Source organism: Ursus americanus, chromosome 6 (genome assembly GCF_024610735.1).
Source record: "Ursus americanus isolate L20-20 chromosome 6, mUrsAme1.1.p, whole genome shotgun sequence".
In the NCBI taxonomy this organism is placed as follows: domain Eukaryota; kingdom Metazoa; phylum Chordata; class Mammalia; order Carnivora; family Ursidae; genus Ursus; species Ursus americanus.
The window spans coordinates 47722662-47793567 of record NC_142132.1 but is presented as its reverse complement, the minus strand read 5'-3'; the positions used below and the strand labels follow the sequence as shown (position 1 = coordinate 47793567).

At 52.7% G+C, this 70906-nt stretch overlaps 1 pseudogene; it reads right to left on the bottom strand.

The window, feature by feature from the left end:
* Positions 1-10635: 10635 nt before the first annotated feature.
* On the bottom strand, positions 10636-44450 carry LOC123783087 (calcium homeostasis endoplasmic reticulum protein-like; annotated as a pseudogene).
* Between the last annotated feature and the right edge of the window lie 26456 nt (positions 44451-70906).

Sequence of the window (70906 nt, the reverse complement as noted above, 5' to 3'; positions counted from 1 at the left end):
TGTTTGTTAAAATTCAGCAGCGGGTAAGTGGTGGGGCCCTGTGTGCAGCCGTGTGGCTCCCAGGGCATGGGCGCAAAGACCTCTCAACTGGGCTGGGTGCCGGAGGCAGAGAGATGAATGTCACATACCCTCTACCCTCCTGTGGTGGAGGAGGTGGTCAGGAAAATGTACACTAGAGTGGGGGTGTATGCTATACACGAGAAGGGAGCGCTGGTGTCCTGGGAGCATTGAAGAGAGAATCAGGAGCCCTTCCTGGAGGAGGAGGCATCTGTCCTGACCCTTTACACCAGGCAGTCACTGAGCAAGGGGACAGGTCATCTCCAAGCCTAGCCTTGCATAAACCTTTAAGAGCCAAAGAGGGTCTGCCATTTATTCCTGGCAGTGAGAAAGAAGGGTCTCTGGAGTGGTGGTGGTTCTGTCTGGGTCTGTCCCAGCCCTGTGCACTGATCTGGGAGAGGGACGAGAGGATGATTGGAGTAGACGCTTGCTGGGTAGTTGGGTGCCTAGGGGTGAGGAGCCCAGAAAAGCCGAGACTGAGGGGAAGAATGATGTTATTTTCAAATATGGGAATGAGGGATGGATTCTTTTGATTGTTTCAGTAGGACAACTGGGCTTTGTAGATAGGTGTTAGGACTTTTAACTTTTTATCTCCTTATCTAAGAATGAATGGCAGACTCCCTGTTCTCGGGGTGTCAAGCAGATGGTGGGTGATGTGCCCAGGACTTGTAAAAGGGATTCCTGCATGGGACATTTGTCCAGCCCTGCTGTGGAGGAGGCCTGGCTAGCTACTGTCTTCTTGAAAGAGAGCCAGACCTTCTTGTTGTCCTTGAGAGGGGTAATGGACTGAATTGCATCCCCAAATTCATATGTTAACCCTCAAAATGACTATGTTTGGAGATGGGGTCTTTAAGATGGTAATTAAGGTCAATGAGGTTATAAGCATGGGGCCCTAATCCAATAAGACTGGTGTCCTTATAAAAAGAGGCATAGACCCCAGAGATCTCTCCCTCCCCAAGAATACACAGAGAAGAGACTATGTGAGAAGCGAGAATGTGGTCACCCACAAGCCGGGAAGAGAGCCCTTATCAGAAAGCAACCCTGACTGCAGCTTGATCTCGGACTTCTAGCCACCAGCATTGCGAGCAAATAAATTTCTCTTGTTTAAGCCGCTCAGTCTGTGGTACTTTGTGAAGTTAGCCTAAGCAGACTAATATGGTGCCAAACTAATACAGTTTGGTGCCAGAGATGCTAAGGTTGCTAATTATAAGGCAGCACAATATGGGATAGAGTGGGGGTATGTACAAGGAGGAAGCACCTGGTTCTGCCAGGTGGGCATCAAGGGAGGCTCCCTGGAGGAGGAGGGGGTGCTGGCGGTAGATGCAGGAGGACGAGAAGGAGCTGGTCCTAAGGACAGGGGAGAGGGAGCAGGGAGGGACGTGCCAGGTGGTGGGGACAGAATGTGCATAGACTCAGAAGTGTTAAAAGGATGGCGATGTGGAGACGCAGAGAGGAATCCTGTGTAACTAGAGCACAGGCAGGGAGGGAATGTGAGGGAGAGAGGAGGTAGGGGCAGGCAGGGCCCACTCGCCAGCCAGGGAAGGCCCTTCTGTGTCTTTCAGGGAAGGCCATTTAGAATTCGGTGCTCCCCAGACGCCCTGCCTGACCGAGGACTCCGTGCTGAGCGACTAACTTGCTGTATGACCTTAGGCAAGTCATTTAACCCCTTCCACATAGCAATTTTCTTATTTGTAATCTGAGGAGAAGGATCCCTGCCCTGCCCACCTCCCGGATACTTTGTGGGCTCAAAAGCTAATGCCTGTGAAAGCACTTTGGCAAAAGGCCCATAACAGCGCCAGAGAGATGGAAGGTGTTATTATTATGTAACCGCAGTGACTCCCATCTGAGGAGCGCGGAGTCAATTGGAGTCTTGAAGGATGTCAGGGAATTGGCTGCTCTCTGAAGCTTGTCATAGAGACCCGTCTTTTCATTGTACTCCTTTCATATCACTGTTGGCTCGATGAAAGAAGGGGAAGGAATCTTTGATATGTCTAAATATTCCGCTCCCACCAAGACAGGAGGGATTCCGAGGAAGAGCTATTATTAGAGGCTGAGCTGGAAGCAGGCGCCTTTGGTGGATCAGAGCTGTCAGCTTTTGCATAAACAGCCTGGTGCGCCTCGGAGCCGGCCGGGCTGCTTCGGGCCCGGGCGCAGAGCAGGTGCTCCCACCCCGCTGGCGGAACCACGCTGGGCCAGCCTGGGAGGAAGGAGGACCGGCTCCTGGTCCCCATTCAGCATCTGCTTTGCTGGACAAGTGGCTCACGCTCTCTGAGCCAAGTGAAGACAGTATAGCCCTTGCCGACAGAGAGGGCTTTTATGTGCAGGGAAAATAAGATGCTGTGCTACCCAGAGCCCTGTGCAGGTGGAGCGGGGCTCGAGCACAGGTTGCCAGCACCCTGGGTATGTTGAGGCCAAAGCATGTTTTCTTTGGGAAGGGTGTATTAGGGTTTGGTTCTTCCTCAACCTTGTATCAGAAGCACCTGAGAGTTTGAAAAAGCAGATTCCCAGGCCTCACTCCAGGCCTATAGAATCAGAATTTCTGGGGGTGAGGCCGGGGACTGTCCTTAGTAAGCTCCCTACAAAGCAGGAGATACTGACACAGGTGGCTCAGCATTTGGCTTTCCACGCTCTCCATTTATGGGACTGAGTTATCTGTCTGTCTCTAAGATGCTGTGATTTCATGAGAATAAGGGCACAATCCATTTCTTCGTTTGCCTCCAGGCTGCACTTAGCCCCCCGGGAGCCTGTGGGTTCTGGGGCCTGTGGTCCATGTGCTGGGCAGATACTGGCCAAACCCTGGCTCCGGGCCAGCTCTGGTTGGGGACACTGTCCTCCATATCATTCTCACCTAGATTGCTATGTCATCTGCCCGTGAGTCTTGTAGAGACCAAACTGGGGGGGAGGTGTCTTCTAGCAGCTGAAAAATGGGCCACATCGCACTCATTTCAGTGACGAGTCAGTGTCTTCTCTTACTAAGAGCCGCAGAAGGACAAGCCCAGAAAGACCTGGGATGTCATCTGAATCTTGTTTAGCCTCTTGTTTCAAAGGCAAAGAAATGGTCTCAGCAGGGCCAAGTTGGTTACTTTAACCAGAACCCCTGTCCTGTTGGGTTAACTCTGGTTCATCTGGGGAATGGGTAAACTGAAAGAAAGCAGAGCTCAGTCATTGTACAGAATCTTGGAATACTTTGTGTTTGAACGGAGGCTGACATCCTGGGGGCAGATGACAGCCTGTCCCTGGCCTGGCTCTCATGGGTCCATTGCATCACTAGCTTGCAGAACTGACCCTCTTTTCTAGTGCAGCACAGCACAGCCCCCCAGCTCCTGCCTCCTCTCCCACCCCATAACCACTGGCATCCCCAGTGAGAGTCAGAGTGTGGTTCTCCCCCAGGGCTGCCCAGTAGAACTCACTTGGGAGGGTGACAAACCCCCTTGCCCAGGCTGCACCCTTGACCAAGGAAGTCAGTGTCTTGGGGAGAGTCCCGGGCATGAATGTATAGTTTTTAAAGCTCCGTAGGTGATTTGGTTGTGCAGCTAAGGGGGGTACTGCTACTCCAGAGCAGTGGGTCTCGACCCCGGGGCAACTTGGTTCCCCAGGGACATGTGGCGATGTCCGGAGACGTATCTGATTGCCGTTGGCATTCAGTGGGTAGCGGCCAGGGATGCTGCTTACTGTCCTGGGAGGCGCAGGACAGCCCCCACAGCGAGGAGTAATCACCCCGACGACGAGCGCCGAGATGGAGATGCCCCGTATGGATGACATGGGGGAGGTGACTCTGCCCACGGTACAACCACATGGCCCCGCGGCGTCGCTCTCAGCCCCCTCCGAGGACCGAAGGTTTCCCTGTGGTTGTGAGCCCTACTTAGCATATTGGTCACCTAGGTTTTCTGCCATGTCCGGTCCCTGTCATTGAGATAACCCTCAAAGTCACAATAATCTTAGACGTGTACTAGACGAAAGGTGAAGGCCGACCGCGAGATGAGGTGGGCGGGGGCAGAGGGTTCTAGCAGTACTACAGCCGGAGGGATACGCTGCAGAGGCATAAAACACCCCCTGCCCCCAAGATAAACGCTTGTTTTCCCTTCCCACCGAGGAGTCTGTTGTGGGGCAGCCCAGGGCTGGAGTGATGACCCACGTGGCAGGGGTGCAGGCCTCCTCTGCTGCTTACTCCTTCCTCCCAGCACACGCTTCCCTGCTGTGGTGCAGGGGGGGTGTGGAGCTCCCACAAGGACAGCCTCAAGAGTGGCCAGCACATCCGGAGCTCCAGCTCCGTCGACTTGAATACGGAGTGGGTGTTCTGTATCTCCATTTTACAGATGAAGTAACTGAGGCTTGAGGACGTTGAGGGTGGTCTGGAGCTAGGACTGGAAAGCAGGACATCTGACTCTGAACGGTGCAGGGTATTGTGCAGACACACCCATTCCCCAACCGTCAGAAGCCCTCTGCTTCTCAGCTCTGGGTGAATTTTTCTGTCTCCTTCAGGGCAGGCCCTAAACATACAGTGTTTACATTCTGAGTTATGCTGATTCATGGCCAGAGGGACCCAAGACAGTGGTTCTCAAAGCATCCCAGACCCGCAGCATCAGCAGCACCTGGGAACTTGTTAGAAAAGAAGATTCTACGTCTTGCCCCGGAAGTGCCGAATTGGATACTCAGGATGGGGCCCAGTGATCTCTGTTTTAACAAGCCTCCAGGGGATTCTGACGCCCTGCCCTCTGAAGTGTGAGCAGTCCTAGACTAGGAGGCCCTGGAGCCCGTTTTGCAAACCCTGTCCCAGAGAGGCGGTGTGAGTCACCAGAGGCCACAGTCCAGCCCAGGACGGAGCTAGGATCCCGGGATTCCCGAACCTGCCCAGCTTTTAATAGCCAGTTCCCTAGGCTAGGGCTGGGTGAACTGGGCGTCTGTGGGGGATGGCAAGCTCAGCTGCTCTCACAAAGGCGTGCCAAGACTCTGCAGCTGAAAGGTCCAGGGTGGGCCTCCAGTGGTTCAAGCACCCTCTGGTTTCTCTCCCACCCCGGGGGGCATTGTTCTCATCTCTCCAGGGGAAGAGCCCAGAACGTGCTTACCGTGCCAGACTACAGGTGGCACACGTCACTGTCACCCACATTCCAAAACCTACTCGTGTGCAGGGGAGGCTGGGAGGTGACGTCCAGCCAGACGGCCATGTGTCCCACTACCTTCCCTGCTGCCCCCACTGTCCTCCTCACGCCGCTGATCTCCCCATGCCCTTCCTACCTCAGGCCTTTGCATGTGCCGTTCCCTCTGCCTGAAATGCTTTGTCTCCTCTTGGCATGGTTCATTCTTCTTCCGTCACCCTCGTTGGCTAGCCTGTGAGCAGTACACGTTCTCCCTGTCACTGTCCGTCTCAGCCACTTGTTGCTCTCCTTCGTCATCCATCCCGAGTCTGCATCTTTGTCCGTGGCTGCACAGTTTCTAGGCCTGTCTGTCCCACGAGCCCTAGCCTGGGCCAGCCGCCTTGGCGTCACCAGGGAACCTGTCAGAGATGCGACCTTCTCAGCTCTGCTCAGGCCTATGAATCAGAAAAATCGAGAAATTGTGTCCTAAGGGTGGAATGGGGGGGGTCTGGCCCATCAGTGAATCTTTGTGGGGTGCTGCTGTGTCCTGCAATGGCCTGCCTCATGGCGAGCAACTTGGAGACAGTGATGGGGGTGAGGGGTGAATGGGGGAACAGTCACAGAGCTGGGGATCGGGACAGGACTGACCGACCCACAGAGAGCACGCAGGGGCCACAGGAGACAGGGTGCCATGGCGTGTTAGCAGGGGCGGAAGAGAGTGGCCGGGGAGCAGTGGGAGGCTGCAAACACCGGCTCAGCAGAATCAGGTGAAGTGCTGGGCAGCCCGAGGCAGTCCCCTGGCCTCAGTTGACATATCTCTAAAATGGGTGATAATGCCGCCTCACAGCCTTTCCAGGTCAAATGAATCAATGTGTGAAGAGTTAGAACCACGAGACTCCTGACAGTACAGTTTATTGAGCACCTACTATGTGCCAGGCCTGGACCAGTACTGTTCATACACTGTATGACTTCGTCTTCACATCGGCTCTAAAGTTCCTAGATTACCTCCAATCCGCAGACGAGAATGTTGAGGCACAGAGCTTATAGGACACTTGACACTAGGGGGTGACATCTGCCAGCGAGGCTGAGTGGAGGCGAGGGGACATTAGCACTGTCATTCTGTCTGACTGTGGGCCGTGTTCCGTCCCCGCGGCGCTGCCCCAGGACAACAAGGAGAGGCGGCTGCGTGGGCCTCGTCATGCCTGCTCCTCGGCCCTGCCGGGGTTCACGTGGGATGCACGCTCATCGGGTGGGGTAGAACTGAGCTAGGAGAGAGCCTTCTTTACCTTCACCTCCCAGGGAGGTCGTTCTGCACAAAGGAGTGGGAAGTGGCTCTGTCACCACCAGGCCTGGTCCCACCTGCCTCAGCTCGCCGGCCAGCCCTGTGGCCCTGAGCGTGCAGTACCCACCATAACCAGGATCAGGCATACAGAGCGGCAAGCAGGGCTCTTGCCTTTCATAGATGCTCCACTTAGAATTCACGCATTTGCTCACTGCCATTCATTCATCCGTGCTGTCCTCCGTGTGCTCACTGACCCACGGTAAAGATGATGTGGGCGTGGGGCAGCAGGGAGGCTTCAAGGAGGAGGCGACATTTACCTAGCATCTTAAAGAACCCTACCCTCCACTCTCACCCGTTCTCACTTAAGCCTTGTGGTCTTGCCCACACACCAGTGCACATGTACTCAGCACCCAAACCATCCGTCCAGCTCCCTGCCGGGCCCGGGTGGTTCACCAGCTGCTCCCTCAGTCCCGACAGAGGCCGTCAAAACAAGTCATGGGTCAGACCCGACCCCAGCTAGATTCTGTTTGGCTCACAGCATTTAAAAAAACCCTCTGAGCTAGCTACCAACAATTTAAAAGTCAGAAAGTTGCATATTAAAAATGCCATATATTTTGCCTTCTTTAGAAAAATGGGAAGTCCCTCCAACAAATAGTCCGTGGCCCGGGGCCGCATGGTGGTCGCCCCTGTGATAGATGTGTGCCCCCACCCCACCCCTGTGCATGGGTATATTTAGAATCTATCTGGGCCCTGGAGACACTTGACTTTGACACCTCTGGGTCTCTGTCGCAGGGTCCTGTGGAATTTCCCATGAGTGGCTGTAAGACACTATTAACCCTTCTGCTCCCTCTCAGGACAATGTGTCAGAATGGAAGTGAGAGTGACATTTTTGAGGGAGGTGAATCGTTCACAAACGTTGGCATTTATTATAGAATGAGCATGACTCACATCCCACCTGAGTGGGATGCCCCTTGGGGTGTGACGCCAGTGCTCACAGCACAAAACATTGCCACACACAGTGCTTGGTTCCCCTCAGTGGCACTTCGGGCGGAGTTAAAGGTCCGTGCAGACTCTGCCCCCACAACCTCTGGCCTTCACCAGAACCAGGTTCCTCAGGTTCTCGGAGGCTGTGTGGTTTTTAGTCCCAGGTATATGTGCCTTCACTCTCCCCAGCTCAGGTAGCAGCCCCCGGCTTTCTGCCTTCAGGAGTCGCTGTGGGGGGGCGCTGGGGGGGGGAGGGGGCACAATCCCATCAGGCTTTCCATTCCAAAGCCACCCTGAGGCAGTGGTGTTGGGAGATGGGAGGAGGAAGGAGGAGGATGAGAGAGCCCCAAGTAGAACAGGGGGAAAAAAGGAAGGGAGTCTCTCCCAGTTCCCAGGAGGTGTCTCCAGACCAGAGTAGAGGCCTGGTCTTGCAAGCAGTAGGACCTCTCCCTGCAGAGGCCCCAGGAGGAACGGCTGGGTGATTTTCGGTCTCCCCGAGGGTTCCAATCCCAGTGTGGGACGGAGGCAGAATGCCGGACACCCAAAGGGACCGAAGCTGGGGACAAGGGCTGGGTACAGGGGCTCTAGCTGCAGCGTGCAGAGCTGCTGAGGCCTGGAGGGGTTCCCCGAACCCACACCTTGTGTAACCCAGGGAACTCTGCGTGGGAGGAAGAGCTCCTGGCCATAAGTGACTGGGGTCACCTTTCTGGCCAGCAGGATCAGGGCTCCAGAATTCAAAATGAAAATAATTTGTAGAAGAGGTTAAATGTGATTTTTCCTGTGAGCTTGAGTTTGAGGACTGAGGTTCTTGTCCTCAGCACAGATAGTAAAGCAGGTCAGTTCCAGAATCACATTGCAGGTGGGTCAGGATAGCTCATGTGTATCACCTGCAGGGCCCGTCTAGGGCTCTGTGTTGAGAAGGATTCTGAGGCAGTCTTTGATCGGGGCAAAGCAAGCTTTCATTATTGGTGAGCTGTAGCATATTGAAAATCTGGTTTAACGCTTCATTTTATAAGCGAGGACACTGAGGCCAGAGGTTGAAGCCTTTTGCCTAAAGTTGAGGCAGAGATAGAGCCAAGGACTCTTGGTATCAGTGCTCTTTAATTGAAACAATTCAGTGGTTGTTTTGTTTTGTATGTTTTTGTTTTGTTTCTTATTTGTTTCCTTGCTTATGCCAGGCTCTGTGTTAGGTGGGGGGCAGTTAGAAAGAGTGCAATGCTATTAAAAACTTAACTATTCACTTCCTACCATAATACTTCTAATCCTCTTGAAGTTCTATGTGACCAGGCTTTCTATGAGTCAGGGTAGGGTAACCGCATTCAAGCAACATCACCCTTTCCTGTCCTGCACGTTTAATGCGTGATCCAAGGTAGGGCCTCCTGGCATTCCATCAGGGACTCAGGTTCTTTCCGTCTGCTGGCTCTGTCACCTTCCATCCCCCACCCCCAAGTCTGCTGGCGGAGGGGAGGAGTTTCTGGGTCGGCTGGGGCATATCACTCCCACCCACAGTCCACGGCCGAAACTGGGAATGTAGGCTGGAGGTGTGAAGACGGGAGACAGAAGGGGGTTTGCAGTCGCCTGGTGTTCCCATTCTAAAGAGGAAGACATGGAGACTCAGATTTAACTAGCTTGCCTGAGGCTGACCAGCCAGTGAGAGGTGGAGTCCGAATTTGCTGGGGCTGCCCTAACCAAGTATACAAACTGGGGGGCTTCCAGGGCAGGGGTCCATTGTTTCAAAGTCTGGAGGCTAGAAGCCCGAAATCAAAGCTGGCGAGAGCTATGAGACAACACGCTTTTGTCGTTGGCAGGATTGGCCCCTTGTGGGGTCCAGGAGAGGAAGCTGCTTGTCTCCTAGCTTCTGGTAACCTCGGGCACTCCGTGGCTTACAGGTAGCTTTCTTGTCGTGTGTTTGGCTGGTCTTCCCTCTGTGTGTGTCCAAATCTCCCCTTTCTATAAGGACACAGGTCATCTGGGAGTAGGGCCCAGCCCAATGACCACATCTTAACTCCATCATCTGCAGGACCCTCTTTCCCAATAAGGTCACACTCACAGGTCCTGGGGACTAGGATCTTTTGGGGGGATGCAATTCAGTCCACAGCAATTCAAACCCAGGTATATCGGAAGGTCGTGAGAAGGGCATGAAGAGTGTGCCTCGAGACTTCCAGAGAGAGTGACGTGTAAGCTGGACATTGAGGATTGATGGGGATTCTCTAGGTGGAGGAGCAGAAAGGGAGTTTTGGCCAGAGGCCCGGTGTTTGTGCTGTACCACGCGTGGTACGCGAAAGGCATGACCTGCGTTTTCTTTCTAACCTGGAATCCAGTTGGGGCCCTAATTCGATCTTCCTCCTTTGCGTCTAAATTGCCGAGAGCTGACTGCCCTTAGAGGCAAACAACAAATAAGGATTGAGAACTACTTTGTGATGGGTAATAGGCTATCCCCTAGGGACTCAGAGACTACTAGAAGAGCCCCTACTTCCTGGGAGCTCATAGCTCAGGTAATCACACATTGGGCCTACATGGAAATACAACCAATGAAGTTAGCATAAGAAACTCATAAGTGTGAAGTGAACAGAAGAGAATGGAACCTTACAGCCATTTATGAGAGTTGGCTTGGGGAGACTGAGGAAATCTTGGCAGGCTTCCTGGTAGAGGGGAACTCTGGGTATTGGGATTTGATAGAGGGCTTGGATATGCAGAGAAAGGAGAGGGGAATGGGATTTTAGATATGGGGAACAGGCTGGCCAGGATTGCTGAAAGCCAGGCTGCTGTTGGAGAACAGTAAAGCCTTGAGCGCCAGCCTGGGACATTGACTCTCATGCCATCCGAGGGCCTGGATGCTTGTGTTCTTCTGGAGGGCAGATTGCATGCAAGACCCTACAATTGGAGATGCCCTGGGCTTGGCTAGCATGGCAGCATGCCCTAATCATGCACAGCCTGGGGCCTGCAGAGACCAGCGGGGGTTAGTGCAAATGCCCCCCACCTTCCGAATTCCCAGGTGGATACCATGAGATGACTGCTAGGGTCAAGGTTTGAGCAACTGGATAAGAACAGACATCAAAAGCAGGCAATCATTGTTCTTGACACAAAGGGGAGGGAGGGGTGTCCCTGCTAAGATCTCAGCCCAGTGGTCTCCCTGTGGGGCCCAGGGATGGTGATGTCACCGGCCACAGTCCCAAATTCACAGTTATTAAGTTAAATGACCACCTCCGCATGGTACAGGGAGGCACCAACCTGCCCTCACTTCTCAGACCTCTTGGCCCCACTGGCCTTCCTCCCTGGCCTTCGGAAGGTGGAAGGGGTGTTCCCCCCTATCTGCTGGGACGGGAAAGTTTCTCCTGTAGGGGAGCGAGGGGAGAGGCAAGGGTAACCCCTCTCAGGGGCCCAGGAGTGAGGCCCAGAGGCCTTAGGCAGGATCGTGGCCTGGGCGTGGGAACCGGGATCCTAGTCCCAGCCCGGCACTGAGTCATGGAGGGAGCTTGGGCTCAGCGTTGTTCTCGGGGCCTCAGTTTTCCTCTCTAACAAACAGGGAAAGTGACATCTATTGCTGTAATCAACTGTTTTGATATTGGATAATAAAGAGCTTTCAAGACAAATGTTCTGTCTTTTGTTTTGGAAAATTTATAAGCAATAAAATTCTAGTCTGTCAAAACAAACTTAGTATGGAAGGGATGATTGAGGCCAGTCACCCTCCTCCCCACATCAAAGAATCCCTGAAATAGGAGGCCTCTGATCTCACCCCATTTGTGTATTGGTTCACAGATCTTTAATTATATGATCAAGAACTGGGAACAGAGCAACCAAAAGTCAGCCATTGCCAGTTAAAGGAGTCGTCATAAATCAGAACTAAGGCCTGGTAGACGGACATGGATGCCAAACCCCGTGAACCTTTCCAGGAACACACTCATCAAGCAAACGTTCCCGCTTAGGCAAGAAGGGCAGCCCCTCTAAGGACCAGCTCCTCCAGGAAGGCCACCCTCTTGCTTACACCACTGCATGGGAGGTGTTTGCTCGTGTATCCATGTTCTTCCCAGACTGTGGATGCCTCCGGCCTGGGAACCATGTGATTGTTGTCCCCCCAGACCCTGGTACAGGGCCAGGTGGGAATAGGTACCCCTCGAACAGGCAGGAACTCAGGCTCTCTGCCGAGCCCATGTTGTGCGGCCTGCTGCGTCAGGCACTGTGAGAATCCTGAGGACGGGTCTGGTCATTGCCCCAAGTATGTGCCCAGGAGGAAAACCAAGAGGGGTCAACAGAGAGGAGTGGTGTGGACAGAGGGTGGGCTCACGAGGGACTCGGGGCACTGGGCCTGTGCTGTGGGGACAGACAGGAGTTAGACAGCTGGGAAGAATGGGAACATTCCAGGGGGAATGACAGACATTCCTCAGAGCCTGGGAAGTGCAGGGTCTCAAGGAAGCATATCCTACCCTGTCCTCCCACCGGTGGCTTGTACACAGTAGCATCACCATTCTATAGGTGAGGAAATTCCGGCTTCGCCAGGTTAGGAGATTTTCCACAGTCACGCACAGGGCTGAGTTTGAACTCAGGTGAGTCTAAGGCCCAGGGCCAGCTCCTGGGCAGGCCAGGGGGACCACAGGTCACGGGCAGGGGAGGGGATGGACATGGTCGGTGAGCAGCAGGGAGACCAGGGGGGAGAAGAGACAGGCCAGGGGCATTACAGGCCATACCCCACAACCAAAGATTGTTTCTCCATCCTCTCTTGCCCTGGGACTTTTAGGCCAGTGGACCAGATCTTGCTCCGCATTGGGCAGATGAGAACACTGAGACTCAGAGTGTGCTTACTGCTGTGCTGCAGATCGCTTAGGATGGGCACTGACAGGATGGGGGGCCTCCACCAGAATGTCAGCTCAGAGAGCGGGGAGAGGGGGCCAGCTTGCTTTCCACTATACCTCCAGGGCCAGAACGTTGCCTGGCTCACAGCAAGGGCTTAGTAAACATTTGCAGAATGCAGAATGAATGAATGAATGAATGAATGAATGAACCAAAGAACTAACAAATGCATGGGTGTGGGAACTGTCCAACCATTGTGCTCGTGTGTGTGTGTGTGTGTGTGTGTGTGTGTGTGTGTGTGTGTGAGAAGTTGGCAGTGCTGCCCTTAGATCAAGACCTAGATGACCTTAGGAGTTCTAGGAAGGGTACATTCTTCCCCACAACACACAGAGGGCTACAGGAAGGGAATTTGCTAAGGCCTTGTTCTGTCTTGGGCACTGTGCCAGGCTCTGGAACATTCTCTTCTCCGACAAGCAATGGGAACTGGGCAGCAGGGTCCTAGGCCTTGGGGATACATCAGTGAACGAGACAGTCAAGGCCCCTGTCCTCAGGGAGCTTCCTTCCTAGTTGGGGAACACAGAGAATAAGCCAGAAAGCAAAGACAACCCCAAAACAGGAAGGGAGAGGACTTTTGCTAATTGCTGTGAAAACAACGAAGGAGGGTAAGAGCGGTCTGTCTGGGATGTTTTGGAAAGGGGGATAAGGGAAGGCCTCTCTTGACAGGTGCCATTTGTCTCTTTTTTCTTTTTTTCACGAGGTGGGGCCGTCAGCCCGGCAAGGAGATGAAAGTAGGGCACACTGGGGACCAGGCTGGGGTCATCGTGGTTGTGTGGGGAGGATCCTGTTGTTGCATGTGGGGGCTGCCCATTGAAGCCATGGGGAGGAGGCCAAAGTCGGGGAGCTGGGGCTTCCCTGGGGTGGGTGCTCGTTGATCCTGGGAAGAGGCATGAGGTGGCCTGGGTGATGGTGAGGGGATCGTGCTTCAGTAGGGAAGTCCAGCTGCGAGGATTCAAAGTGGTGAGGCTAGGCTGGCCACTCCAACAGGTGCCGTGGGGGGAAGTCTCCCTGCATGAAGTGGGGTGGGGAGCGGTTGAAGTTGTGGGGGTGTGGCGGCTGGTTGAACTGCGGGTGCTGCTGGTGGGGCGGGATGGGTGCTCGGGAGGGTGGCAGCCACTGCATGCGGGAATGCGGCTGGCGCTGGCCTCTGCCCCACTGCGGCTGCTCATGCTGGCTGTTCCACCGGTCCTCAAACTGGTTGTTCCAGCTGGGGTCAGGTCGGCTGTTCCAGGCCGCATCACGCTGACTGTTCCAGCCAGGGTCCTTGCGCTGCTCGTCCCCCACACCCTTGTGACTGTGGCTCCCGGGTGGGCAGTGGGGTGGTCTGCCCCGATGGTATGGTTTAGGGGGCCTGCTTGGGAGGCTGCTGTTGCCCCCAAGGAGCAATGGGATGAGGCTGGTCAAACCATGGGGGCTTGTTAGGTGGGATCTGATTATGGGGGCCGGGGCCTGGGGTGGCCAGCAGCGGCAGGATCCTGGTCTCCAGGATACTCAGGAGCCAGGCATTGGGATGGGTGGTGGGCGGCATGGTGTGGGTAGGTGTGGGGCTTGGAGGCGGGGCAAGCAGTGGTGCGGTGGCCTTGACTTCAGCTTCCATTTGCGGTGTTTGGATTTGCTGCTGCCGCCGCCGCTGGGCCAGATTATCAACAAACTCCTTGTGCTGCGTCTTGAGGGTCTGGCTGTGCGGCTGGCAGGCCAGCTGTACTGGCTGGACCACCGAGGAGGACTCGCTGATGAGCGTCCCCTGGTACTGGCCGAGCCCCAGGGCTGGGCTCTGGAGCTGCTGGGTGACGGCGCCGTCAACGTTCCAGAGCTGCAGGATACCTGCGATCGTTCGTTGCTTGTTCTCATCCACAGCCAAGACGCTGGTGCCATAGAGGAGCACCGGGCCCTTCTGCAGGTGCCCAGCAGCTCCCTGGCCTGCTCGCACTGGCCGTGAGGGAGAAACTTCGCACGTCAGGGCCCAGGGGCGCAGCACGTCACTGATCAGGTGGGCGAGGTGCAGCCGCAGCTCGAAGTGCACCCTGTTGGCTGGGATGCAGTTCTGGAGGTGGCCCGCCATCAGCTCACAGTGTGTGTGTGTGTGTGTGTGTGTGTGTGTGTGTGTGTTTCTGTGGGGGGGGGGGCTTGGCATTGCTACACATCAAGTTTGGCCCGGCCGAGGTGGCATCTCTGGTGCCTGTGATGGGCTGCGGCAGGTGGCCAAACTCACTCGTGTCCAGCTGGGTCTCTGCCAGGAGCTTTGCGTCTGCTGCTCCGCCACACGGGCCACAGCCACCTGACAGGCACCATTTGAATTGAGTCCTGCTTGGTGCAAATGGACCAGATCAGGAGGATCTGGAGGAAGTTTCTTTCAGGTAGAACATGTGCAAAGGCCCTGAGGCAAGCAGGGGCTTCCATTCTGGAGGAACAGAAGGAAGCTTCCTTCTGTTGTGGCTGGAGCCCCAGCGAGTGATCAAGTGGGAGGAGAGAAGGCAGATGGTAGGTGGGACCCATCACGCAGGGCTGTGTGTGGTCGGAGCTTTTGGAAATGCTACAGGAGAGGTTTGGGCAGGCCAGTCACCACATTTGCATGTCGAAGTGTTGAAAAGTCAAGACCCACTCATGAATGATGTAAGTGTGCTGAATGCTCAGAAGGAGAAGTAAAGGATATTGTTGGGGACTTGGCTCTGTCAGAGGAGGTGACATTGAGTTGAGATCTTCAGGCAGCGAGGCAGGGACACTGGGGTGCATCATTCCTGCTGGAAGTGGGATAGTGTGGCCGAAACCCACCCAGAGGGGATGCGTCCTATGAGTAAGGTGGGCAGGATGGGCAGAGGGCAGGGCCTCCTGACCATGACGAGGAGACTTATTGGCCCTTGGGGGGGGCCTCTGAGGGCCAAGGGGAGGAGTGACAGGGTCAGCAGGGCTCTTTAGAGGGACTGCTCTGGCTGGGAACCGATGGGAGGGGTGGGCGTGACAGCAGGGTACCAGCAGAGGCCCCGGGAGGGTGGGTGGCAGCCAGAGAGCATCACTGTGGACAGATCTGATGGCTTCCTGGGATCCAGTAGGATCTGCAGGTGGGGTTGGTCTGGCAACCTTCCTAAGGAGAAAGGGGACACTCTGGGAGAGGGAAGGAGACCTGAAGCAGGTTGAAAGGTGTCCTGCCACAAAAGATAGGTCTACCCGGAACCACAGATTGTGATTATACTTGGAATAGGGGTCCTTGTAGATGGAGTTAAGGTATGGGTCTCAAGGTGAGATCATTCTGAATTAGACTGGGCCCTAAATCCAATGACAAGTGTCCTCATAAGAGACAGAAAGACCAAGAAACCTGCCATCTGAAGACAGAGATAGAGATTGGAGGGATGCAGCCACAAGCCAAGGAACGCTGGGAGCTGCCAGAAGCTGGAGGAGGCGAGGCCGAATCACCCTCTAGAGACTTCGGAGGGGGCGTGGCCCTGCTGCTATGTTGGTTTCAGGCTTCTGGCCTCCACAGCTGTGGGAGGATGCATTTCCGCTGTGTTAAAAGCCCCCAGTTTGTGGTCATTTGCTGCGGCAGCCCCAGGAAACTAATGTAGTGCCTCCCGAGAAAGCCCAGCTGATACCACTGCTGTGGCTACGACCCACGGCGGGGATGCCTTTGAGGACTGTGCTCTGTTCCCGTTTGGCTGCGCTCCCCCTGTGTGCCCCCCCCCCCACCTATATTAGAATAAGATTGAATTTTCTAGCTTGGGTTACTAAGCTTTCAGATCTGGAAACTGTGGCCATTAATCAGCTGTCACGGGATGTCGTAAACAAGGGGCTTTAAAAACCATGTTTGCTTTTTAGGCTGATAATACTTGGAGGTGAAGCCGGGAGAGTTATACATAATGCATGCATTTTAATGGGCCACGCACTACAGCCCTCTTTAGTCGGAATGATTCGTTTTAATGTTCAAAATAAATATCAGAGACAATTTGCCAACAAAGCTGATTTTCTCCGCCCGCCATTAACTTAATCTTTATACCTCAGCCTAATGACAGAGGGGCTGGGGGGCGGGAGGGGGCTTTGTATTACAAGTAAGTGGGGAGAAGCAGTCAGTGTGGTCACGAGCCACGGGGTGGCTGACTGCATGTCTCAGTTCGCTCAGGACAGTCCTGCTTTGTGCCCAGTATCCTGGAGTCATTACTCTGAATTTGGATCAAGAGGCATTGCCAATATCCATCTATTTTTGACCTACAAGGTAGCAATTTCATATGGTCAAATCTAAACATAAGTTTCCCAGTTTGTATGGTAAATGATGTCTCACACTAAATATGCCCTTTACTCTGTAGGTGGGGAAACTGAGGCCCATAGAAGTCAAGCCCCAGGCACCCCGTGCTCCTGTTCCCAGCCCAGGTGTTTCCCTTTCCGAATGTGTCTAATGCTACCTGCCTCCTCTCAGCCTCAGCTTGTCCAGCTCCTGCCTTTTCTTGTGCCTTAAGCTCCAAGGGCTTCTGGGTGCCCCTTAGAAAGGCAAACCTCAGGGGCACACCTTGTTCCTGTCCCCTGCTTCCTGGCGTGATGACTCCCGAGGAGGGGTCCGCAAACCCATCCACCGCCCGCCCTGGCCATGGCACCGGCGTTCCCCCCTCAGTCCTAGTCAGCCAGAGTGTGTACACGGAAATGGGGAGCACATACTGAGCACTCATTAGTCTTACTGACTGACACGTAATTGGAGTAAGGTATGATCCCAGCCTTCTTGAAGCTTACTGAAGGTAGGATGGGAGATAGAGTGATTGTCCCACCACATAGAGTGGCCGATTCTTTAAGTTCACTTATTCATGTCTCTGTACCATTGCTGGGGGTGGTGGAGGAATTCAGCAAAGCAAGAGGTCTGATTGCGAGCAGGACAGGTCAGGGTGTGGGCTTTGCTGAACAAAGCTGATTTTAAACCCAAAAGTTACCTTGCGAAACAGGCAAGAGTTGCCTCCCCCTGCAGCCCCCAGGGAGATGCCTACTTACTCGATGGGGGGCTGCGCCCATGGTGGGGCAGGTGGGAATGTTTGCCGGAGGGAGCTGCTAGGGACACAGAGGGCAGGAAGCCTGGGCCTTGCCCTGCCCACCTGTCCAGAGTGAGGCCAGGGCCTTGCACGTCTTACTGGAGAGGCAGGGTCCCTCTTCCAGGCTGAGCTGCAGAAGAATGAAGACAGACTTCAGACCCAGTCATTCTTTTCTTTATTCACTTAAGAAATACGAAATCCTCAAGGGCCAGGCGTTCTGTTCAGCATCAGGGCAAATTCACCTAAAGATCCAGGTTTCTGGCTTTCTGGAAAAATCGTAAGACCTGGCTCACAGCCTGGTGTTCTGGCCGCCCTCGCTGGCATCACCTTCGCCGAGCCCAGGTCCCTCCTCTCTGCAGCCTGCCTGGCCCCTGGAGCCACCTGACTTTGAGAACTCTGGTTAGTCTCTGCTTCTTGTAGCCAAACAGAGCATACGGTAGGTGCCAACAAAATTCTTACTGTTTGTTGAATGATACAGACTCTAGATGGTTTTGCTTAAAAGGTCCTGTTCTTCCTTCAACATTTCCACAACTTGGTCCAAGTCCCCCCTCTCTCTCCCCCCACCGAGGGAGCCGCATTGGGGAAGGACCGTGATGGACCGACACCCGCTTCGGGGATGCTAGAAGTGGGTGCATGGCACGGTGGGCACGGCCGCTTTGGTGAGAGTGCAGACTTGCCACCTGGAGGGCGACGGGGCCGCATCTATCGGAATTTGAAAAGCCCATGCCCTTTGATGCAGCGGCTCCAGGGCCACATTCCACAGATGTGTTTGCAAAAGTGTACTGAGATAATAGGACGCAGCAGCTAGGAGCCACCAACGTGTCCATCGGGGGCTGAGGCCAGAAGACGCGGCGCTTCCGTGCCAAGTGGCTGCAGGAGAGAATGGAGGAGCTGTTTTTGTGCTGACGTGGAGAGATTCAGAGATGCGTTTTCAGCAAAATAAAGCAAGGAGCAGAGCAGTGTATATATATGACCACATTTGTGTGTATAAAAAAGGAAGTTTGAAAGCATGGCCTTTGGCACAGCCCACCTGAGCATGAGTGCCTGCTCTGCCGCTCACCAGCCGTGTGACTTGGGAAAGTCACTTAACCTCTCTGGGTTTAGTTACCTCAGCTGTCAAATGGAGCTAATAATAGCACCTGACCGTAGTGTTGTTGTGAGGAGTCACTGTGTTAAAACATAAGGCATGAACAGGACTGGGCCCGAGTAAGTCCTCATTAACTAGATTATTATGCTTATATAATTTTTTTTTTCCTGGAAGAACACACAAAATGTTAGCAGGGGCTAGTTTGGGTCTTGAGGGGGGGGTCTGTGTGGGAGGTAAGCCTTTTTTTATTTCCTACCTTTATGAACAGTTCAAAATTTTTGTCAGAGGCATTTTTACTTCTATTTCAGAATCAGTTATACACACACACACACACACACACACACACCCCTACAGAGGAGGAAGCTCTTTCTGTCTGGAGTAAAGTAGGAGCTGGGAGAGTTAACTGAAGAGGTTATAAGGATCATCCAAAGAAAAGGGACAAGGATGATCATTCTGGGTGGAAGAACCAACGTGTGCAAATGTCCTGAGGCAGGAAAGCTGATAAGGAGGGTGTGGGGTCAGGTTTTAGAGACACAGAGGAGCAGAGGGTCCTTAAAAGTGCTTACGGTGGACCCAGACCTCATGCACTCGGACTCATGCAGGTTCTCAGGCGATAACGAATAGGTGATATACTTTTTAGCTGGATATGAGATTGCAACATTTCCATTTCCCAGGTTAGAAAACAGAGGCACAGAGTAGTCAAATGACTTGCCCAAGATCACACATCCAGTTAGGGGCACAGAGGATCTCTTAACTCCTGGCGTCATCTTGTTCTGCTACGCAGTACGGGCTTCATCAGTTCCACCAGAGAGTGTCTCAGGATAAGGTTTGGGAAACTGAGGCTTGGAGGACAGATTACGTGTTAATTTCTTTATAGTCGGCCTCCCGACTCGGCCACCGGCTCGAGGAAGGCAGGCTCTAGGAACTATGTGTTGTTGACTAGCACGCCTCGGCGCTCAGGACAGTTTCTGGTACATGGTAGGTACACAGTAAGTGTTAGTTGAATGCATGAGTAAATAAGGTCATGTGGGAAGCTAGGGACAGTCGAATCAGGGACCCAGGTCTCTGGACCCCCAAGCTGGCCTCCACCCATCACACCAGGATAGCGCCCGAGTGTTGTTGTTGGTTGAATTGTTTCCCTTCACCTCCTCCAAAAAGGGAGCTCTGTTGCAATCCTAGCCCCTGATACCTGGCAATGTGGAAATCAGGGTCTTTGGAGATGAAGTCCTGCTGGATTAGGGTGAGGCCATAGTGGACGAGGAGGGGCCGTAGATCTGATGTCTGGTGTCGTTATAAGGAGGGAGAGAAAGTTGAAGACACGGGGGTGCACAGGGATGACTTCCACGTGGAGGTGGAGATGATGGTGTGGTTGTGTTGCCGGAAGCCAAGGGAGCCCGGGGACTGGTGGGCATGACCAGAAGCCAGCAGAAGCCAAGGTTCTTCCTTAGAGCCTTGGAGGGAACAGAGCCCTGCCGATACCCTGATTTCAGACTCCGGGCCCCAGAACTCTATGAGAGAATACATTTCTGTTGTTTTAAACCACCTGGCTTGTGACCCTTCTGCATGCTGGGAGCTAGTCCCAGCATGGCCCTGGTACGGTACAGAGTCTGAGAGCAGGGCCTGGGTCCTGGGGTGTGGGCTGCCCTCCATGAGTGACTGAATGAAGGCACGCACATATGTTGGGGTGGTCTGGCCCAGCCCTTTCATGAAGCCCGGAGAAGGCAGGCACTTGGACTAGGCCGCACAGCTGCTGGGCCCGGGGCCAGCAACGAGCAGAGGCTGAGAAGGTGTCAGCCGGATGAATGATCTAGTTGCCCTACCCGACGCGGGGCTCTGGGCTAGCCCGCCTCTGCGGGACCCCTTCCTTCCTGACCAGACCAAGTGGTGCTGGCTGGGGTGGAGCGTCCAGACAGAGAGGCAGCAACTCGATTTGCAGGGATGGGTCAGCTTTCCGTGACCAGTTGCGTCACTCACTGTGGCCCGCACAGATGATACAGATGGTGTCCCCCACTGCCTGCAGCCATCTTGCTCCCCACACCTTCACCGAACCCTCAGACAGGGATGTGGGCCACAATAGCGCCTCTCGGAAGCCCTTCCCCTCCCCGCCACCCCAGGTGAGGGGCCCTGATGCTGCACACATTGACTGTGTGTCCTTGGGCCAGTCCCTTCCCTTTGCCGTGCCTCAGTTTCTCCACTCCAGCCTATGTGCTTTAGTGCTGCTTTAGGAGTGGGAGGGGGGATAGTGTGATGGTGAGCAGAGCCAGACGAAGAGCCCCAGAGCCTGGGTCCAAGTCCTGCTCCAGCTCTGACCAGCTGTGTGACCTGGGGGCCGGCTGCTCAGCCCTCTGAGCCTCGGGCTCCTTGCCAGTCAGATGGGGCAAGGAGTCCAGCCTCCCTCTCATCCAGGTGGGGACTGAATGACATCGTGCATGGCAAGTACCTGGCATGGTGCCTAGCACGTACGTGTTCCAGAAGTGCGGCCATTGCCTTTTCACCGTTCCAGTGTCATTGCCCTCATCCTGGCGCCAGGAGCTCCAAAGATAAAAGTGTATCGTACAGCTGGAGCAGCTCATTCCCAAGCCCATGCACGTGCTGTCTCTGGCCTGCCCGCCCGTCCAGGCTCGGCCACACTGGCCTGCCCTGCTTCTCAGAATCCCTTGGATTGAGTGCTCTTTCCTCTGGGTGTCCCTGTGGGCCTGGTGCCCTGTGGTGCCGGCCCTCCCTCCCTTGGGTTCCATCTGCCCTTGCTCCATCACTGTCGGGGCCTTCCCCTCTCTCTCTGTGCGCCCTGTCCAGCACAGGTGCTCTTGTCTCTCCCCGGCTTCGGTTCCCCAGTGGCACCGAGTGCCTGGACCAGGCCCTTTACCTCCCCAGCCCCAGGAGGTGATCAGCCCCATTCTTCAGGGACGGGGAACTGAGATTGAGAGGGTTGAAATGCTGGGTTCAATTCCCAGCTCTGCCACTCCCCACCTCTGGGGCCTGGGGCAAGTGACCTCCCATCTCTGAGCCTCAGTGTCCTCTTCGGTGCAATGGGCATGGTGCCCGCGGCCCCTGCCTGGCAGGGCTGTGGGAGTCAGGTGCCTTGCTCTCCGAAAGCAGCTTCTCAGGGCTGCCAGTTAGCTGCGGCTATTGTGGGACTCTGGTTGCTGTGATTACTGACTCCCCCAGGGCCACACAGCACATAGAAGTGGGGCCTCCTGGCTGGAATGGGTCGCGTGATGCCCCTGCGTCAAGCCAGTTTGCCTCTGAGGGTCTCCCCTCACCTCTGAGGTGGGCCCAGCAGGCAGAGTTTACAAATGGGTCACGTGCTGGGATTTCCGCGAGGGCCAAGGAAAGCTCAGTGGAAGTCGGCAGTGCCGTGGAGAAGGGGGCAGGCGAGTGGGGGGTAATGCTGGGACGTAGGAGCCTCCTGTCTCCCTGAGGGACCTTAATATCATGCCTTGCTTCTGCCCCGCTTCCCTGTGTCTCTCTAAGCAGATGTGCTCTCGGGGATCTCACGGGACTGGCCGGCCCCCTTGAGTTGCCCTCCCTCAGGGGAGCTCCTGGGAGCGAGTCCAGAGGGTGGAGCGTGAAGTGGTCCCTCTGCTCCCTCCACAGCCTTCTCTGTACTTTCTGCAAGGTGATAGCTGGCTGCGGAAGAGCATAGCTCAAGTCACACGATGTGGGGCAGCCAGGAGCTGGCCTGGGCACAGGGAGAGCCTCTGACCGCCCCCCGCCCACAGCTTGCTGTGTGACCTCAGGCAGAGCACCTCACCCCTCTGAACTTCAGTCTCCTTACCCGGAAATAAGGGGCTTAGGACTCCAGCTCCAAGAAACTATGAAAATTCTCTTCCTCTTGATCAGGAAAGCGAAATGGAGTTTTCCATTCAAAGTTGTTGCTGTTACTGTTATGTGTGTGTTTGCCTGGAATGCCACCTTCCCTCCTTTGCTCAGGGAGGGCTCACTTCAGGTATGTCTTCTTCCTCCAGGAAGCCTTCCTTGACCACCCTTCCTGGCTGGGTTGGGGCCTCTCCTCTGGGTACTCACAACCTTGGGCTTCCCTCTATCAAAACATTCATCTCTCTGTGGTGCAACTGGTTTTGCCTGAGTTGGGAGCATCCTGGGGGCAGGCGTTGGGTGTCCTACATCCTGGAATTTCCATCCCTAGCCCAGACCCTGGTCAGAGAAGACCTCACTCAGTATTAGTTGAACTGCCCTGCCATTAGAGAACGGGAGGAGATTCTGGACTTTTGGATCAGGGCGTTTTCCTGGGGGGGGGCAGGGAGAGTGGGAGACCCTGCTTTCTGGGTCTGTGAGGCCCCTCCTCGGAGACTCTACACGACAGAGCTGGATGCGTGTGCAGAAGGAGAGGGGCGAGCCGCTCCCCAGCTGAGAGCAGTGAGATTTCACTTGCATTTCCCAGCCCCGTCGTGTCTGTGCGTCTTGCCGGAGGCCTCGGGGTGCCCTGCTGCGTCCTGCTCTGTGCTCCGGGCCGCGGCAGCACGGCTGGCGCAGGCGGGGGCAGCCGGCGCGGCCTCCCTGATCCCCCCTTTCATCCCGGCCTCTGTGAACACGCTGCCCTGCGCCCTTGGCCCTCTGCGCGCAAAGCTTCACAGAAGCCGCTCAGCAGGAGCGGGCGCTGCTCTGACCCCGCTAGTCTCTTAAACTCTCGGAAAGGAGAAAGACTGTGACGGGAGTGTCTTCTGTCAGATTTACATTTTTTTTAATGCCAACTACTGCTCCGTGGGTTTCAAAATGGAAAACCCAGGCTCCTCGGCGAGGATCAAGCTTAGGGAGCGACTCCAGTGCCCACTTCTTTCCCCACTCCTTGCTCTGGGCCCGGGGCCCCTGCCTGCCCCGCTGCGCAGGGACAGGAGCCACCAGGCCAGCCTGGGGGAGGCTCCTGTCTCCTCTCCCCACCTGCTCTGGCTCCCCCATAGTCCTTGTTCTGCACCACGCACGCTTCTGCCTCTGGATCCTGGGGGTCCTGCCTCCTGCCTAGCATCTCTCTCCTCTAACTCCTGACAGCGTCCCTGCCAACATCCTAGCTGGGAGTATTGCTCTGCCCACCCTTAGAGGCCGTCTGTCGAGCCTGGAGTCCAGAAAACACAAAGGCTTGGAGCCTGATGGATCTGGTCGTAAAGCCTAGCTTTCTAGCTGTTAGCTTCACTTCCCTGGGCCGCAGGTCCCCACCCAGAATGTAAGGGTAGAAGTGTCCACCTCGAAGAGTGGCTGGGAGAAGGCGGGGCTCAGCTCGTGTGACTTGCCTCACGGTGAGCACAAGGGCGGCTCTGCTCCAAGCCTGGCCCAGGACCGGCACTGTCCTCACACTGTTGATTACAGAAATTGAGAGGAAGAGTTAGAAACTTGTTCAGCAACATGGCATTACCATGACATTTTAACTTGTTTTATACAAGTATCTTGAACAGATTAGAGAATGAACTGATTGGAAATGAAACGTGTGTGTTTTCACACTGAGTTTGAGAAGCTTTGTCTCAGCATGGAAGAAATCTCAAGAAATAGTGTCTATTTTCATTTATTTGTTTATTTGTCCATCCATCTGTCCATCAATTCATCCTTCGATCCATCCATTCTTCCATGCATGCATGCATGCATCCATCTCTCCATTCATCCATCCATCTCTCCATCCATCCATCCATTTATCCATCCATCCAACCATCCATCCATCCATCCATCCATCCATCCATCCATCCATCCATCCATTTATCCATCCATCCATCCATCCATCCATCCATCCATCCATCCATCCATCATGAATTAAGCCTTCATTATGATGATCAGAAGAGGTAAATTGACTCCTGGCCATGACTCCTCATTTACTGAGTCTCTTTAGGGCAAGCGAGAGAGGGGATATGTCCCCTGAATTCCCTCAGGGGCTGGGGAGAATCAAGTTTGCTTAACAAAGCTCAGGTAACTAGACTCACATTACATTTTATTTGGGAGTGAGCGGGGTAGGCCAAGAGAAGCCCTCACCCCAATTCCCATCACTTGGCCTTGCTTGGTATTTGCCGCCTTTTGTGATAGGAAAACCTGGGCAGGGCTTTAAGTCTGTCCTTCATCTTCTTAAGAGTCAAAGTCAGGAGTTTGCTCCCTCCCCCTCAAACCCCCCCAGTCTAATTTCCTTTTATTATGGAAACTGGGAAAATGACAAGTAATTGCTTGAAGATGCTAGAAAGATTGCATTTTGTTTTGCAACTATCAGCTTGAAAATAATGTTTAAGAGATTATGAATGGGTGATTAACTATTTTTTCCATTACTTCCCTCTCGAAATCAAAACCACAACAATAGTGATATGCGCAGTAAAATGGAGGCCCTGTCCTCTAAAACCAGGCAGGAAAACAAGGAGCCAGTGTCCCTTCTGGGGAGAAACCCTACCTCTCAGGTCTTGGGGAAGCCTGGGCCGGGCGAGGTGCTGAGACAGACCTGGTCTCCCGTTCTAGCTTCTCGGCATCGCCCCCTCCCTCCTCGCTCCTTAGATCAACAGCAGTGATGGGGTCTGCAGTCAAATTTGCTATTTACTGCCTTTCCTGAGTCAGTTTGTTTTGGGTGAAAACAGTCTCTGATGTGGCTCTATTGCGCCATTTCAGCGGGTGTTTATCATTTAAAAGGAACAATTTTAATACCTACATTTGCCTTACAGTATGAGCCATAAATGTGATTTAGACTTCCCTTTATAATAGACTCTTACAAGCGGTTGCCTAGACTCCAGAAAACCATTCCTCCAAGTGGTGGCCATGAAAATGAACAGGCTTTTCCTTCTTTTACAGAAGTTTCCCTTTTTATTTTTTTTATTTATTTATTTATTTATTTATTTATTTATTTATTTATTTATTTTAAAGATTTGATTTTATTTATTCGACAGAGATAGAGACAGCCAGCGAGAGAGGGAAACAAGCAGGGGGAGTGGGAGAGGAAGAAGCAGGCCCATAGCGGAGGAGCCTGATGTGGGGCTCGATCCCAGAATGCCGGGATCACACCCTGAGCCGAAGGCAGACGCTTAACCGCCGTGCCACCCAGGCGCCCCATGGAAGTTTCCCTTTTTAATACCTCTTGAAGTTATTGAACGAAAGCTGGGTAAATGGACTGATTTGTGTGTCTTCCTTGCTGGGAATCCGGAGCTCCAGGGATGCCTTGGGAGAGAACGAGTCTTGGGGGGAGCTGCTGCATTGGCGTCTGGGGGTGCTGTTTGGGCTCCCCTCTGGGTCTCCCCTCTCTGGACCCCAGCTTCCTCGTTGGTAGCAGGTTGGTGTTGACGATAATACGCATCCCTTACATCCGTACCACTCAGAGTGAGGTCTGCGGGCTGACAGCACCAGTACGCCTGAGAGCTTGCTAGAAATGCAGATTCCCTGGCTCTGTCCAGACCTACGGAACTGGAACCTCTGGTGGGGGGGTGCCCGTTACTCCATTTTTACTAGCCCTCCAGATGGTTCTGATGCGTGCCGAAGTTTGAGAAGCTCTGACTTTTTAGGAGCAGAGCCCGGGGGCCTGGCTCATGATCAGAGTGAGCCGCTAAAGCAAATCATGGGCTCCCCTTAGCCACACGGGGCGGTTATGGGAAGCTGGAGGCCCTCCGTGTGCTTAGGACCCAAACTGGCAAAAATAGCAGGTCCAGCCTTGGACACCACCAACCAACGTTGGACGTTGACGGACAGGGGTGTGTGTCTTGAGATGACGAGGAGGATGGTGACAAGTGTAGAAGATAAGACTTTGTCCTGTGCATTCAGAAGGGCCCACTAGCTACCCATCGGTGCCCGAGACCCTCTGGCATAGCGCACTGCCTTGGGGATGGGCACGGGCATGTACGGCCAGGGAAGAGAGAGAAGCCACACGGGAGCCACGGACACCTGGGGACTGTCTTCCAGTCACTGGCGGGCTGGACCATGGAAATTGAAGTTGCTATCTCTGCAGTTTCAGAGATGCCCCCGGGGGAAAGGAGGCGTGGGTGAGAGTGAGAGCTCCGTCACCAGAGGCATGCAGGCCCAAGCAGAGGAGCGAGATCCTGCTTGCCATCCAGGGCGCTCCGACACTGGGAGGGGTCCCTTCCGTCCCAGTATTCCGGGTCCTGTGCCTTTTGTTCTGCTGCTGCTGACCTCTTTGTGGCCCTCCTTCCGCAGCGTGGGAAGGTGGTAACCTCACGAATGAGGAAAGCCCTCCTGCTTGGAGATGCTACTTCCTGCTGAGAAATGCCTCCATTTGGGGGAAAAATGGGATTAGTTTTTAGCGGAAGCAGCAGTGGCTGATCGCGCAGTTTTCAAATTGTTGACTATGATATTAAGTAACAGGCAGACTCCTGTCCAATGGATGTTATTAAAATTAACTGTTTTAGCACTACATTTAGAATCAAAACCAATCTGTCACTCCTAAATTGGTTTCTTTCAACTGCTATTTGCGGGTAAAATGAGCAGTTTTAACAATTACATCTCCAGTGCAAATCATAAACTTGATTTACAGGAAAACACTTAATTTACTGCATTTGACTATGCACCAGAGCTGCCAATTATCTGACTGTAAATTTCCCTGCTTGGTTATTTGCTTCTTAAACAGCAGCCTTGGTCCCCTTGCCTTACTCACCTGTGGGCCCAAGGCTCTACCCAGGGTTGTACATCCTGATTTGGGGTTTTGTCTGTGATGAGCTGGGTGCTTAACAGTAAACAGGGCTCTCTATGGAGAGGGGTCTCCGAGGACCCTCTGTCCCTTGCTGGTTCATGGTATAAAAACCTGAATGGGATATCATTGCTATTTAGTGCCATCTGGGCTAGCCATTAAGGAGGGAAAATCAGAGTGTGTCTGGTGAGAAGCCACAGGCGTGCAATGATGGCTGAATCTCCCACAGTTCTTGCCCTCAATGAGTTCACAGTCTAATAGGAAAGACATGTGCGAGATCATGCCTCTGTCATATAATACATCACCCCCTTAGTTGTTGGCTGTTAATGAGCTCCAGGGCTGGGACCCACAGAGCGGTGATAGTTCTGCTCAGCCGCATGGAGGCAGGGGAGATGGCATGCAGGAGCTTTGCAGAGCTTCCGTTTGCACTGGGTCTTGAGGGTGAATAAGATTTTTTCAGGTAGAGGGGAGGGCATTCCAGGTCCAAGAAACAGCATCAGCCAGGTCCTGTAGACATGGTACTTTTGGTGAGGGACTGTGTGGTCTGGCCTAGGAGGAGGGGAAGGGGCAGCAAAAGTGGGTGGGTGCCATGGCCCCTTGGAAGGGTAGGTTGGAGCCAGGACTCACCTTGTAAGGAGTTTAGAGTCTCTCTGCTTTCCTAGCTAAGCAAATGGAAGTCCACGACACTGAAATGATTCCTGTGAAGTCGGGAGGGATTCTGAATGCCACGGAGAAGTTACAGGATGGAGGAGGTTTTCCTGGTATTTTGAGAAGTCAGGAAGCATATGCAAACCACATGCAAATTAGATGCCAGCCGGCACCTGCTCTTTGCTGTGCTTGGGCGGCTTTCTGCTGCAGGGAAGGTCCTGTGTGTTTTAACAAAGGTGAGAGAGATGTCTCCTGGTAGCCTGGGCTGAGCTACGGGACATGTATGAGGCTGCTTAGGAGGAAAACTGCCCCACGACTTTCCCTGCCAGCGGCCTTTCTGTTGGAGGGAGTGTCCCACTGGGAGAGGGAAGGCCCAGTGGCTAGGGCCTCAAAGGGCAGGGGGAAGCCTCCAAGGTGGCCACGTGCAGGGAGCCCAGTCTTAGGATTTTGAGGACTTGGTTTTCAAAGATGCCAAAAGATTGGCATGGGAGGCTGGCCTGGCAGGGCTGGGATTCTCATTCCTTCTGCACACCCAGTCCTCTGGGCAGTGTTGCCTTAGAAAGGGACCAGTGGGATTTAGAGCATCTTCCAGAACTAACGTCCTATGGTTTGAGGGTCTGTGGTTTTCTGCTGATTGTTCAGCTCTGACCCCACTTGGACCCCAGAGGGGTGATTACTGACTTGGTGGTGGTGACGCTGATTCTGCTCACAGGGGACTTGCGGCCCAGCCTCCTGCCCCGCTACACCCTGAGCCGTGCTGAGGAGCTGCCGTGGGTAGAGGGTTCAGGGCCCACCGAGAGCAGTGAGTCAAAGCTGGGGACATGACTCAAAGGAGTTTTCTATCCAAAGCTCTGTTTTCCTCAGGGGTTGTCGTGGCCTCACACAAGGTGGGGGTGGCGGTGGGGGTCAGTTCCTGGCCCCTGGAAGCTTCCAGGGCTGGCTCTTCCCACTGTGCTGTGTGACCTTGGACAAGTCCCCTCCAATGTATTCCTCGCACCTCAGAACCAGCCCAGACGTTCCACAGGAGAAGCCTTCCCCGGGAAGAGTCAGCCCATCCCGACCCAAGGACAGGGAGAGCTGAGCTGTTTCGGGGCAGAGGCTGCTGGACAAGCATTTTGAAGGGCTGGGGATGGCACAGGTGTCCCAGCCTTCAGAACAACACTGCAGCCTTGGGTCCCTGCTGTCCTCTAGAGGGAGGCTGGCTGAGGCTCGTGGTGAGGCTTGCTGCCCTTGTGGGTCCTAGCGGCCCCGTGGGGGCGGCTGACAGTTTGTTTTGCACGTCCCACTCTCTCCCCCGTCTCTCTCTGCACCCCTCCCTGTTTATTTTCCTGGCATGGCATGCCTGACTCATCCTCCAGGTCTGGCTCTTTCCGTGCTCTCTGTCTTGAATTGTCTGCGTCCTGCTGTCCTCCTCCCTCTGCTCCTGCCTGCCTCTCTGTCTCCTTGTGGGGCTGCTCTCCCTCCATTTTCCTCCCCTTGCCTGGGTCTGGAAGTCGGCTTCCCTGTCCCCTTCTCCACGTTTCTCTCTGCCTCAGCACCTCCCGTCTCCCCATCTGCATTCACTCCCTCTGCCCCCGCTCCCCCCACCCAGCTCCTGAGTCCTGAGCACTTTGAGGGAAACTGAGGAAGGGTCTCTTCCGAGGGCCGGAGGGGCACAAGGGGAGAGGATGGAGAACAGCCAGCCTTCAGCAGGTGGCACTGTTGGGTGACTTTTGCTTGTGAAACCTTCTAACACTGAAAAAACACACTGGAATCTATTGGCATTTGAGAGCCTCCTCCTTCTTCTTCTTCTTCTTTTTTTTTTAAATAAAAATAATGACTCTCATTTCCCGGGCATCATTAAACAAGGTGCAGTGTGTGTGTGTGTGTGTGTGTGTGTGTGTGTGTGTGTGTGTGTGTTATGAGGATGTATGAATGCAGATATCTGCACATGAGTCCGTGGGGCTAGAAGTGTAGGTGTGTGTGTGTGTGTGTGTGTGTGTGAGCACGTGCCCAGACCATGAGTGTCTGTGTCTATGTGTAAGAATGCTAGAACGTGTGCCTGGGGGAGTGTTTGCGTGCCTCCAGGTGAACGTGGGTTTTCCAGTACGGACCAGCGTGGACCAACGTGAGGCGTGTCTCTACCGGCGCACCTGTCCGTGCTGGACACCCCGGTCTGTGCCTATGTGTGTGTGTGTGGCTGCAGGCGTGTTGACCGTGTGGAGGCAGGTTGGTGGGGGAGCGCAGGGTGGTGTGTCTGTGTTTTCACACATGCCCTCACTGGCAGCGGCTTAGTGGAGCGGGCAAGTGGGAGAGCCAGGGAATCAGGCCTCCAGGTTTAAACTCGGTGTGAATTTACAGCTGTGTGATTTTGACCAAGTCACTTCACATCTTTGAGCCTCAGATCCTTCATCTGCGCAATGAGCTGATAGCAGTATCTACCTCTCTGGATGCCTGGGAGGATGAAATAGGATCATCGAGGTCAAGGGCCTGTCGCGGCACCGGGCACGGTTGGCCCAGGAGGTACAGGCCGCGATGAGGGTTGGCAGGGCACGGCCTCCTCTGTCTAGCTCCACAGGCCAGCGGGGCTTAGAGGCCTGGGGTGGGGCGGGGGCGTCCTGAGGGCCTCTGAGGTCTGAGCGGGCACACGGTGTCCTGGCTCTGCCGGATAGACCGGGGCTGGAATGAGCCCCACGGTGGAGGGGCTGGAGAGGCAAGAGCTGGAAGGGACCTCAGAGTTCATCATTTCATTTTCTCATTCAGCAGAAGGGGAAAGAGCAGATCAGAGGAGCCGGTGCTGTCAGGGCGTGGCAGGCAAGCCCCCAAGTCGTAGGCAGTGTCTGAGGGCACTAAAGCTGGCTGGCCCCTGGCTGGGGCCCAGAGGCAGAGCAGAAGGGAGCGGTGCACCTGAGCTGCTCGTCACCCTGATGCTTGCCCCCTTGTCTCTGTCTTCCCTCTTTCTCGTCTCTTTGTGATCACCTTCTCTCTTAAGACTGAAAGAGGAGGGAGAGAGACATCTGTTCTGGTTATGTACTCATGTGTGACAATTATCCCCCAACTCAGTGGCTTCGAGAATGTGTTCTTTTGGTGCCTAATCCTGTGGGTTGACTGGGCTCTGCTGGGCAGTTCTCATGTGGGGGCTCATGGCATGGGCTGGGCTGGAGTCACCTGAGGGATGGCCACTTGCCTCCCATGCCTGGTCCCTCAGTGTCCTTGGCCTCTCTCTGAGCAGTGTCTCCTCCTCCAGGGCCTTCTGAATGACTTGGGCCTCTCCCAGCACGGTGGGCTCAGGGTGGTTGCACTTTTAACATGGCTGCTGGCTCCCAGGACACAGAAAGTGGAGGCAACTGGGCTAGGTAAGGGCTGGGCTACACCTTGAACTGGGGGTGCCATTTTGCCACGTTCTATTGGACAGAGACCACCCAGACTCAAGAAGGGAGCAAAGCAGAACCCGCTTTCTCATGAAGGAGGACAAGGTCATTTTGTCAGAGAGCCTGGCAGATGGGGATGGTGTCGTGGGCATCTTCGAAAGTGCAACCTGCCGCGGCATCCTAATAACATTGGAAGATGACTAGCAAATTCCAGTGTTAAGAGCATTTCTTCTCCATCCTTTTCAATCCTCTCAACACCTCCTTTGGCACATCTGTCCTGGCCTCTTCACTTGCTGTGTGACCTTGGGCAGCTTTCTTGACTTCCCTGTGTCAATTTGCATGTGTGAAATAGAGTGATCATGGTAGAGCTCCCCACAAGGAGTTGTAAAACATGGCCTGGCACACGATAAAACCTCAGATATCCTTCTCGTCCCCTCACAGATGAGGAAACAGCCTCAGAAAAGTTAAGGCACTTACCCACGGCCACACAGTTTGGAAATGCCAGAGCTGGGCCCGGAACACCCGCATTCTCCCTCCCAGTTCCTCACTCTGTTCCCTTGGAGGCCCTGTGCTGTCAGGAGAAGGGTCGGAGGGGCTGGAGAGGTGGAAACAATACAAGGATGAGAGGTTGGAGGGATGTCGTCCTGTCTCAAGTTCTCGGTTACGTGTGCTGGGACTCCTAGGCTCATATTGCTGTCCACTGGCTTCATCGCAGGGCTTTCTGTCCCAGTTCTAGCACTCTGTCTCCAGCTCCCGCTCCTGAGATCTCTGATGGGACCGGTGCCAGACTCCTCCCAGCTGCCCCACGAGGGCTGCCACCCCGTTCCACAGGAGGGGAAACTGAGGCTCGGGGGAAGTCGCCTGGTTCCTCGAGCTCCCAGAGGGCCGTGGCTGCCTGGCAGCTCTCTGACTCCTCCCGGGCCGTGCACCTGCCACCATTTCTCCTCTGGGGCTGCCCACTCCCTACTGGCTTTACACAAGCTGCGCACCACAGCTTTGCTCTCACAGAATCACTTTTTAACACCCCCTTTTGGAATACTCTTTAAGAAGTGTAGCCTAGGGAGTGAAGTCCACATCTCTGCTCTTGCGTTCAAAGGTGAGGCTTCATTCTGGGATCTCCACCTCGTTTTCAGTTTTTATCTCCTTTGGATCCCAGAGGTCCTTCTCCTTAGCATTCTCTGGTGTCCACAGGACCTGTGGCCTCAGGCCTCCCTGCTTCTGCTCAGAGCTCACAACTCACTCCTCTGGGGAGAACCCCATCCAGGGGTCCCGCCGTGGGCGTGCTCTGATGGCCACGCCTCCCGCTGCTACAGGTTACATACAGCGTTAGTTGCCTTTTCGTGCACCTGTCTTGAGCCCTGAACTAAATATAAGCTCTTCAAGTGCACAGGGGCCCTCCAGGTCTCCTCACTGCCTCCTGGGCTGGGCCTGGATGCATGCATGATCCATCTTCATGGCTGGGTTGGTGGGTGGGGGCACCAGGCGAAGTGGAGGGGTGGGGTAGGCACTCACGCCTGGCAACCAGCAGGCGTGCCTGGGGTTTCCCCCAGGTGGGGAAGGACCCAGGCACGGAGGACAGTAGACAGTCACCAGTGCCTTGCCCCCTGCCCCTGTGTTCAGTTTGATTTGAACCCGGAACCCTCAAGGGGGAGACCAGTAGGAACTGGCCTCCGTTGGAGCAGCGGAGATCCCAGCCAGGCTCAGGAATGACTTTCCACAAAGCGAAGAAGTGGGCCGTTTGACGGATCAGATTTCAGGGACCTGCCTTAGATGTAGGGCTCTTCTCTGTCGTCCCTAAGGACTTAGGGGTGACTGCGCTTCACCCACATGGTGGAAGAGATGACCTCCTTGGGGATTTTCCATCCCTGTGATTTCTAGGCTGCCACCTCCCCGGGTCCCCGGGGTCCCGAGGCAGGAGATGAAGTTATGGACCGGGGAGTGAGGGTGGGCGAGGACAGCAGGGTGGAGAGGGCTCTGTGGAGCCGGGGCCTGTCCTGCCCAGATGAAGGGAGGCTGCTGTGCCGAACCAGCTCCAGTGGCTGTTGGAGCCACCCAGGCCTCCCACCCCCCACATGCCACAGTTATTTTTAGTGCTGGGATGTGCAGAACATGCTACAGAGAAATAGAGTGGAAAATCTGACACTCGGAGCCCTGCTTTGAGGGAGACCCAGCTCCTCCAGCCTGGCGCTGCTCACGTGCCGGCTCTGCATCTTTCACGTTTCTGTGTGCAGCCTGACTCTGAATTCCAGTGGGCTCCCTGGAGCCGACCCAAGGCCTCCCTGGCGGGGTCTGGGGTGCTGGGACTCGGCCGGTGGTGATGGCTTCTGGTCAGACCGTCTTCCTTGCGTGAGCTGTACACAAGCAGGGCCTTCTACACAAGACAAGCCCAGCTATCATCTCCCGGGACTCCCAGCCGCAGTGTGGAGAAGGCGGTGCGGGTTCTAGAATTCCTGTCAGTAGAGGATGACACTGAGGCCCAGAGAGGGTGTTGTGTGGCCCGAGGTTGCACAGGCAGAGAATCCCAGCGCTGATCAGGAAAACCAGCACCTCGGTCCTTGGAGTGTCCAACCCAGAATGTAATGTCTAGCAAGCCTGGGGTGGAAATCTAAAACGGCTTGGGAGGGGTGCGAGGGAAGAAACAGCAGACACGGACCCTGCTTGGAGGAGGGGACAGCTTTCTACCAGGGGCCGGTGTAGTGGGTACTTAATTAAATATTACTTCAGGTTTTCTTCCTCTTATTACAAAAAACGTGCATGCTCTTTGTAGAAAATTTAAGAATACAGATAAGCGAACAGAAGAAAATTAAAAACACCCCTAATCCCAGCACTCAGAGATAAACCCTGTAAATATTTTGGTATTTTGGTGAACATACTGCTAGGCTTTCCCTTTTCCTTCTTGAAAACATTTTCATTTATTTTTAATCACACATGCAATATAGGAATGCATTCTTGTTAGCACGAGAGGGACCAGGCTAGGGTCTTCTGTCCCTCTCCCGCTGAGGGGACCACGGCTGTGGTTTCGATGTGTGTCACTCCTGATCTTGCTCTCAGTGCACACACACATTTATATCTGTACATACAGAGATACAGGGTTTATTTTTAGTGTGTTTAGATGTTTTTCACCAGAAATGGTATCACACAGTATGTATTGTTCTGTACTTTGATTTTGTCACCTAACTATTAGTCTTGGGGTTTTCTCCATGTCAGTACTTATAGCTGTAAGTCGTTCGTTCTTACTGCTGGGTGGAGTTCCTTAGCATGGATACATCAGAGTTTATTTAGCCATTCCTCTTGTGATGGGCTTTTAGATTGCTTTGGCATTTTTTTTTCTTTCCCAGCACTGTTGCAATGCTGCCTTCAATGCTCTTGGACAGGCCTCCTCGGGTGAGGATGCTTTTCCAGGATCAAAGCTGAGAAGAGAAATGGCTGGTCAGGTTCTTTTCACACGCATTAAGAAAACGGGAGCCTCTTGCACCAACTGCCATGGGAAACTGCCTTCTCCGTTTTTCCATGCTGCTGAGAAGGCAGCTGTGACGGCATTTCCCCAGCTCTGTTCTGGACAGCAGCGACATCCCCAGAGCCACTAATGGGTGTGCCTCGGGAGGAAAAAAACCAGAGCAGGTCAATAGTCGACAAAGTGTATAGACGAGGGCTTGGGAATTCACCAGTGCGCATCCGTGCGCCAACGGGTGTCCCGAAGCGAAGAAATAAGTTTGTCTTCATTTAGCCTGGCTTTTCCCAGTTTGAGAGCTGTAGGAAACACAGACTGTAGCAGAAGTGGCCGCGCCCCGCCCCCATGCCCTTGGCCCTGCCACTTCAGTGCCCTGAGGCTCCCCATTCCACCTGCAGGCACCTGCGTTTTGTTTGCCGAGGGCTTTCTCTTGCGGCAGGAGCCTGCTCGGGGGCCTGGTGGCAGGCTGGAAGTGATGGGGAATCAACACTGGCGTCTCCTGCCTCCAACAGCCCTCAGTCAACCACCGAAGCTTAGATACCGGAGCTCCCTCCTCCAAGGGACAAGTGTGTTACAGTGAGGCAAGTGTGTCACACGGGTCCCAGAGTTTACCCAGAGGAGTTAGGCTCTGATCACCCACCCTGGTAGCTGGTTTGGAAACACACCCATGACTGCCTGCCTTCCTTCCTGTGTCACCTCGCACTCCTTTGCCTCCACCTTCCTGCGTTAGAGCCCTGGGTGTGCTCCAGGGAGAGCCCCAGCAAAGACTCCGATCCATGATTACTCCTTAATGGCTTCATGACAATGTCCCGAGTATTTCTGTCAGCCAATCCTGCATTGTTGGACATTAAAGGTTGCTTCCAATGTTTTGCTAATATAAACAGTCCTGTGGTGGGCATCCTGAAGCCTCAAGAGCTGTATACATTCTTGATTATTTCCTTAGAGACTATTCCTGGACATAAAGCTACTGTTTCAAAGGGTGTGCACTTTTTTTTTAAGGCTTTGGTAAATATTTGCGACATGTGCATCCTCGCCTTCTCTTTTTGCTCCAACACCACCTTCCCACCCACATTCCAGGGCCCAGAGTGGTCAGCTGTGGGTGTGGTCTGGCAATCTGGAGGTGCAGTGAGGCTCTCTTGGAGGGTCTGGGAAGGCAAACTGGAGGAAGCGTCTGGCGGGATCCAGGAAGACGAGCAGATGTTCACCTGGGAGTTCACAGTAAGGGGTTTTGGAGCTTGGAAGGTTTAGAACACAAACCTTCTCCCCAGATTGGTGTTCCAAACCCTTCTCATCCTGCAAGGCCCATAGGAAACTCTACCTTTTCCAGGAAGCCTTCCTAGATTTTTCTGGCCCTTATGAGCCTCTTCTCAAGGCTGCCTATGATTCAGTACTAATTCTATATGGTCCATGCTGTTGCTGTGGGTAGGGGTTCTGTCTTATACACAGGACAGATTTACCTACTTGGGGTTTAATAAATGCTTGTGGTAAGAGCTATGGCTTGGGAACCAGGGAACCTGAATTTGAATCCTACCTTTACAGCTGAGCCCTGTGGGGACCTGTGGCGCTTGGGGCAAAGACCCTGGGATGGTCTTGAGTGGGAATGAGCATGACATGGGCCCACGCTCTCCCTTCCCAGCCTCTTGTTTTGCCCCCTTTCCCAGGAGCCTCTGTGCCGGGAGCCCCAGAAACGCGGCCGTCTGCATTTTGCACGGGGCTGTGAATATCAGCGTGCTCGCCTCCTTATCCTTGCAGGTGCAGGTTTCCGGAGACAAATATACCCTCCATTCCCAGCCCCTCGATCTGTCTAAACACAATTTGACATGCGTTGCTATTAGCTTAGCACCTTATCAAATAATGCGGCCTGATCGAGATAAAAGGTTTTACAACCCTTGCTGCCTTTGTTTCTGCCTGCATTCACCCGCCGAGACAGCTAATAATTACCACCAAAGACAAAGAGAAATCTATACGCTCAGCGTTGAGGTTCCCGTGCGCATGTTAAGTAGCAGCCTGAGGACAGAGAACGGGGAGGAGGCGGCCCCAAATGCAGCCCGTGCAGGCCCAGACTGGGCCCTGCTCCTTGTGGGAGAAAGCGGTCCGTGGATCCTGGGGCCCACGGGTTGCTGACATGACCCCCGAGGTTTGATGTTGTCCCTTCCTGGTGGTGGAGACAGAGGTGGCAGGTGGGCCCCAGAGCCCTGTCATGACCATGGCAAGGCCCAGTTAGGTAAGCGGGGGACGAAGCTGGGAGTGAAGTGAAGGGAGAGGCAGGGGGCGCTGGTGTAGAGGGCATGGCCCCCCTCCGGGTTGCTGGGGACCGGGGCGTCTGGTCTCCACTACTGCGTCACACTGTGAACTTGGCTAAACCTCTAGACCTCTGTGGGCCTCAGTCTCTGTGTCTGTAAACGGGACTCCTGAAGCAGTGTGCTGGGCATCTGGAGACCTCGGTTCTAGAGTTAGTTGGGCCACAGACAGGCACTTCCATGCTGTTCTGAGCCTTAGTTTCCCCACCTGGGAAATAAGCCTCTGATTGGGATGATGGCTACAGGCGTTTTGGGACTCTGTCCCAGGCAGTGGATGATTCAGCTGACATCTCCCTAGACATCTGTTCCATGAGTAGGCCTATGTGGGGCCCTGACTATGGGGGCTGAAGAAGGAGGAGACAGAGGCTTTGAACCTTTTCCAGAAAGGCCGTTTTCGTCCCAGAACCAATAAACAGAAAGTGAAATGAGAGCTGGGGTGGGGGCGAGGCGGTATCACTGCAAACTAAAGCAGTCTGAGAAGGCTTCCTGGAGGAGGAGCATGACTGGGGCCAAGGCAGATTGGGTGGGGCCCTGAATAGGGGTGCATTCAGCAAAAGCAGGGCTATGGACTAAATGTGTCTCCCCAAAGTTCTTATGCTGAAACCCACTCCTCATGTAGATGTATCAGGAGGAGGGAACTTTGGGAGGTGATTAGGTCATGAGAGAGGAGCATGGTGGGCTAAGTGCCTTCATAAAAAAGACCCCAGAGAATCCCCTTGCCCCTTCCACCATGCGAGGACACAGACAGCCTGCAAGCCAGCCTTCACTAGACATTGAATCTACTGATGCCTTGATCTTGGACTTCCGGCCTCCAGAAGTGTAAGATAGAAATGCCTGTTTTTTATAAGCCACCCAGTCTGTGCCATTCTGTTACAGTCACCTGAATGGACTGGGGCAAATGGCGTGAGGGTCCAGAACAGGGTGGGTTTCGGGGGTTGTGAGTCTCTGATAGAATGGTCTGAATTCTAGCATCGGTGGCCACCAGCCTCTTGCCAGGGGCCGAGGGTTCCCAGTGGATCCCTGGACTGGGGGCTGCCTGGATTCCCTTCTCCCCACGCCCTGGCCTGTAAAGTAGAACCCGGATTTGTAACATTTGCCAATTTCCATGGTGTACATGCTTCCGCTGTGGCTGATTTTAAGCTGTGTGCAATGTGATGTCACTGAATGTGGAGCTGGGAAGAGAATCATAGCTGTCTCTTAGGGCTGGGATGAGGGAACTCCAGCACCTCAACTTGGAGCCCTGTGTAAGCCCCAGAAGTCAGATCAGAGACCCACAGAATGTCAGGACTCAGGAGGCAAGGGATGGTCGGTAGCGTAGGTGCCGCTTCTGCTCCTGCCTGTGCCTACCCACACGCCACTGATCAGTAGTGTCTGTGCCAAGCCCAGGGTCCTTCTCATTAGAGTGTGCCAGGCAGCCGTCGCCAGCCGACGGAGCTGAAGTCGCCACTGTCGATCTAGACTAAGCTCCTCAATGTACAGATGGGCAAACTGAGGCCCAGGTCGGGGAGGAGATGCTGCCAGGGTCACCGCATGGTTTGGAAATGCTGAGGCTGGAAACCCAGTGGCCTGTTTCTCCAACCTGCCCCTCCTGCTCCCCGACACCGTCATCTCTCTCTTTGAAAGCAGCAACAAGGGAACACCCGCCCTGCTCCTAAGGAGGGCAGCTCTGAGCCTGGGCTGGGCAAGTCTTTTCCCTGAAGCCTCCGCTTTGACAGGGATGAGTCCATCCTAATCACGAGCTGCAGCAGACTGCTGTTTTTGCTCTGTGCCCTTCCTTGGGGTACCTGTGTGTAAGTGTGTGTGTTCGTGTGCATGTATGCAGACTTAGACATCTCTGCACACACAAATGGATGTGTTTTTATTCCCTATTAGCTGGTGACAAACTTGGAGCCCTCCCTAGGGAGCAGCGGTCTCTCCAGAGAGCCGCCTGTCTGTCTCCCAGATTTACAGTTGGAGCCAGGCACCGAGTCATGATTTATCCAGGGATTGGCTCTGGGCCAGCCTGTTCATGGCCGGGAAGTGCCTGGTTTGCTCTCTTTTCCTTCCCTTTCCTTTGCTTTTTCAAGTAGCTCCACTTAGACACCGTTCCTCTGGGCAGCCCTTCCTGATCCCAGACGTGACTGTCTCCTCCTCTTTGTGCTTCCCTCTGGCTCGACTCCCATCACCCTGCGTTGGGATTATTGGCTTTCATGCCTGTCTCCCTCCCCAACTGAGTGCTCCTTGAAGGCAGGACTGTGGTTTTCTTTTAGGAGAGGAGCCCTCAGTCCCTGTTGGAGGGACCCCAGCACCCTTCTTTTCTCCCTGCCTCTCTGTAGTTGTCTTCATCTTCCTGCAGTTCGGAATCCAGGATTGTCAGGTTGAGGAAGAGGCCTGGGGGCCTTGTCATCATTCTTGCATTGCTCCCCGTGTGTCTCTCAGCTAGGTGTTTTGTTCTAAGGCACAGACATAGACTCTGGCTGATGGAAGCAGGAAGGACAATTTGTGGAAAGGGTAACATGTATTCGCTGATTGTAGGAAGCATGAAGAACCGGGTTCAGGCAGTAGGCAGGGGGTCCAGGACCACAGCCCCTGCCCTGCCACGTCCTGCCAGCCTGGGGCACTGGGCAGCTCTGTGGGCACCGTGGCAGCCCTTGGAAGCAGGCTGTTTGTGCAGCTGTGGCAACAGAATGGAAACTGTGCCTTTTGTGTGTGTGTGTGTGTGTGTGTGTGTGTCCTCAGCCCAGATCCAGAATCCCCAGCAGCTACCTCTAACCAGTTAAGCCAGGTCACCCCCGACTCCGGGCCCCTAGAACGGTGTGTGGAATGCCCCCAGGCCTCACCCCACCGGGAACAAGGTTGCTGAGGCATGTGCCCACCATGTCTGGTCTCTCGTTGGCAAAGGTTGTTCCTGGGCCAAGTCAGCCCCCTGGCTCTCTGCCCTGCCCGGCACACAGGCCAGACCACCCTCACATGCGGAAGCCAGGAGGCCTTGGCAGGACTGGCTTGTGTCTGCAGGTGGCCTCCAGAGTGGCCCGAGGTACCACAGTGGGTGCTGACTGATCTCTTACACCCCTCCCAGGTTTCCCGACACAGGTGAAGGGCTCAGGGGTGCTGATTCTGTGGTTGAACCTGTTCTGATAGTAAACATCACCTCTCGCTGTACCCAGGCCTCTCTTATGGGCGTCCACCTTCCCCTCGTGGTCAGGAGCCCACCTCACCATTGTCGGGAGGCCTGACTTGGTGGATTAATTTGGAAATGGGACTTGGGGCTGCACCGCCCAGGCACAGGGTTCCCAGACCGTCAGATGGTTAGCTCTGGGAGGACTCTTAGAGATCCCTTGCCCCATCCCTAATTATGCAGATAGGGAGATGGGATCTCCTCCCACAGCGACCCCCCCCCCCCCCGTGACTTCTGGAAGCCATGTAGCGATGTGTTCCTGACTCACCAGTTTTGCAAAGAGGACTGATCATTAACCACGCTACCTGGCCAGCAGCCCTACCAGCAAATGTGCCCATTTGCTCTGGGAGTTGTCTGACCCGTTGCTGGTCGTAAGCAGTTTATGGGCAGTGCTCTAGGGATGCTCTCCTGTAGGGGAGCCCGAGCTTTGGCACCCGGAGCTGAAGCAGGGGGCTGCTGGCTTCTGCTCCCTGTGAGGGAAGCTTCTCCATGGCCGGGGGCTGGGGCCAGGGTGGGGAGGGCTGGTCCCTCTCTACTGCCCACAGCATGGGTGGGGCGCACGGCAGACCCGGAGTCCACGTGTGCTGCATTGGGAGTTGTCGCCGACCAGGAGCTCTGATCGGAGGGGGTCCCTGCAGGCTGGGGGGTGGGGGGCGCCCTGACTGGGAGCTGAGACCTATAAGGGTGAGTGAGGCAGCGGGGCAGCCGGAGTGGGGAGCCTGCGGCGCCCTCATTGTTAAGCAGTACACGCTCCTCTGGGCCAAGGGTGATTTCTTGGGCACCAGCTCAGAAGAGTGGGCTGTGCTCCATGTCACTGTCACGGCGCTGCCCTTCCCAACTGCTGATGCAGCTCTGCCTGGGCCCCTCCTTTGTCCTTTATGCGGGCCCGAGAAGCTGCCCGCAGCCCAGTTGGCTCCCACACTGCAGGCGTCCTGCCTCTGGCGGGGGCGGGGGGATGTCACCTCTGTCCTGGCCAGCATCAAAGCCGGCCCTGCCAGCTGCCCTTGTCCTTGGGGGGAAGGCGTGGAGCTGTGCCCCTGCCTGTGGGAAGAAAGCATTTATGATTGAGCACCAGCCGTGTACTTTGTGCTGTGCCGGACTCCTTATGTCTCGTTTCATTTCGCCCTCACAGTAGTGGGAGAATGCGATCGGGCATCCCCATTCCAAAGGTGACAGACCGAAGGTAAGACAGACTTGTCCTGGGTTGTACAGCCAGTGAGAGGCAGGACTGGGGACCTCAGTCTAGGTCTTTCTGTGTCCACGATGCCTCCTGAGGCAGAGAGCAAGGAGGTGAAGAATAAGGTAGATCACCTTGAAATTTCACTTTCCTGGTGCGTCCTGGAGACCATTTGTGAGTACAAAGCACTGCCCAGACCCTGCAGAGGGTGAGGACCCCATGATTCCCCATTTCCCAGTGTGTGCTCTCAGAAGCCAGAGAGGAACTCGTTCTTTCCCAAGGGCTGGGACCCCCATGGCAACCATGCTTAGACCCCCAACCTCCTCCACTCCAGAATTGGAAGGGACCTTAGGAAGTCCTTGTGTACACATAACCCCATTTTACAGAGGAGAAAACTGAGTCTGGAATAGAGAATTGCCTCAGAACCACGTGAAGAGTAGCCAAGCTGTAGATGGCTGCTGTCTGCCCCTGAGCAGCCCTCACAAGCCCTAAGGCCTAGACAGGGTTGGGGAGGGCTCTCTAGAAACCCTGCAGGCTGGTGTTTAAATGATAAGCCCCTTGAAGTTCAAACTCATTTTTGCGCCTCGTTGTACCAGTGAAGGCCATGCCTGTCACCGTGCTCTGGACTGGCACTTGATGAGGAAACATGAATGGTCTGGAGTCCCTCAGCCAGGGGCTGGTAGAGTGGCAAGTCCCAGATTTCTGGACTCCTGGTCCAGTGCTCCTTCTGTGGTTTCCCTTTTCAGTCAGCAGAAAACACATAGGCTGTGAGTTCTCCACGGATCTGGAGAAAGTTTGGACATGTGGCTATAGAATTTTAGAATCCTAAAATCCCTGGCTTGTGGAGATGGATGGGGTCTCAACAGTCTCTTTCCCATGGTACAAATCCTCACCGGGCCTCTGTGTGAACACTTGTGGTGATGGGGAGCTCACCCCTCCCCACTGTTGGCGGCTCCAGCTGATAACTGCTTCATGCCTCCTTGGAGCTGATGGCCGTCAGCCTAGATTCAGGGCCACCCGGGCTCCTGCTGGCCCAGCTCCCCATCTCTTGGTTACAGGTGGCTGGTTCTCTGGGTCTGCCTTCTTTCCTGTACAGATTGAGTTTGAATCGTGGCCCTCCTATCATCTTGTGATCTTGGACACGGTACTTGCTTCACTGGGCCTTGGTTTCTTTTTTGTAAAATCATGGTAACTTTACTGTATTGTTGTGGAGAGTAAATGAGAAAAGGCATGGGGATTGCTTAGCATGGTGGCTGGCACAGAATAAGAGAGAGAGAGAGCACAAGCAGGGGGTGGAGCAGAGGCACAGGGAGAAGCAGGCTTCCCACTGAGCAAGGAGCCCGATGCGAGGCTCGATCCCAGGACCCTGGGATCATGACCTGAGCTGAAGGTAGATGCTTAACCGACTGAGCCACCCAGGCGTCCCACATGCTAGAGAGTATTATTATGGCTCCTAATTTGTAAGCTAGGGATGGCAGCCCCTGCCTTGCAGAGTCATGTCAAGACCTCTCTGAGATGATCTATGTTAGTGCTGAGCACAGATTTGGGCTCCTAGTAAAGCTGGCTTAATAGTGACAACAGTCTTTCATCATGTTGCCATTGCAAGGGGAGGGTCCTGCCAGTGGGGTACGTGAGGTATGAACTTCCAAGTGCCACTTTCCTGACATACACCTGAGACGTAGCCATGCCCCTTTAATTTAAAGTTAAATTCCTTCCTTCCTTCTCTTTCCTTCTTCCCTCCCTCCCTTCTTTCCTTCCTGGCTTATCTCACTGAAGTATATCAATTAGGATCCTTTCAGCTGCACTTAACAGAAGAAACAAGTCAAAATGGCTTAAAGGATAGGGAAACTTATTTTTTTATGTTATAAAAATAGTAAAGTGACAGTAGAGTCTAGCGTAACCTCTTGAAAGAGTTCAGAGCCCAAACCCAGACTGCCTGAGGAGGAATCATTGCTAACTGTAGGACCTTGAGCAGGTTACTTAACCTTTCTAGGCCTCTAGATAATGCTAAGTGAAATAAGTCAAGCAGAGAAAGACAACTATCATATGATTTCTCTCATCTATGGAACATAAGAACTAGGATGATCGGTAGGGGAAGAAAGGGATAAAGAAAGGGGGGTAATCAGAAGGGGGAATGAAGCATGAGAGACTATGGACTATGAGAAACAAACTGAGGACTTCAGAGGGGAGGGGGGTGGGGGAATGGGATGGACCGGTGCTGGGTAATAAGGAGGGCACGTATTGCATGGTGCACTGGGTGTTATACACAACTAATGAATCATCGAGCCTTACGTCGGAAACCGGGGATGTACTGTATGGTGACTAACATAATATAATAAAAAATCATTAAAAAAAAAAAAAAGAATGCCAAAAAAAAAAAATAAATAAATAAAACCTTTCTAGACCTCAGTTTTCACATCTGCAAATGGAACTACCGACAGTACCCTTCTCACTGGGCCCTTGTGAGGATTAAATGGGTGAACAAACACAAAGTGCTTAGAGCAGTGCCTGCCATGTGGTGACGACTACATTAGCATTGACTGTTATTTATACCAGAGCTAGGAGAGTTCAGGGGCTTATCAATTTAAGGACCCAGTGATGTGAGCAAGGTACTGGATTTTTTTCCATTGTCTGTTCTGCCACTGTCAATGTGTGGACTTTGTCCTCAGGCTTGGACCCTCATGGTGCAAGATGGCTGCAGCCGCACCAAACATCACTCTTTAGACAATACTGTCCAAAGCCAGAAGAGAGAATATCTCCTTTTTCTCAGAGAGGAAAGCTTTCCCAAAAGTCTTCCTTTGCATCTCACTGGCTAGAAGTAGGTCAAACGTCTAATCCAACCACTTGGGAAGAGGAGGATAGAATGACCGTGACTGGCTGAGCCTAACCCAGTTTCATCTTCCTGAAGCCACTCATATTTGGATCAACTTGCACGTCCATAATGAGAAAGAAGAGAGATGCAATGATAAATCGGCCCACAGTGTCTGACTTGGGGTAACAGGTATGGGGACACAGCCATGTGGCAAAGGATTTGCCATCATGCCAGGTTCTGCTTTGCAGGCCTTGTGATAATTTTTTGGCTGGTCCTGAAAGCCTCTCTGAATTGGGGAGGGCTGCCGTTCATGCTGCCAAGGGCCGAGCTAAGACCTTATCCATTGTCACTCACAATAATAGTGACTTCCATTTATCCAACCTCACTTTCTCTTCTCCATAATGCACGAGGCAGGTACGACTTTTACCTTCATTTGCAGATGAGAAAGTGGAGGCAGAGAGACAGAGGAACTAATGTGCTTTAGCAGGGACTTCTGGTGCCTTCCCGTAACCCTTTGGTCTTTCTTGGAGGTTACCTGCAGCCGTGGTGGGCAGCGGCTGGGCTGCCGATGGCTTCCTGCGCCAAGCTGCCTGTGTGTAGGGCAGCCTGGGCATGTCGGGGAGTTAGTGTGCCCGGGGACAACCCTCGAGAAGCGAGGGATGAGAGCTGGTAGATTAATACCTAGCTTGCTTGGGGACAGTTCTGAGGTGTGTCCTGCCGTGTCTGGACATATGGAGGACAGTGGTAACCTGCTCACGAGGGCACATGCCTGGAGCTTCTCTCTCCGCCTTACTTCTTGCTCTGTCCCCTTGACTTCCGGGATCACCTTGCCCAAATCCTGGGCTCAAGGGCTGCTTGGGGTAAAACCCAAACTGAGAGCCTGGTCTACAGTTGCAGAGGGAGCCAACGATAGCCCTGGCATACATACCCGCCAGGCTGCTGACCCTCAGCGCTAGCACGCACCTCTAAGCCATTCCCGCCCGTCATCAGAAGAATCCAGAGAGAAGCAGGAGCGCCTCCACCTCAGACCCCAGATCCCACTGCCTTTCGTGAGACCAGCAGCCGCAGCAGACGGATCCGCCCGCGCGGTAATCGAGCCCGGGGCTTCCCGTGGGCGCAGGCCTGCTGGGCGCCCACAGCCAGCCGCACTGGCTCATAAACAGCCTGATGGGCCGGGACCAGTGACCTGTGAACTGACTCGGAGGGACAATTCGGCCTTCCCCAGCTGGCTTCAAAGCAGCGATTACGGACCATCCAGGAAATAATACATTTCGTGGAAAAGACCGTAATTACGGAGTATTGAGTAAATAATATGTGCTTTTAAAAAGTCTGCAATTATGTATTTATCCTATCTGTAATTAGGGAATTTTTAAAGGGTGCATTATAGGTAATTTAAAAATAAAATAATGACACCACTCAAAACAAACAGCCCCAAACAAAGACAATTCAGGCCACCCCAAACTCAGCTGAGTGATGATTTCAGGAGAGCCACTGTCCTTGGCTTCGGGAAAACCAGATGGCGCATGGTTTTTGGGCTTGGGTGGGTGAGGTGAGCTTGACCCCAACCTTGGTTTGATGTCAGAAGATTCTCTCCTTGACCAGCCCTTCCCTGGACTGCCTCCATCCTCGGAGATGTCTTCCTTGTAGGACACAGCCAACAGGTGACTGCTGGTGCTAGAAGCTTTTCCCACCTTCATTCTAGAAGCGTCAAAGTCCAATATGGTAGTCACCTGCCATGGTGTTTAACTTTAAATGAGTTAAAATTTTAAAAATGTAAGCATTCAGTTCCTTCATTGTACTTGTTGCATTTTGAGTGCTCAGTAGCCGCACTCAGCTGGTGGCAACTGTATTGGACAGTGCAGAGATAGAACATTCCATCACTGTAGAAAGTTCTGTCAGACAGCGTGGCTGAGAATCGACCAGGTGCATAGGTGGTATAGACCTCTGAGCAACCGTGGTGAAGGAAGCTTGTTTCCTTCCCGCTGGCCTGCCTGGTGAGTACACCCCTGTTCCTCCTTCCTTCTGGAAGCCTCCTTGATGTCCCCAGTGGTCAACTCCCTGTCCTTTCTCTTTTACTTCTGACACTCTTTGCCCGTCTTGTTTTCACACCTGTCTCTCCTACCCCAGGGAGCCCTGTCTCATTCACCTTCATGACCTTACCTCCCAGGCCAGGATCTAGAATGTTGGTAGAGAGGTCTCAGCTCAGAACTTCTGTGAAAACCGTCTTCCTTCCTCATATCTTTGTTCCACAGCGCACGTCTATGTCTGTCCCGTTGCCGTTGGGCACATAAACTACCAACCCAAATGCAGTGTGTCGTGGAAGGTTGCCCGTACTGCCCACGTGGAACTCTTGTTAATTGGTACTTTTCTCCAACTGGCATCAAGGGCTGTGTGAGGGTGGGCCAGCGAGGGGAAGGCACGCCCAGGCATGATCTGGGGGTGTGGGTCCTCATGGGTGCCTCTCTCTTGGAGGCAGGTCCTGGGGCTACAATGTAGGGCTGGTGAAGGCCCAGGGGAGTGGGGAGGTGAGGATGCCAGTTGGCAGCCAGGATGTGGCCAAGGTGCTGCCGGATGGACAGGTCAGAAGGGTGTTGATGGCGGGGGGCTGGAAATGAGTCCCAGCAGCAGAACCTCCTTGTCCTGCTCTTCAGCCCCTTGATTCCCTAAGTGGAGCTTTGTGGAAAGGTAATGTTGCTCTTGGTTGTGCTAAGGGAGGCCAAGGGCGGGAGCACGAGAGGGAAGAGGCAGCAGTGGGCAGCCATGGGACTGGAGGCCAGACCCTGTCCTCCAGGAAGGTGGAGCTCAAGGTCACTGTGTCTACAGCCCTGGCCCTGCCTCTCTCCCTACCAGGGGGCTCTTCTGGCTAAGCCTTGCAGGTGCTAAGCTTTAGTTCTTTTCCTTTTTATAGGGAAGCCAGTTTATTTTACCTTGGCCCTCCCATCTATGTCCCAGAGCAGGGGATGACGTCTTATTTACTGAGATCCACGGTGTGCCCAGCCCCACGGGGCACTGAACCAGGAGCCAATACCTGGTGGAAGGAGGGGATGGGTGGGCAGCTGGGTTCCCCGTGACCAGGGCGTGAGCCTCAGCCCCAAACCAACCCTTCTGTGCTTCCGGCTCCTTCACCGAGAAATGCCCCCTCACAGTCTTATTGTGGGCAACCACTGGGCTAATGGAGGTGAAAGGATGTTTAATTTTTTAGTTAAAAACTCTACTTAAAATTTTGAAGAGTTGGTGTATTTATATATTCAAAACTACAAATAAAATGAGAGCATCATAAACTTCTTCCCCAGCCCCTCACCCCCATCTGTCCATTCCTTCCCCCTGAGCTAGACACTGCGACTAATTTCTCACATCCCGAGGGCCTCTGTGTAATGTGTTTACATTAAAGGAAACACAAACATATATTTCTTTCTCTCCTTCATACACCAGTGGTAACGTGGTGGCCCACTGATCTGCGCTTGGGTTTTTAGGTTGTGTTTGTGCCTCTGTGAGAAACTACCCACTCTTTTGAAAGACAGTCACCCCAGAGGAACTCACAAGGTCTTTGGGAGCAGGGCCTGTGCGTGCTTCCTCCATAGCTGCCCTCGGGGGTGGCCCACGGCCAAACACAGCATGGCGGAGCACAGACCCCGGCAGTCAACAGAAGCACATTCTCGGCGAGCTTGGTGGCCTCCGTTTCCACATCTGTAATATGGGGACAAGAAGAGTTGCTTTATGAAAGGGTCGTTGTTTCCATGATTCGGAGAGTGCCAGGTGTAGGGGGCCCGGCACATAGTAGGTGCTCAGAAAGTGGCCAAAATGAGAGAGTGGTGATGCCCTGAGGCAAGTGGCATCAGTGTGGCCGTGATGGGGGGGAGCTCTGAGGGCTGCTCTGAGGATCTGGCATCTTCCCCTCCAGCTGCTGAGGGTAGGCAGGGTTGGGGGCATGTGGCCGACTCCAGGGTCCTTGTTGACAGCTGAGCTGGGTGCTTGGGCCTCCTCATTTGTGTCCTGTCCGAGGCCAAGCGGAAGGTAAATCTTGCCCGAGTAGCAGTGTGGCGTCTGGAAGGAAGCTGTCGGGTCCCATCAGAATCCTGAGACAGGTTGTCAGGGCGGAGGCTCTTCGAAGGCACAGCGTGTGTTGCTCGTCAGCCTGCCGGCCCCCGGCCCCAGTCTCCAGGGCTAGGAAGGACCCCCTTGTCACCACTGTCATTTGGACGGGCTTACACGTCCCTAGCAAGCCCCTCAGAGCCCACCACAGCTGCTGTCAATGTTGGGGAGGCCCCCACGTCCCCAGTGTTTTCTTGCTGTCCCCATGTGCCTCTGGCATACCAGAGTGGAGCCCCGGACAGGATGAGCGCAGGGGGACCCTGCTTCCAGCCCATCGCCCCTGGCCTCTGTCATTGTAGCATGCCCTCGCTGCTCCTCTGTCCCCTCTGATCTGTCTTCCTCCCTGTCTCCACAATCACTGACTTAAGGATCCACCTCGATCACCTCTCTCCTACGTTTAACAAGGACACGCCTGGCCTGCTTCCCCTCTGCTCCCTCGGACAGGCTGGGTGGCTGCCCCCGCCCCAAAGTCGCTGGTCTGGGCTGGACTCAGAGTGGGGCAGAGATGACCTCCAGCCCCACTTACTGGTTAGGCAAATTCTTCCTGTCTTTTACTCCCTAAGGGTAGCCTCACATCCTCCAGCCCTGCTCCTGACTGCCTCTCCCTCCTTCCAGCCCCCTCTGTTGCTGGATACCAAGCTCCTCAGATGTCATTTCCTTCAGAGGAAACGGTATACTCTACTAGCTAGGAATGTGGCCGTAGAGTCGCACTGTGTGCCTTCAGATCCCTTATTAGCTATGTGTCCCTGGGCAGTGCACTTCACCTTCTCAGTCTCAGTGTCCTCATCTGAGAATAGGGGGAATTGTACCCGCCTCTACTGGTCAGAGGAGCAGGTGCTCGTCCGTGGCCTTGCAGGGCACCTGGCACAGAGTAAGCCGTTGCTATGTGCCGGCTTTAGTGTTACACCACTGATCTCTGATTTCTAGCACACGAAGAAATAGTCTGACTCTCGTCCCACCCGCCACGTAGAAGAGAAGCCAGCCTAGTGGGGGACGACAGAGAGGGTAGTGGAGGTTTATTTTATATAGGAAAGATCCTGTCTAATTCATTCTATTCCCTCCAGGCCTCCCCACTCCCATCTGGGCCCAACCACCTAATACCTCCCCCACAAAAGGGATTCCCAGGCTCCCTGAGCCCTGACACATAAACCCTGGGCCCTTCAGGCAGGTGCCAGCCACAGGAGTAGTGGGTTTACAAGGTAAGGGTGTATAAGATGTGACAGGCCCGGAATTAGCAATGCAATTCCTCTGTCATTTTTATCATTGGCCCCTGCAGGGAGGAGCTGATTAAATGGATATTCAACTCTTTGCATTAATGTGCATCCAGCTTCAATTTGCATTTCATTAGCTGCACAAAAAGCATAATTTTATTATTTGCCGTTGGAAAGCAGATCTCTGCTAACAAGCAGCTACACGCTGTTACTGAAATATGATGTGACTGGCTTGCTCTGCTGTCTTGCCCATGCTGCCATCCCTGCCCCTCTGCAGACTTTGGCTTTCTCTTGAGGGCTAGCACCAGGCTGTCTTGGCCTCATTATGGCAGACTGTGTTCTCATTCTAGCCCCAGTCCTCAGAGGGCTTCTCTGCCTTCCCGTGGCCACCATGTGGGGACCCACGGGTCCCATTTTCTGACACATCGAGGGAGGCAGGGGTCGACTAATACTGTTGCCTGGATAGTCACTGTCATCACCCATAATAACAATATGACCAATGCCCCACCAGTAATTCCACCGTCATTACACCACCACCGGTATTGCCGTGGTCATGACCATCACCACCACATTCATCACCTCCATCACCGTCACCTTCTCCACTTCCACCGTGTTGGTACTACAGTAGCCACCACCATTACTATCACCGTCTCCTCGACCACCAGCACTGCCACCAGCACTGCCACTACCCCCATCCATATCACCTCCACCTTTGCTACCATCTTTCCTTCTGTCGCCTCCACTATCATCATCCATCGTTGTCACTTCTACCGCTTCCACCATATTGATACTACTACGGCCACAACCATTATTATCACCATCACCATCTCCACCTCCACCCCTACCTTCTCCCCTCCCCACCACGCTTGTCACCACCCTACCACTTCTGTCACTATCACCCTAATCATCTCCATCACCGCCAGGACTGTCATTATCGTCAATCCCATCACTACTGCCATCATGACCATCACCATTTTCTCTTCCACCACATTCACTGTGCCAGTATGGTCTTGGTGACAGCCATTACCACTGTCACTGTCATCACCTCCGTGGCTACTTCCACCACCATCGCCACCTCTACCACTACTACCACTTGATATCCAATACCACCATCCACCATCATCACCTCCACTGCTACCATCCCGCCACCTCCACCACCACCACCACCATTTCCAGCTTTACTGTGACAATACCAACACCATCTCCATTACTGTCACCACCACTACTCTCATTGCTTTCTCCATCCCAATACTTTGACCCCCACCACTGATATTATCACCAACACTCTCTCCATTGACACCATTGCTATTATCATGATTACCACTGCCATCCCCATCATCTCTACACCAGCGTCTCCATTTCTCCCACTTCAAAGAGTTTCTTGACCCTATGTGACATTGAGGGGATAAGCAGACTGAATGGAATCCTTGAGGACCCACGAGGGTGCACCAGAGCGGGGCCCACCAATGCCACGAGGGGATCTGGAGGTTGAAGCAGAGGGAGGCGTAGTAAAATACGTACAGTGAAAGGATGACTTCAGAGGCAGATAAAATTGATCACTTATTAACTATGGGGCCTTGGGTGAGTCACATTTCTGAGACAGCTTTGTCATCTGCAAATCAGGACTCGTAATATCCTCTTCATTGAGCTGCGTATGAATTCAATGAAAACATGGATGCTGATGGTCTGTGGAGTGGAGTGGACACTGTCAGTTCTCTGCCCTGATCCCCTTGATCTCCTTTATGAGTTCTTCTTGTCCACCCGCCGCCCCAGCTTCTGCATACCGCTTTCCTGTAGCTCGCAGTTGCACGCATGTTCAGAGGACCGCCTTCAGGCTATCCCAGTTGCTTGACTCAGAGGGGCTGAGATTAGGAAGTGTCCCCAGAGTTACCTGAAACCAGTGTTCAGCGAGGCAGGCGTGTGAACGCCCAACTTCTTTGCTTTAAGGTGGAGCAAACTTAGGGGGTGTAACTTCTACCCCAGAGCTCTGTGCAGGGTCAGGCCACGCCAGGGCTCCCCCTGTGACCACGTCATTGCGTGGCTGCTTTCTCATCTTGCTTACCTCAGTCCCTTGTGAGGTTCTCCCAGGAGCAAGTTCATAAGCCATCGCCTGCATGAACCTTCATCCTGGGGTCTGCTTCTGACGTGGAACGGAGCTGGATTTCAGTGTGCACCAGCTCCCCCAACCCCTCTCCTCACATTCCCCAAGGGCATTAGGTAACAGAGGGCTTTCGCGCACATTGTTCAGTGGAACCCTGGCAGTTTCTTAGAGCAGAAATTATTCTCCCCATTTTATAGACATAAAACTGAGACCCGTGCACGAGATCATGGAGCTGATGAGAGGAAAACATGGGACTTGAAGTCTGTCTTCTGAATTCACGCCCCGCCCTCTTCCCTGCGGAGCTCACGGTGGGCTCAGGCCTGCGCCAGTATCTATGGATGGGGATTATGGGTCGGTTGTCAGGGAGTGAGTTCTAACTCCATTCTTTTTTTCCACACATCTTTTTTTTTTTTTTAAAGATTTTATTTATTTATTTGACAGAGATAGAGACAGCCAGCGAGAGAGGAAACACAAGCAGGGGGAGTGGGAGAGGAAGAAGCAGGCTCATAGCGGAGGAGCCTGATGTGGGGCTCGATCCCAGAACGCCGGGATCACGCCCTGAGCCGAAGGCAGACGCTTAACCGCTGTGCCACCCAGGCGCCCCTTTCCACACATCTTGAGCACAAAAAGAGTCACCAACAATAAGGGGCTCACCACGGAAGAAGGGGTAGCGCAGCTAGTTTTAAAGGAAGACCATGAAGTGAGAGTGACCTGCTTTCTGCCAGCATGCTGTGTGACCTTGCGCAAATTGCTTAATCTGTCTGAGCCCTAGTTTCCCATTCTGTCCCCCCAGCGCCTTGGTGAGGCAGGGGCTATTACCACCCCACTTTTTCACATGACTGGAAGTAGTAATAGATGTTCTGAGAAGGGAAGATAGATCAGAGAATGAGGTGCTCTTGCCCCCTGCCCTCGGCTCAGGAATCCTCTATGCCACGTTTCTGACAAAGGACGTCTGGCTCAGCTCAGCTACTTCTCCACGCCAGGGACTCTTCTCACCTCTCGCAAGCTTCCAGTTCAACCTCCTCCCAGTCTGACCTTCCTGTGATTTTTTTCATTTACTGGGTCTGGTTGAGTTTTCGGCGTTGCTCAGAATGACCAAGACCTTCAGGGATTTGAAGACAACTTCCTATGCCCTTGAGTCGACTCTTTCCAAGGCTGGTCCTGGTGAGGAGGGGGTCGACCCGACCCCCTTACACATCACTGTCTCCCAGCGCCCGCCCCCCACCCCCCACATCATTTCATTCTGCCCCTGTACTCGCCAGCCGTCCGTCAAGGAGCTCACCATAGCATGTCAGTGCTGTTTATGTGTCTGACTGCCCCCCGCAACGAGTTGTGCTCTTTGAGGGTGGGGACCTCATCTTAGTCCCCTTTAAAATCTGTAGGTTCCTGCCCCAGCCCACAGGAAGTCTTCAAAAGTAGCATAATAAAGTGGTCTTTGGAGTCAGACTTGCATTCACACCTCAGCTCTATGCTTTGTTTTAGGCAAAGCACTTTGCTTCCTTGAGCCTCAGTTTCTCCATCTGTGAAATGGGTGTGGTAGTTTCACCTACCTCCCAGGGCTGTTGTGAGGCTCAAATGGCGTGATTTGACAGGACTATGAAGTGCCGTACCCAGCCTGCAGTGAGAAGCATCTGGAACTGAGAAGTGACCTGCTCTGCTGAACATGGGAAGCCGGAGCTGGACATGATCCTTGGGGTGGGGGTGGGGGTCTCTGAGCAGCCCAAGGTGTTCCGGGCCTTTTACCTGCCTGGTCCCACATCATTCTCACTCTGACTGGTGCCCCGAGGTTGGCTGTCTCCCAGTGGAGTCGCCAGGTGGGAGAGGGCCGCAGGCAGCAGAATGCAGATGGAACGGAGTGGGCGAGCTCCGGCACTGAATGCTGTGGTTTGAATGGATACACGTCTCCAGACTTCAAGGCAAGCATCTCTGGCCAAACCCACTGTGGAGATCCTAAATTGGCACCCTGTGGAGTGAGCTGTCTGATTCTACAAAGGCAGTATTTCTGGTTTTCAAAGGAACTGAATAATTTAAAATGCACAAGACAAAAAGTGGGATTAAGGCGATCTGATAGGCTCTCCAGGCTGGGGTATCAATTATACACACTCAACTCGTAAAGCCTTATTTGCGAGATTCAGAATTTATTATCTGTCTGAAGCACTAATTACCAGGTTTTTCTCTTTTAGTCTTACAGGTCTCTTTTCAAATTTATTTTCTCGTCCCCCCTCCTCCCGCACTGGGGTCGAATAACTGCTGTTCCTAAAAGGGAGGCTGCCTGCTTGAGGACAGACAGAGGGAGATGTTTGGGTTCGGCTCTTCCCGCTCTGGACGCATTGGGGAAGCAGGAAGGAGGGCAGGAGGACTGGGCAATATTACATATTAATAAAGGGACTGTTTCGTTTTAAAATTTCGTCCAAGTCATGTATGTGCATTGCTTCAGAAGGCAACTATTTCCACGTGGCACACATTGTTTTTCCTTTCCTGGGTGACTTCCTGTCTTCCTCAGAGCTAACAACCATCCTGTTCTTTTGCCTGCTTGCCTGTCTGTGTACTTACCAGTCTTTCAACTCCGGTGTCTGCCGCCTGCCTACGCCTTCTCTCAAGGTTTTCACGTGCATCCGGCGCACTACTGATTTCATCATCCTGAATGGTCCCACCCGAGTCTCTGGTCCTAGTGCCCTAGTGTCCTGTGCCTGGCTGCCACCTCATCCCAGCCCTTTGTCACCATCCTTGGGACGCCCTTCCCGTCTCTCCTCCATGGTGAGTCACCATCGCCTCCATCTTCAGTCTCCCTCTGCATCCCTCTTGGTTTGCAACTTTGGTTTGGCAGATTATGTCTGAGAGAGCTTTGTGTGTGTGTGTGTGTGTGTGTGTGTGTGTGTGATGTTATTCTTTTTTTTTTCTTAATTTTTTATTATGTTAGTCACCATACAGTACATCATTAGTTTCTGATGTAGTGTTCCATGATTCACTGTTTGTGTATAACACCCAGTGCTCCATGCAATACGTGCCCTCCTTAATACCCATCACTGGCCTATCCCAACCCCCCACACCCCTCCCCTCTGAAGCCCTCAGTTTGTTTCCCAGAGTCCATAGTCTCTCGTGGTTCATTCCCCCTTCTGTTTACCCCCCCCCCATTCTTCCCTTCCTTCTCCTACCGATCTCCCTGCTATTTCTCATGTCCCATAAATGAGTGAAACCATATGATAATTGTCTTTCTCTGCTTGACTTATTTCACTTAGCATAATCTCCTCCAGACCCATCCATGTTGCTGCAAATGTTGGGTAATCGTTCTTTCTGATGACTGAGTAATATTCCATTGTATATATGGACCACATCTTCTTTATCCATTCGTCCGTTGAAGGGCATCTCGGCTCCTTTCAGAGTTTAGCTATTGTGGACAATGCTGCTATGAACATCGGGGTGCATATGGCCCTTCTCTTCACTACACTGTGAGAGATTTTAAGGAAGGATCCTTGAGAAGCAAAAACTTGCCTTTCTGAAAATCACTCTTTTTTTTTTTTTTAAGATTTTATTTATTTATTCAACAGAGATAGAGACAGCCAGCGAGAGAGGGAACACAAGCAGGGGGAGTGGGAGAGGAAGAAGCAGGCTCATAGCGGAGGAGCCTGATGTGGGGCTCGATCCCAGAACACCGGGATCACGCCCTGAGCCGAAGGCAGACGCCTTACCGCTGTGCCACCCAGGCGCCCCCTGAAAATCACTCTTGATGATTCAGTCAAATATAGAATTCAGGGTTGGATATTTTCTTTCAGAAATGGGAAGAATTTGGGGGCGCCTGGGTGACTCAGTCGATTTGGCGTCTGACTTTGGCTCAGGTCATGATCTCAGGGTCCTGGGATGGAGGCCTGCGTTAGGCTCTGTGCTCAGTGGGGGATCTGCTTCTCCCTCTCCCCCTGCTCCTGCTCTCCTCTCAAATAAATAAATAAAATATTAAAAGAAATGGGAAGAATTTTCACCACGATCCTTTGGTTTCCAGTGACATAAAGAGGTCAATGCCATTTCACTTCCTCGTTCTTTGTATGTTATCCATTGTTGGTTTTCTTGTAAAAGCTTGAGGGAGCTGTGGGATCTTCCCATCGGAGTGGAAGGCATCGGAGCCGAGCTTGCTCTGCTGCACTGACACTCTGTTTTATCCACTGTATGGAGCACTTAATGGAACTTTTACTTTACAAACTCATGCCCTCTAGTTCTGGGAAATTTTCCCAAGTTATTTCTTGGATGCCTTCCTTCCCTCTGTTTCTTTGGTTCTATCTTTCTGAGAACTCTTGTAATTCGTATATTGGACTTCCTGGACCGATCCTCTAACTTTATCTTTTTTTCTCCTTTTCCTTTTGTGTCTTTGATCTTTTTTTTGAAGTCATCCTTTTGATTTATCTTCCACTGCTTTTACTGAGTTCCACCATTTCTTTTCTTCTATACGTAATTCTCCAGTCACTCTCCATACGGCCCCTGAGTGACTGTGCTGAGATGTGGGCACATGGCATTGAAGTCTTTCATGGTTCTCCAAGGCCTGGGGGAGAAGTCTTTTGTTCGTGGTATGACCTGCAGGCCCGCCTGTTTCTCTCACCTCATCACACTAAACCTCTCCATGTAGCCGAGGCTGCAGCAGCTCTAACCAACTCACCACATTGGACACATGAAGCCACCTCTTGCCTCCATGCCTTGGTTCAGACTGCCACTTCTGCCTAGAGTTCTCTTGCTCTGGCTGTTCCCATCGTTGACTTTGGCCTGCCTTCCCTACGGGACTGTGAAGTCCCTGAGGGCAGGAACAGTGTTGTAGTCATATCTGTTTGCCCCGTACCCACTAAACCCCTGGCCCGTGGCATGTAGGTATTCAATGAATACCCGATGACGCTTGATGAACACGTGTGTTTGTTGAGTGCACTAATTATAAGCCTCTGGACTAGACTCATGGGAGTCCACGGAGGAGTCCAACACAATCCCTGTCCTTGGGTGATTACATAAAGTGGGGTGTTCATGTGTGAGTAGACACACACACACACATACACACACACACCCCATATCTGAACATGGCAGACTGTGATCAGTGCATTGAGAGAGGGATACACAGCATGCAAGGAGAATTTTTGAGAAACAAAACTCTTATCCAGCCTAGTTAAATTAAATACCAAAGCCTTTGTAAGAGGTGTGGAGCGTTACCTCTTTGGACCAGCGTGTAGGCATGGCCGTTTCTGTCTGAGCCCCTGCCTCTCTAGATGGGCTTCTCCTTTGGTCCCGCCTCCATCACTCTGGGCTGCACTGTCCTTCTCTTAAGGATGAGTTGCTTCCACACTGAGCAGCAGACTGGAGTTTCCCCAAATTCCCCTTTTGTAAAGCAGAAGCAAATTGGGAAGAGCTGAATTCTGGAAGCTTAGCTAACCTTAGTGCCGTGGTGGCATGCATATTCTGTCCAAAGGGAGCCCTGTTTTAGTAGGAAGCGACCGTTTATTCAGTGTGCTGTCTGCGTCAGGCACTGTGCTAAGTACTATAGGCATGTGGTCGCAGATGTGAGATCACAGCCTCACGGCGGATCAGTGGGCTGGGGACTACTGTCATCATTTGATACATGAGGAAGTTGAAGCCTCAGAGAGGTTAAGTGATAGCACCAGGTCACACAGGTCGAAAAGGTGGAGGCAGCCAGGACTCAAATCCAGGGCTGATGACTCCATCCTTTAACACAATAAGGAAGAAGCACGAGAGAAAAGGAGGGCGCAAACGTTTGCCTTTGGAACTTGTATCCAGGGGTTCCTGGCAAGAGGTGCCTGAGGGGAACCAGGACAGAGAGGTGGGGCTGTGGGTGACCCATGCCACTTTTGTCCCGGGGCCAAAACAAGATAGAGATGTGACCCTGGGAAATCACCGTCTCTTCCACGGCACACCTTGCATGACGTGTAGGGGTGAGATGCTGGGAGGTAGCCCCCAGTGGCTGTCCTGGTGAGGCAGAAACAAAAGCAGTGGGAGATTTAGGGGTGCAGCCCAAGGGTGGAAGAGATCTCGGAGACTGTCTAGCCTTATCCCCTTGTTCCATTCCTCAGGAGGAAGGCTGCCCCCCCCCCAAGGCCACCTGGTGAGTGAGGTCAGTGACTGGCTTGTGGTCTGGGCCTCCCATTGCCCACCCAGGGGCTCCTTCGTGGCACTTCAGAGGTGCTTCTCTGGCTCTGGAGGGCAAAGGACTCTCCCAAGAACATAGCTCAGAGAGCCCGGACAGAACCAAGAACAACTGAAGAGGGGTGTGGAGAGCAGGATGTGATCCAGATTATTCTAAAACGCCACCTGGGTTTTTAAGAAAGAGGTGCCTTTTAATTACTTGGTGTGCTTGGGAGCAACTCCGGCCACCAAGGAAGATGTGCCTTGGGAGGCCTGTCATGATGGAAACAGTCCTCATTTTGAAACTTCTAAATGAATCCCAGTCTTGTCACAGACACACTGCTGGGAGAGACTGAATCGGCACATCATTATGGAAAACAGTTACTCATTATCCTGACAAGTTGGAGATGCTTACACCCTATGATCCAGAAAGTCTGTTCCTCAGAGTAGAACCTGGAAAATCTCTTGGACGTGTGTTCTGGGAGGAACGGATGAGAATGTTCCTGCAGGGTTACCAGTGATGGTGAAATAAAAGGACACAGCACAAATGCCCATCATGTGACAGTGGGTGAGTCCATCGTGTATGTTCACACCACGTGGAAGGAGGGAACTACAGCTTTAAACAACAACGTGGATAAATCTCAGGAACAGAATGGTGAGTGAAAAAAGCAAGTCTCAGAAGACAATACAGAATATGGTTTTATTTATGGGAAATTAAAAAAAAAACAGCAAAAGTACTCAGTTGGGGTACAGACATATACAGTGAAATGATAAAGAAGAGCAAAGAAACGAGAAGAACAAAATTCAGGCTGTGTGTGGGGGAAGGAAGGAGGCTCACGGAGGGGCTAGAGGGGCAGTCAGTTCATTGTATGCCGCTGGCTGATGGGTATCTGCGTGGGTTAACCTTACACGCACTTGGTCATTGCTACTCTGTATTCCAATACATTTTCAAGATTTAAAGGTGCAGATTTAAAGGGACTATTCAATAAAATACAGGTGCAAACAAACCAAAAACACAAGTCACTCACCCTCTCACCCAGAGGAGGTAAACACGGGTAACCTTTTGGTGCAGGTTGTTCTGGGCTTTTATTGACTTCGTGTGTTTGGTCACGCATCTGGTCTGTACTCGGATGTATGCTCAGGCTGAGACAGAGCTGGGACCCAGCTGTTTCCAGGAGGTGGACCTGGTGCTTCTCTTCCCCGACCCCCAGTGGTTGTCTGTGCAGCAGGGGATTTTCTTTTTGGGGGTTGGATAGAGGAGGTTTGGGAAGTTTTTTCTTCTGAGGCTTAGGAGTGGGACAAAAGAAGAGAGCCCTGACTGGCCTAAAGAATTGACTTTGATGCAGATGGGAGAGGGGGTGGGCAGAGCCAACCGAGTGGTGTTGAGGAAGGCTGTGATGAGACCCAAAGCTCAAGGAGACCAGCTTCAGGGCCAGGTGCATGTGAGTTCAGTGCTGAAACCGAGTGGGAGTATGGGATGGGGCCAGGGAGCCGTTCTGGAATGGGACAGCCCCCACCAAGCCGGATGGGGGATTCTGTCTATCTGACACCTCCTTGGCTGACCCACGGTCCCCACAGGAGAGACAGCTTGTTCCTGAGGACACGTGAGGCACCTGCCTTGTCCCCCAGCAACAATGGGGAGGTGGTAGGACTTTCAAGTTCTGCAGGTGGGAGCTCAGAGCTACGAGGATTTGAATATTAATGCTCACATAACCACATTTATATGCACAGCTGTCATTAAATGATATTTGATTAAATAATTTTTAATGGTTGCCATAGTATTCTATTGTTTGGATGCATTGTGGTTAATTTATCTGATCCCTTATTGTTGGGAAATTAAATTGTTTCTCTCTATAAGCGACTCTGCAATAAATATTTGTGAATACTCATGACCATTTCGTAAGGAGGCGTTCCTGGGAATAGACTCACTAGCACAATGGGTTTGCAAAATTTTAAGGCTTTTGATACAAATTGCTAAACTGTCCTCCAGGATGAATGTGTGAATTTATACTCCCACCAGCAGTAAATAAAAGTAGCTGTTTCCTCACACTCTTTCCAAGATGAGATATTATTATTTAAACATATATTCTGCAAATTGAAGGCTCAAAAATTATGGTGTCTCATTTTCATTTGCATTTCTTTCGTTTCCAGAGAAGGTAAACTTTTTTTCATGTTTATTGAACATCTATTTTTTTAGACACTATTTGTTCACCTTTTGTCATTTTTTCCTCCTATCTGGGTATTCATATTTTTCTAACTCAATTTGAAGCCTTGATTTATGTTGAGGACCTAACTCTTCTTTTCATGTGATTTGCATTTTTTCCAGTTTGTCTTTTACATTTTTATATTGTTTCTTACACTTTTATTTTGAAATAAAGCTTATAGACAAGTTGCAAGGAGAGTCCAAAGACCATTTTTCTCCCAGACCCATCTGGGTGACTGGTGCCCAGCACCCCTGGGCACACTAGTGTGCATTTCCTACAAACAAGGACGTTCTGCTTCATGGCTGCGATACGACTGTCGAAATCAGGAAGCTGACCTTGTACATGGGTACCGGCTATTCCTGAGACCCTGTCCGACATCTGCCAGTTGTCCCAACCATGCCGTCTGTAGCGAAAGGATCCAGTTCGGAATCCCATGTTGCACTTGTCATGTCTCTATTCTCCTTCAATCTGGAACTGTTCCTTGACTTTCACGACCTTGACACTTTTGAAGAGCCCAGGCCAGTTTGACTGAATGCCCATCAAAGTGTTCTTTCTGCTGTTGCCTCATGATTTGCCCCAGCTTACCCCCATTTGGCAGGCTAGCAGAAATGATGCTCAGCTCTTCTCCTTGCAGCCCACCAGCTCACGTGGGGTTTGGATTGGTCTCATTACAGGAGGGCGAATCTTCGAACGCCTGATTAAGGTAGAGCCCGCCAGATTTCTTCACGCTAATGTTACTCCCTCCACCTTTGTAATTAATACTTATTTTGTGGGGAGATACTTTGAGACTATTAAATACCTTGTTCCTCTTCAAACTTTCGATTTATTCATTTGCATAGTTTTACCTGTATAAGCTCTTGGATTTCTATTTTATTAGAATCCACTAATATCATTATTTGTTTTGTTGCTCAGTTGGCCCTAGGTTTGGTCACTAGAAGCCCTTCAAGTGGACTTCTGTATCTTTTTGAGTTTGTCTCCATCGTTTTTGAACACTTCCTTTATTTTTTGGCAAACCAAGGTGTTTCTCCTCAGTCCTAGAATCAGCCATTTCTCCAAGGATCCCTGGTTCCTTTTAGTGAAGAATAGTATTTAGAAGCTAAAATCTGAGTATTAGGTGTGCTCATTACTATTGGGGTATCATGCTCCCACCCTCTCTGTGGACACACACATATATGCATGCATTCACATGTTTACAACTGTATTTATTCTCTATATATCTAGATATGTTGAAGGCATATATATATATATATATATATGTTCATAAAACTATGAGATTTTAATGCCTCCAATTCTAATCATACACCATGGGGTATATTCTAGTTTTCTTTCTTTCCATTCCAGTAACTGTCTTCTATGGCAGTGAGAACCTTGGCTCCCACATCATCATCTATAATATAAGCAGTTCTTTGATTAATACTTTGTGGGTCATCAGTCCCTCATCACTGCCACTGTCCTAGGGACATCCTCCCAGGATGAGAAGGACATGCCCTTCTCATCTTGTTCAGGCTCAAACACCCCAGGCTGGGCACTCTGCTGAGGCTCTGATACTCTGTTCTGGGCTGTCCCTCACTCCCGAGATGCTCTGAGGCTTCAAATGGGCTCCTGCTCTCACATATACCCCATTCAGTGCACATGGGCTCTGATCCCACACTGGGCCACCTCCGGCCCACACGTATGCTCCCTTAGCCCTGTTTTGGCTCTGACACCCATATTGCCCCCATCCCAGCCCTGCCTGCCCCACGTAGTGGCTTTTGGCCTGCAGTGTCCTGGAAGGGAAGGGAAAGGAAGAGTATATATGGTGTATTTTGATGTTTTATATTTTAAAGAAAGTGAATCTGACTTTTTCTTTATGTTTCCTCAACTTAGTGCCATACTTAGGCCTTACCCAGTTGCTGTAGCCTGGGTTCCCTCCAAAGCAGAACCCGCGACAAGGGCTTGTATGCAGTTTATTTTGGTGATTGGTCCTAGGGAAGAGAAGTGGGGGCTGGGAAGTGTGAAAGAGGGAGGAAGGGGAAGCCACTACGAGAAAAATGGGGGTCAGTCCTGCTGGGGGCCTATCAGGAACAGTGTGCAGTATGGCTCAGAATCATCTCCCTGACAGATGGAAGAGAGAGATATTCACCTCCAGCTTTAGCTCCTAAGGCCCCAGGTTGCCCTAGGGGGTGTTAGATCCCTTGCACATTGGGGCTTGTGTTCATACCAGAATGGCTGAGTGGGTTACTGCAGGTGGCTACAGAGCTGTGCCAGAGAGGCCAGGAAGAGGGACACAGAGAGACAGAGAGGTGGTGTGGCTAGGGTGGTGGGTGCACAGACCACACCCAGGGCAGTGGTTTCTACAGCCATAGCTGACAGGCTGTAAAAGGGGCATGAAAGATGTCTGACGTACAACCCAAAGATAATATCAGCATTAATCTGCATTTTCTCTTAATATGGTTGATTTTTCATTTTAGTATTTGAACTTATCTGGACTTTATTTTGAAGTATAGTTTTTTTTTTTAAAGATTATTTATTTATTAGAGAGAGAGAGAGGGGGCATGAGCAGGAGGAGGGGGAGGGGGAGGGACATGCAGACTCTGTGCTGGGTGTGGAGCCCAGTGTGGGGCTTGATCTCATGACCCTGAGATTGTGACCTAAGCCAAAATCAAGAGTCGGCTGTGTAACCTACTGAGCCACACAGGAGCCCCTGAAGTGTAGTTTGAGGTAGGGATAGAGTTTAAATCTGTTCCCTAGTGGGTTGGGCAGTTATCCCCAAGCCATTATTCACTGAATAATCCATATTTCCCCACAACCATGCGAAATTCTGTCTTCAAAGTATATTAAAATTTCAATATTGAGTCTGTTCTATTCTTCTGCCTGCCAATTTCTTTGCTGGTACCATACTGTTTTAATTATTGTAGCTTTAGAATGCACTTTACTATCTGCAGAGCAGATATCCTCCTAGTGATGTGAATTTTTTAGAACTGTATTAATGACTGGTAGTCATTTATTTTTTCTAGAGGAACTTTTGAATCATCACATTTTAAAATTCCCTTTCACCTTCCCCTGTGCTCGTATATTCTTCAGCTAGGCAGCAAACCCTTGTTTCACAGATGGTCAGAAGACGTAAAAGCAGAAGATATAAAAATGCAGATGGTGTATTTTCACTCACTGTGCTGCCTGCCTGCTAATTTCACCTTCGCAGCCGTCGCATGACTTCAGGAAGGGTGGTCATTCTGTAGACCACAAGTACGAAGCTTAGAAAGGTTTTGCCCAAGGTCGCACGGTGAGTACTGGAACAGGACAAAGCAGTTGAGTATTCAGAAGGCTCATTAGGAAGAGCATCAGTCCAGGAATCAGGGCAGAAGTTTGGGCTTGATACATTTAAATTGAAGCACAATTTTCACTGAGCTCCAGAAAGATCTTCCTAGGAGTGAAGGGTATGAGATATTAGAACAGAAAATAGTGGGGCATCTTCTATGAGGGTCTTTAAATAGAGAGGCTGGTTCTAAAGACCGTGCCCCTGACACACACAGCCAGCCCCTCCCCACACCCACCTTGGGCCCTGCTGATGGCTGATGCTCCCTTAGCGGCCACTGCTGGCCTCTGTGATGTTGACTGCCACTGGCCTGCCTGGGCCTCAGCCCCTTGTGGTCTCCTTAACCCACTTCGTCTTAGGCTTGTGGCTGGTTCTCCGGTTATCCCCGAGTCGGTCCTTCTGTCCTCCTTACCCAGATCATACCCAGCTGGGCCATCTCAGCTCTGCAAAAGCAACCCAGGAACAAAGACAAATAGAAAAGAAGTGAGTTCCTTTGGTGAAGTTGTTCCTGCCCCCTAGAAGCCACTCTTTTTTGTAAATTTTAACTATCCTAAAGAAACCGGATGCTACTTGTTTCTTGATGGGGAGAAGAAGGCGTAACCGAATGCCTCCTCTGTGCTAGGCATTTTAGAAGGCGCCTCATTTAATCTTCCCTGCAATCCTATAGGAAGGGATGCTTATGTCCACTCTACAGATGAGGAAACTGAGGCCACAGGGCTTATGGAACTTGTATTAAGGCATGTGGCATGTTAACCATAAAGCCAGGGCAAAAACCCAGGTCTGTCCTGACTCTAAGTTCAATTCCACAAACGTGAGGTTGGCATCCTACTGTGTGCCAGACACTGAGTTTTGGCTCCGTAGCTGCCTCCCCACTGCCAAAGATTTGAGTAGAGCAGCTGAGGCCATTTTTTATAGGTCTTTATTTTCCTTAGAGCATTCTCCATTTTAAGCTCATCGTGTGTTGACTTTCGGAGTCTGAGCTATTGAGCTGGGCATATTTGGAAAAGCTTGGAGTGGTGGGTGTACAAAGACCCTGCGAGACGGAGTCCTATCTGTTGGGCCAGTCAAGCCTCTTGTGTTTGCTTTCATCTTCCTTTGGCTCGGGAAAGGATGGTTGGTTTTGCAAACGAAGGCTGAGGGCTTTTGCCAGCTTGCTAACTGCCTTGTCCCTGTCAGATGTGTCAGACTCACAGAACATTGCTCCCCAGCTGCAGGCCCATGGTTTCGGAGAGTGCCTGCATAGAAAACCACTCATTTCCCTTCGCAAGAGAGGTGCCCAAAGCAGAGATTTCAATATATTCCAATTTAGCCAAGGGAAGCCAGAACATGGATGCTGTTGCCAAGGAAACCACCTCCTTCCTCCCCGTGCGCTGTGCATACGTGTATCACTTCATCTCTCTGCTCTCCAAGGTAATATCATAGCCCTGTGCTTGGGGAAGGGTTTTTAAAAAGGCATATAAAACCTCTTAGCATCGAGAAGATTCATTAAATGATCTCACTCCAGAGAAGCTTAAATTATTCTTTTTAGACCCTTTTATGCCGAGAATGGGGAAATGGCTGAGTCAGTGCTATCTCTCGTAGCCCAGCTTGGTGTCTTGGTGGAAACAGTTTGCAGAAATAAACAAATCAGGGTTCGGAAGCTCAGACAGGGAGAGAGTGTGTGTAATAATAACGAGGCCATCATGTAGCTGTAATGTCACCAGCTAATCCCTCCAAGTAGATCTGCCGAGACCACCTTGATCCACGGGCCTCCTGGGTGAGAGGCCACGTTTCCCAGGGCAGGCTTCAAAGCACAGACAAGAGAGGGTCTCTGTTGCAAGGCCACCTGTCAAAAGGCCCCTTGTCAGCAAACTGTGTGGGGATTTCTGCTGCCCAGTCTGGTCTTGGGCCCAAGTCTGGGGCCGCTTCTGTCCTCATTCCAGTGTCTGGTCTTAGTCTGCCTCTCCTGCTGGCCACTGCCACCCCCTCCTCTTCCCCACCTGCCCTGATTCTGGATGCTCAAGTCAGTAGGAATCCCCCCGTGGCTCGCAGCGCGAAAGGCAGTGCGGGCTCCCATTTTTGCTAATCATCTGAGAGCTCTGAGCACTGCCCCTGGTTTCACACCTTCTCTCAGTCCTCCTTGGCTTCTGGTGCTCAGATCCCCTACTGCCCACTGGATGCGTAAATGCAATTTGGCTTCCCTTGTTCAATTAGTGGCACTAACCAAGGATGCTGGCTTATATTAATGGTTCTCAACTGGGTGGCACTTTTGCCCCCCAGGAGACATTTGGCAAAAATGTCTGGAGACCCTGGGTTGTTCTGAGTGTGGTGGGGGAGTACTGCTGGCATCTGGTGGTTTGAAGCCAGAGATGCTGCTCAACAGCCTGCAAGGCCCAGGGCACAGCCCTGAACTAGAAGGATCTAGCCCCAGATGCCTGCAGTGCCGAGGCTGAGAAACACCAGCTTATTCGCTTCGCCCATTCGTTGCCTAAATATTTACTGAGTACCTACTATGCATCATTCTCTAAACCAGGACCTGGGGTTATAAGCTGAACAGGACAGACACACGTCTGCTCCCTTCCTCCATGGAAACCAACTGGGCGACATTAAACAAATAATTTCACACCTGAATTATGTAAGTATAGCTGGTATCCTGATCCGGCTCGGATCTCCTGCCCCAGTTCTGAGGCCTGACTTAAATATCAGCCCGATCCTGCTTCGGCTTCTACGGGTATGGACATCCATCGTGTCCCCCCATGGCCACATGCAGGACAGGTGGCAGTCAGCCCTACAGCCTCCTTCCTGACCAGGCCACAGGCTTGCCTGGTGTAACTGCATTGTTGCTGACCATGATGGGAGCACAGTTAGGGGACAAGAATAACCCTGGCATGTCACAAAAGCTCCAGCACTTTGTCATCTTCTGAAGCCCCAGGCCCTGCCCTGTCTGTCCTGAATGGCATCTAGGATGGCAAACCAAAGCCTCCTCCGATTCTACCCTCTGCTGGATTTCCAGGTGGGACTTACCGGACCACACCTCCCAGCCTCCCTCTCACCTAGCCGCCTCCTCTGATGGGCTTGTTTAATCCCATGCAGTCCTCCAGGGTTAGGAACACAGACAACCTGGGTTTGAATCCCCCCTCTCCACCACTTACTAGCTGTGACCTCGGACAAGTTCTTTAACTTCTCTGTGCCCTGGTTTCTTTTACTGTAAAACGGAGATAACTGTCATCTCTCTCTGCTGTGGTTATCATGAGGATTAAAGGAGCTCATACATGTGGAGTTCTTGATTCACGGTAAGTGCTATTTACATTTTGTTATTAACATCATCGTTACTATTTTCCCAGCATGTTGGCCTGGCCATGCAGACAAAGCAGAAACTTCTGTCTCTGCCTCTTGTAGCCACATACTTGTCTCCACGGAGCTCAGCCATGCGTGAAGTGCCACAGACCTTCCTTTTGTGATCCCTGGGAGAGCTGGCTGTTGAGAGGTCAATGGGTGCTCTGCCTGGGCATTTTGAGGGTTTCCGTGTGTAGGAGGAAGATGACAGTGACTGTGGAAGCAGAGGGTTGTCATGGAAATGCACCTGTTCCAGGTCGTTGCAACCTGAGCGCTCTGGGCTGGCTCTGCACGGGCATGCCTGGCACCGGGTCTCCGCCTTGCCACTGGTTCAGGGCAATGAGGGACAGTGATAGATGTCTTTCTTCCCTGCTGTTCGGCTGCAGCTGCTTTCTCTGTCCGGTGTGAAGAGCAGCCTGGGCTTTTCCTATATCCCAGGGCTCTGTGAGCATCTCATGAGATGATGGGATCTGAATAACGTTGGTAGCAACTATTGACTGGATGGCTTACTGTGTGTCTGACGAGGCGCGGGTGAGGGGAAGGGAACTGATGGTTATTGGACACCCCTTCGAGACTGAGCTAAGAGGCTTTTGTGTGTCATCTCATTTAACCCTCCGGGAATGCTCAGGAAGATGGAGCATCCTGACCTTAGCAGTGAGGAAGCTGGAGTGTAGACCTAAGTCCCCTGCTCAGAGTCTCTTCCAGGAGGTGGCAGTCCCAGAGTTGGTGGCCATGGTCTGTCTGCCTTTGGAGCTCACGTCCTGTCCGTGTAGGTGTCGTTACTCTTGGCGCTTTGGGAAAACTCCACAGCATCCAGGAATTACCAACACGGGCTCCCCGTCTGGGTGACCAGAGTCAGCAGAGGTGCTTTGCCTGCTGGGGGGCACCTACACTGCCTTCATTGGGGGGGTAGGGGGTGAGGGGTGGGGGAGGGTAGGGGATGGGGGACAGGGCAGGGTTGCCCCCCCATCTGCTGCAGGTCAGTGGGACTCCAGGGTACTCTGGGGCCTGTCAGCTGCCCTGGGGCCAGAGGACCCTGCTGTCGCTGTGCCCTGGAGGCACCTCCTGGGGGGCCAATGACTTGTGTCAGGACTCACAGCCCCGCACTGACAGTTCTTTCTGCTCTTGTCTTTTCCTCCCTTACCCAACTGCTAATCTCACTTTCACACACAAAGCCTCCCCCTGCACACCCCCCCCCCCCCCGTTTCCCTCCTCCGTCCCTTGCCCTGCTTTTGTACTTTATGATGCGGGACTTTGGTGAGGAAACTCATTAGAGTTATTATTCCGTGCACAGAAATGTGTCTTTCATCCCATTCATATTTCATGTTCCTCCCACTTGATCTTTTGACGCTTTTTAATTCCTGATATTACACCACACACACACACACAGCTCTCTTCGGGTATCGTTCTTTCTATGGAGTTGTCATTCTCGCTCTCCATGTGAGGAGTGCTCCGTGTTATATGTTTATTAATTTCTAAAAAAGATTTCAGTATGTCGGGATTGACGCTGTCTGATGCTGACGCAGGGGTCGGGACGCTTTGATGGGAGTAAATGTGAGAACGGCGGACAGAGGTCTGGATTCTCGTTCTGGCCGTCGTCACCTTTCCTCTCTAGAGGCCAGGCGTCCGCAGATCCGTACCCCAAGGCCTAGTCCAACCCCGGCCTCAATTGGGTTTTTTTGAGCGTAATAAGCAGGTGGTTTAAACTCTAACTTATGATAAAAGGAGTATTTTGGGAGGAGTCAGGGCCGCCCACAGAGTCACAGAAATGGCTGAAGAATCAGCCCGGACCGGGGAGCAGAGCAGTCCCACGAACCAGAGACAGGGGTGCCCAGGCTGTTCCTTTAGGCCCTGCACGTGGGAGGGAGGAGACCCCGCGGCCCCGCCCTGGTTCTCTTCTCCGCTCAAGGTTCAAGCTGCAGGGGTTGGCTCAGCATGGGTCACGTGCCCGGGGAAGAGGCGGGGCATTTTGATTGACAGTTGTGTTACGAGTAGTGTTTGTCCAATGAGGGCAAGGTGTTCCCCGAAGTAGGAGGCTGTTTCCGGAAAGAGGGCCCAGGGTTCTGAGTTGGGGGAACAAGAGACACCCGCTGCACAGTCCGGACAGTGGGGGCAGGCGGCGCGAGCACCCGGCAAAGAGAGGAGGAAGCCGGTTTTTCTGCCTGTAAATCTTCCACCAAGAGACATATTTCTGGGCCTCAGAGATTGGCCCCCGATTCCAGGGCTGGCACATTTTATCTGGAAAAGACTGAGAGCAACTCTTTTTGACTTTCCGGGCCATAAGGTTTCCGCCACAACTGCTCCGCTCCGCCATGATGACCCTTGAAAGCCGCCGTGGCCCATATGTAAATAAAATAAAGCTTTATTTACAAGAACAAGCAACAGAGCTGGATTGGGCCTTTGGGTCACAGTGCACTGGCCCCTGTGCTTGCTGATCGCTCTCACTTCATAGGGGAGAAGGTCCCTCTTAGCAATCCACGTGTGGAATGTGACAGTGGTGCTTCCACTTGCCTCTACTTCAGAATTCCCCAAGGAGCCTATTGAGACCACAGATGCCTGAGACCCAGCCCAGACTTCCAAATCAGAATGTCCAGGGATGGACGGGATGAGGGCCCTAGGTGATTCTGACCTGTGCAGTGTTGTGAACTGGTCTAAGATGCGGGCAAGGAGACAAGACCCTCCAACATGAAGTGGCTCATGGAAGCAACAGGTGAGAAAGGGCGGACTTGGGAGCTGAGGGGAGGGAGGCGATCCCCAGGGCTGTGGGAGGGTGTGTATGCAGGGCAGGCTTCCTGGAGGAGGGCCCAGGGTGCCCTAAAGGGTAGTCTGAACTGCCGCAGCACTAATGTGACTTTTTCTAGCTGTCAGTCTTTGCTCTTAACTAGCCAGGAGGGGAGGTGATTAAAAGTTCAGGTGCTAAACCTGAGACCCTTGCTTCCCTGCCTCGAGGCAGCAAGGTCTCTAAACGGTTTTCTGTTTCCATCCTTCTGAAGGGGGCCACACCCATGACTCAGCCTCATTCCTCTGGCTTCCCTCAAAGCCTCTCCTTCCCCTTGCAGATGTGCCCTGTTCTCTTCCAGACCCACTTTACTACGAACCCCCTATCTCCTTTGCCCCCGGTGAACCCACTTGTGCATCCTTCTGGTACTGACCGTGTTCTGGCAAACTCAGCTCCTTCTTGCTGTAATTTTTAGTAAGACCAAGAACCCTGGGAGCGGTTCTGTTCCGTCTCTCTCTTTCCATGTTTTCTCCCCCAGCAGACACCCTAAAACCTTTGGGGTCTCTTCTGCTGGAGTGGCAGCGAGGAGAGTGCACTCTGCAGGTGCTAGCAGAGCAGTTTCAGCCCTAAAGAAGAGAGTGGGCTAATGCTCTTAGGAGGTGGCCGTGGACCCAGAGGCCTCTGGTTATCACTGCTCTGGCCTTGGACCCAGACAGGAAGCTTTGCTTATTACATTAGTAGGCATCTGTGGTCTGCCCAATATTCATGTCTTCCTTCTGGCAGTAGAAATCCCTTTTCTTTGAGAATCCACTCTCTCCCCAGTCTGAGTCCTCGTGGATCATGTGCGATGGCTCCAGAGTGGGCATGTGACCCAGACCAGGCAAATCTGTGCATCACACCCCAGCCCCCGGCACAGTAATTGGTCCAGGGATAGGTCAGTGGGCAAAGTTAGTCCAATGTTGGCCCTTGTGTGGAGTAGTGAAGTGAAGAGGAGAGAACTCTCTTTCTGGATTTGAGGTTGTGATGCTATCAACCTGGAGCGTTTAGAGTCCCACAAGTAGGGGGAGTGTGCCTGAGCATGACTGCTGCACAGAGGGAAACAAAGCAGGGAGATCAAGCAGAGAAAGGACCAGAGAGCAAGAGAGCAAACAGTGGTCCAGAGGGTATGGTTCCAGTCTCTGGATCCAGCTGGACCTGAAGCCAGAAGACCTACTTGTAGTCTTTTCTGCTCTATGAGTCTCATGTTCTCTTTTTGGATTAAGCCAATTTAAGCCAATTTAGAGTCTTGCTTGATAGTTCCCTTGATACTGGCAGGGTGGGTCCCTCAGCAGGGATGCCTGAGCTGCAGGCAGACGACCTAGCCCCTGTGAGCTCCATCCTGTCTTAAAAGAGCCGAGATTAGTGCTCACCAGGAACAGGTGCAAAATAGTTCATCACAACAGGGTTAAGCATAGGCCTTTTGTGTTCTGAAGGCTCTGTCATGGCCCAGGTCCATTCCCGTCTCTGCCCCTCTTGCAGCACCCAGCATGGTCCTCAGTAGATGTGTTGATTGTCTGGCTGGTTGAGGGGTAGCATGGCTCTCCTCACTACCCAGTCACCCAGTCATTCTCATGCCATCCCAGTCTCCTTAGTATCATTCCGCCTACCCACTCTCCAAGCCAGAGGCCTTGCCTCCTTGCTCTCCTTAGTATGGCCCCCCACGTGTTCTTGCTTTCCCATCCTCACTTGCTTGGCATAGACCTCAGCCTTTTGCAGGAGGAAGCCACTTGGCCCTGGACCTGACACCTCACCTGGGTGGCCTCAGTGCCCTTACCTGTGAATAGGTACCCTAAAAATATGAAGTGTCCCCAAGAATTTGAAGTGATGGGGATTCACTGGCCCTCTGAGCACTCAACAAAGACAGTAACCCATAAAATGGAGCAGAACAAAGACACAAAGTCACCTTCAAGGGTGAGGGAGTCAAGACAGCTTAGAAATCACTGGCTGAATGTATGTGAAGCCTGAGTGCATCAGAACGGAATTTCG